This window comes from Arachis hypogaea, chromosome 10 (assembly GCF_003086295.3).
Source record: "Arachis hypogaea cultivar Tifrunner chromosome 10, arahy.Tifrunner.gnm2.J5K5, whole genome shotgun sequence".
In the NCBI taxonomy this organism is placed as follows: Eukaryota; Viridiplantae; Streptophyta; class Magnoliopsida; order Fabales; family Fabaceae; genus Arachis; species Arachis hypogaea.
The window spans coordinates 45402133-45474221 of record NC_092045.1 but is presented as its reverse complement, the minus strand read 5'-3'; the positions used below and the strand labels follow the sequence as shown (position 1 = coordinate 45474221).

The window sequence follows — 72089 nt, the reverse complement described above, 5'->3', positions numbered from 1 at the left end:
TCAGAAATTATCAGGATTGATTGTGAAAAGCAAAAGAACATGAAATGGTTACTTGTTTTGCAGTAATGGAGAATAGGTTGAGGTTTTGGAGATGCTCTGTCTTCTAAATCTCTGCTTTCCTACTGTCTTCTTCATCAAACACGCAAGGCTCCTTCCATGGCAAGCTGTATGTAGGGTTTCACCGTTGTCAATGGCTACCTCACATCCTCTCAGTGAAAATGTTCCTATGCTCTGTCACAGCATGGCTAATCATCTGTCGGTTCTCGATCAGACCGGAATAGAATCCAGTGATTCTTTTGCGTCTGTCACTAACGCCCCGCCTTCAGGAGTTTGAAGCTCGTCACAGTCATTCAATCATTGAATCCTACTCAGAATACCACAGACAAGGTTTAGACCTTCCGGATTCTCTTGAATGCCGCCATCAGTTCTAGCTTATACTACGAAGATTCCGGTTAAAGAATCCAAGAGATAACTACTTAATCTAAGGTAGAACGGAGGTGGTTGTCAAGCACGCGTTCATAGTTGATGATGATGATGATTGTCACGGATCATCACATTCATCCGGGTTAAGAACAAGTATTATCTTAGAATGGAAGCAAGCATGATTGAATGAGAAACAGTAGTAATTGCATTAATCCATCAAGACACAGCAGAGCTCCTCACCCCCAACCATGGGGTTTAGAGACTCATGCCGTGGAAGGTACACAAAGAAAACGTGTAAAGTGTCATGAGGTACAGATACAGTGTCAAAAGATCCTATTAATAGTAAACTAGTAGCCTAGGGTATACAGAGATGAGTAAATGACTTAAAAATCCACTTTCGGGCCCACTTGGTGTGTGCTTGGGTTGAGCAATGAAGCATTTTCGTGTAGAGACCTTTTCTGGAGTTAAACGCCAGCTTTTATGCCAGTTTGGGCGTTTAACTCCAAGTTTTATGCCAGTTCCAGCGTTAAACGCTAGAAATTCTGAGGCTGAATTGCCACGCCGGTTTGGGCCATCAAATCTCGGGCAAAGTATGGACTATTATACATTTCTGGAAAGCCCAGGATGTCTACTTTCCAATGCCGTTGAGAGCGCGCCAATTGGGCTTCTTTAGCTCCAGAAAATCTACTTCGAGTGAAGGGAGGTCAGAATCCAACAGCATCTGCAGTCCTTTTCAGTCTCTGAATCAGATTTTTGCTCAGGACCCTCAATTTCAGCCAGAAAATACCTGAAATCACAGAAAAACACACAAACTCATAGTAAAGTCCAGAAAAGTGAATTTTAACTAAAAACTAATAAAAATATACTAAAAACTAACTAGATCATACTAAAAACATACTAAAAACAATGCCAAAAAGCGTATAAATTATCCGCTCATCACAACACCAAACTTAAATTGTTGCTTGTCCCCAAGCAACTGAAGATCAAAATAGGATAAAAAGAAGAGAATATACTATAGATTCCAAAATATCAAGGAAACTTAGCCCCAATTAGATGAGCGGGACTAGTAGCTTTTTGCCTCCGAACAGTTTTGGCATCTCACTCTATCCCTTGAAGTTCAAAATGATTGGCATCTATAAGAACTCAGAACTCAGATAGTGTTATTGATTCTCTTAGTTGAGTATAATGATTCTTGAACATAGCTAGTGTATGAGTCTTGGCTGTGGCCCAAAGCACTCTGTCCTCCAGTATTACCACCGGATACATACATGCCACAGACACATAATTGGGTGAACCTCTTCAGATTGTGACTCAGCTTTGCTAGAGACCCCAATTAGAGGTGTCCAGGGTTCTTAAGCACACTCTTGTTGCCTTGGATCACAACTTTATTTCTTTCTTTTTCTTTTTCTTTTCTCTCTTTTTTTTCGAATTTTTTTTATTTCACTGCTTTTTCTTGCTTCAAGAATCACTTTGATGAATTTTTTAGATACTCAATAACAGTTCTCTTTTTCCTTCATTCTTTCAAGAGCCAACAATTTTAACATTCTCTAAACAACAAATTCAAGAGACATATACACTGTTCAAGCATTCATTCAGAAAGCAAAAAGTATTGTCACCACATCAAACTAATTCAACTAGTTTCAATGATAAATTTCGAAATCCTGTACTTCTTGTTCTTTTGTGATTAAAGCATTTTTCATTTAAGAGAGGTGATGGATTCATAGGACATTCATATCTTTAAGGCATAAAATTTCAATTTTATTAATTATGAATTAAGAACAAGACTCAAAGATAAATATAAGATGAGACTAAAAAAAATAAAAATAGAAAACAAAACAAAAGAAAAAAAAACGCAAAAACATAGGCTCCTAATGATAGAGGTTTTCACAGAGTTAGGACTCAACAACCTTGATTTTGAGAAGTGGATGCTCCCTCAACTTGAGAGGAGAGCTTTTGGCGTTTCAACTCTTGGAGTTCACGCCCCTGCTTCTCTTGTTCCTTCAGCAATTTGCAGAGCATGCAGTTCTGATTCTGCTGTTCTTCCTTCAGTTGCTCCATAGTCTCTTGCAACTTGGTGATAGATGCTTCTAGGCTGGTCCAGTAGTCAATTCTTGGGAATTCAGGGAGGAATTCCTGCGCCCTCCTCTTGATAGAGTTGTCTTGCATTTGTCCTTCCATTGACTTCTTGGTGATTGGGTGTTCAATGGGTATGAACTCATCTACTCCCATCTTCACCCCAGCCTCTTTACAGAGCAAGGAAATCAAGTTTGGGTAAGCCAATTTGGCTTCAGTGGAATTCTTATTTGCAATTGTGTAGATCTCACAAGCAATCACATGATGAACCTCCACTTCTTTTCCAAGCATAATGCAATGAATCATCACTGCTCTCTTGATGGTGACCTCAGAACGGTTGCTAGTGGGCAATATGGAACGCCCAATAAAGTCTAGCCAACCTCTTGCAATTGGTTTGAGGTCTCCCCTCTTGAGTTGGTTTGGGACACCCTTTGAATTGGTTATCCACTTAGTTCCAGGGAGGCATATGTCCTCTAGAACTTGATCCAACCCTTTATCTGCTCTCACCATCCTCCTATTAAAGGATTCAGGATCATCTTGCAGTTGAGGTAGTTTGAAGATTTCTCTTATTTTGTCTAGATGGAAGTACATAACTTTCCCTCTGACCATGGTTCTGTAGGTATGGTAAGCAGTTCCAGTCATTCTCTGCTTATCTGTTAGCCACAGATTTGAGTAGAATTCCTGAACCATGTTCCTTCCAACTTTTATTTCAGGATTGGTTAGAACTTCCCATCCTCTGTTTCGAATTTGCTCTTGGATCCCCGGATATTCATCTTCTTTCAGATCAAATTTAACTTCCGGGATCACTGACCTCAGACCCATTATTTTGTGATAATGGTCTTCATGTTCTTTGGTTAAGAACTTCTCTTGATTCCAAAGATTCTTTGGATTATTCTCTTTCTTTCCTCTTAAATTGGTTTGTTTTCCCTTAGGAGCCATGATCTTGATGAATCTTGGCTTAGTGATCACGGAAAAGCACACCAAACTTAGAGGTTTGCTTGTCCTCAAGCAAAAGAAAGGAAAGAAGAGAGAGAGAGGAAGAGGAAATTCGAATGGTGTGGTGGAAAGAGGGAGCCAAACGCGTATTTATAAGGTGGGGAGGGGAGATTTCGAAAAAAAGAGAAATTTGAAAGGAGATTTGAGAAGATATGGAAAGAAATTGAGAAAAGGGTGAATTTTTTTGAACAAAATTTGGGAATGATTTGAGAGATTTGAAGAGTGATTTTAGATTTTTGAAAATTTGAAAATGAATGATGAGAAATTGAAATGTGTTTTTGTAGAAAAGTATGGGTGAGAAAAGGAAAGTTTAAAAAAATTTGATTTGAAAACAAAATTGTGGTCCCCCCACCTTTCTGGCGTTAAACGCCCAGAATGGCACCCATTCTGGCGTTTAACGCCCATTTGTTGCCCCTTTTGGGCGTTTAACGCCCAGCCAGGTGCCCTGGCTGGCGTTAAACGCCAGAATTCCTTTATCACTGGGCGTTTTTCTAAACGCCCAGGATGCTGCACACCTGGCGTTAAACGCCCAGAATGGTGCCCATTCTGGCGTTTAACGCCCAAAATGCCCCTTACTGGCGTTTTTTCGCTAATAAGCTCTTTTTCTCTGCTTTTTGAGCTGAATCCTTCTGTAACTCTGTGAATTCCTTCATTTTTGATACTTGCCTCTGTAAGAACAATTCATACAACCTCCTAATGACTGGGTTGCCTCCCAGCAAGCGCTTCTTTACTGTCTTTAGCTGGACCTTTACTGAGAATCACTCAAGTCTCAGTTTTGAGCATTCCTGCTCAAAATTGCCTTCAAGATAATGCTTGATTCTCTGTCCATTAACAATGAACTTTTTGTCAAAATCCATATCCTGAAGCTCAACATATCCATATGGTGATACTCCTATAATCACATACGAACCCCTCCACCGGGATTTGAGTTTTCCTGGAAACAGTCTGAGCCTAGAGTTGAAGAGCAGAACTTTTTGTCCTGGCTCAAAGACTCTGGTTGACAACTTCTTGTCATGCCATTTCTTTGCCTTTTCCTTATAAATTTTTGCATTTTCAAAGGCATTGAGTCTGAACTCCTCTAGCTCATTTAGCTGGAGTAATCTTTTCTCACCAGCTAACTGAGCATCCATGTTTAGGAATCTGGTTGCCCAGTAGGCTTTATGTTCCAGTTACACGGGCAGATGACAGGCCTTCCCATACACCAGTTGGTATGGAGAGGTTCCTATAGGATTCTTGAATGCTGTTCTGTATGCCCACAGAGCATCATCCAAGCTCTTTGCCCAATCCTTTCTTCGGGCTATCACAGTCTGTTCCAGGATTCGTTTTAGCTCTCTGTTAGAGACCTCAGCTTGCCCATTTGTCTGTGGATGATACGGAGTTGCTACTTTGTGGCTAATTCCATATCTAACCATAGCAGAGTATAGCTGTCTATTGCAGAAATGAGTGCCCCCGTCACTGATTAGTACTCTGGGAACACCAAACCTGCTGAAGATGTGTTTCTGGAGGAATTTTAGCACGGTCTTGGTATCATTAGTGGGTGTAGCAATTGCTTCTACCCATTTAGATACATAGTCCACTGCCACCAGAATGTAAGTGTTTGAGTATGATGGTGGGAATGGCCCCATGAAGTCAATTCCCCATACATCAAACAATTCTATCTCTAATATCCCTTATTGAGGCATGGCATAAACGTGAGGCAAGTTACCAGCTCTTTGGCAACTGTCACAGTTACGCACAAACTCTCGGGAATCTTTATAGAGAGTAGGCCAGTAGAAGCCACATTGGATGACTTTAGTGGCTGTTCGCTCACTTCCAAAATGTCCTCCATATTGTGATCCATGGCAATGCCATAGGATCCTTTGTGCTTCTTCTCTGGGTACACATCTGCGGATCACTCCGTCAGCACATCTCTTAAAGAGATATGGTTCATCCCAGAGGTAGTACTTGGCATCTGAAATTAATTTCTTCCTTTGCACGCTGCTGTACTCCTTGGGTATGAACCTCACAGCTTTATAATTTGCAATATCTGCAAACCATGGAGCTTCCTGAATGGCAAAGAGTTGCTCATCTGGGAAAGTCTCAGATATCTCAGTAGAAGGGAGGGACGCCCCAGCTACTGGTTCTATCCGGGACAGATGATCAGCTACTTGGTTCTCTGTCCCTTTTCTGTCTCTTATTTCTATATCAAACTCTTGCAGAAGCAACACCCATCTGATAAGCCTGGGTTTTGAATCCTGCTTTGTGAGTAAGTATTTAAGAGCAGCATGGTCAGTGTACACAACCACTTTGGATCCCACTAGATAGGATCTAAACTTGTCAATGGCATAGACCACTGCAAGTAACTCTTCTTCTGTGGTTGTGTAGTTCTTCTGTGCGTCATTTAGAACACGGCTAGCATAATAAATGACGTGCAGAAGCTTGTTATGCCTCTGTCCCAACACTGCACCAATGGCATGGTCACTGGCATCACACATTAGTTCAAATGGCAATGTCCAATCTGGTGCAGAGATGACTGGTGCTGTGACCAGCTTAGCTTTCAGGGTCTCAAATGCCTGCAGACACTGTGTGTCAAACACAAATGGTGTGTCAGCAGCTGACAGGTTACTCAGAGGTTTTGCAATTTTCGAAAAATCCTTTATAAACCTTCTGTAGAATCCTGCATGCCCCAGAAAGCTTCTGATTGCCTTAACATTGGCAGGTGGTGGTAATTTTTCAATTACCTCTACCTTTGCCTTATTCACCTCTATTCCCCTGCTTGAAATTTTGTGCCAAAGGACAATTCCTTCAGTCACCATAAAGTGACATTTCTCCCATTTTAAAACCAGATTAGTCTCTTGGCACCTTTTCAGGACAAGTGCTAGGTGGTTAAGACAGGAGCTGAATGAGTCTCCATATACTGAGAAGTCATCCATGAAGACTTCCAGGAATTTCTCCACCATATCAGAGAAGATGGACAACATGCATCTCTGACAGGTTGCAGGAGCATTACATAGACCAAAAGGCATCCTTCTGTAGGCAAACACGCCAGAAGGGCAAGTAAATGCTGTTTTCTCTTGGTCCTGAGGATCTACTGCAATTTGGTTGTAACCTGAATAGCCATCCAAAAAGCAGTAATAATCATGACCAGCTAGTCTTTCTAGCATTTGGTCTATGAATGGTAAAGGAAAATGATCCTTTCTGGTGGCTGTATTGAGCCTTCTGTAGTCAATACACATGCGCCATCCTGTGACTGTCCTTGTAGGAACCAGTTCATTTTTTTCATTATGAACCACTGTCATGCCTCCCTTTTTAGGAACAACTTGGACAGGGCTCACCCAGGGGCTATCAGAAATAGGATAAATAATCCCAGCCTCTAGTAATTTAGTGACCTCTTTCTGCACCACCTCCTTCATGGCTGGATTTAGCCTCCTCTGTGGTTGGACCACTGGTTTGGCATTATCCTCCAACAGGATCTTGTGCATGCATCTAGCTGGGCTAATGCCTTTAAGGTCACTTATGGACCACCCAAGAGCTGTCTTGTGTGTCCTTAGCACTTGAATCAGTGCTTCCTCTTCCTGTGGATTTAAAGCAGAGCTTATGATCACTGGAAAAGTGTCACCCTCTCCCAGAAATACATATTTCAGGGATGGTGGTAGTGGTTTGAGTTCAGGCTTGGGAGGTTTATCCTCCTCCTGAGGAATTTTCGAAAATTCCTTTGTTTCCTCTGGTTCTTCTTGATCAGGTTGAGCATCCTTGAAGATGTCTTCAAGCTCTGATTCTAGGCTTTCAGCCATATTGATCTCTTCTACCAGAGAGTCAATAATGTCAGCGCCCATGCAGTCATTTGGTGTGCCTGGATGCTGCATGGCTTTTACAGCATTTAACTTGAACTCATCCTCATTGACTCTCAAGGTCACTTCCCCTTTTTGTACATCAATGAGAGTTCGTCCAGTTGCTAGGAAAGGTCTTCCTAGAATGAGAGTTGCACTCTTGTGCTCCTCCATTTCCAGCACCACAAAGTCAGTTGGAAAGGCGAATGGCCCAACCTTGACAATCATATCCTCTATTATGCCTGATGGATATTTAATGGAGCCATCAGCAAGTTGGAGGCATATCCGGGTTGGTTTGACTTCTCCAGTCAACCCAAGCTTTCTGATAGTGGATGCAGGTATTAGATTGATGCTTGCTCCAAGATCACATAGGGCTGTCTTGGTGCAAGCACCCTCTAATGTGCATGGTATCATAAAACTTCCTGGATCTTGAAGCTTTTCTGGTAAGCTCTTTAATATGACTGCACTGCATTCTTCAGTGAGAAACACTTTTTCAGTTTCTCTCCAATCCTTCTTATGACTTAAGATTTCTTTCATGAACTTAGCATAAGAAGGTATTTGCTCAAGTGCCTCTGCAAACGGAATCTTTATTTCAAGAGTCTTTAGATAGTCTGCAAAGCGGGCAAATTGCTTATCCTGCTCCGCTTGGCGGAGTTTCTAAGGATACGGCATCTTGGCTTTATATTCTTCAACCTTAGATGCTGCAGGTTTATTCCTTACAGAAGTGGTTGAAGAAGCCTTGTTAGAGGGATTACTGTCAGCACTCTCAGGTGTCTGATCATCCTTTGGCGTATGAACGCCAGGATTGGGTGGAAAATGGGCGTTTAACGCCAACTTTTCCCCCTTTTCTGGCATTTGAACGCCAAAACTGGGCAAGGAATGGGCGTTTAACGCCAGCTTTCCTTCCATTTCTGGCGTTTGAACGCCAATAACATTCCTCTCTGGGCTCTTGCTGTCCTCAGAGGGATTTTGAACAGTGGTTTGGTTATCCTCTGTCAATTGTTCCTGGTTTGGCTTTTTGCTCTTTTGAGCAGTGTTATTCAGTGTCTTCCCACTCCTCAGTTGAACTGCTTGACATTCCTCTGTTATCTATTTGGATATTTGCTGTTTTGCTTGATTCAACTGCAGTTCTATGCTCTTGTTAGCAACTTTAGTTTCATGGAGCATCTCTTTAAAGTCTGCTAACTGTTCTGTCATCAGGAGCAATTGTTGATTAAGCTCAATTATCTGTTCTTGAGGATTAGGGTCAGTGACTACTGCCATGACTTCCTCTTTTGAAGAGAACTCATTGCTAGAGTACAAATATTGGTTTCTAGCAACAGTGTCTATAAGCTCTTGAGCTTCTTCAATTGTCTTCCTCATGTGTATAGATCCACCAGCTGAGTGGTCTAAAGACATCTGAGCTTTTTCTGTAAGCCCATAGTAGAAGATGTCTAACTGTACCCACTCTGAAAACATTTCAGAGGGGCATTTTCTTAGCATACCTCTATACCTCTCCCAGGCATTGTAAAGGGATTCATTATCCTCTTGTTTAAAGCCTTGGATGTCCAGCCTTAGCTGTGTCATCCTCTTTAGAGGGTAAAAGTGATTCAGGAATTTGTCTGATAACTGTTTCCATGTCTTTATGCTTGCTGTAGGTTGGTTATTCAACCACCTTTTAGCTTGATCTTTTACAGCAAATGGAAACAGTAATAGTCTGTAGACATCCTGATCCACCTCTTTATCATGTACTGTGTCAGCAATTTGCAAGAATTGTGCCAGAAACTCAGTAGGCTCTTCCTGTGGAAGACCGAAATACTGGAAATTTTGCTGCACTATGATAATGAGTTGAGGATTTAGTTCAAAGCTGCTTGCTTTGATGGGAGGTGTACAGATGCTACTCCCAGATGCAGCTGTAATGGGGTTAGCATATGACCCCAGAGTCCTTTTGGACTGATCAATCCCACTTAGATCCATAATGGATTGCAAATAGATATATTTTGTTTTTTTTTTTTTGAATTAAACGAAAAAAAATAAAATAAAACAAAAGGAAATTAAAGTGAAAATTCGAAAATCAAAAAGAAAATAAGATCAAAGCAAATTGAGAACTGAATCAATTAGTTAATTAAAAAGATTTTGAAAACAGCAATTAAAAAGATATGATTGAAAAATTTTTATGAAAAAGATTTGATTTTTGAAAAGAGGAAAGAGAAAAACAACAAAAAGACACCAAACTTAAAAATTTTTAGAAAATCAAACACTAATTTTCGAAAATTTTTAAGGGAAAAACACAAAGAGGACACCAAACTTAGAATTTTTATGAATCACAAAGGGACTAAGAACATGCAAATTCGAAAATTAAAAGAAAAGCAAAAGCATGCAATTGACACCAAACTTAAAATATGAAACTAGACTCAACTAAAAGACTCTAAACCAACAAAAATAAAACAGTCCTAATCTAAGCAACAAGATAAGCCGTCAGTTGTCCAAACTCGAACAATCCCCGACAACGGCGCCAAAAACTTGGTGCACGAAATTGCAATCACACTTTTGCAATCCCGCACAACTAACCAGCAAGTGCACTGGGTCGTCCAAGTAATACCTTACGTGAGTAAGGGTCGATCCCACGGAGATTGTCGGCTTGAAGCAAGCTATGGTTATCTTGTAAATCTTAGTCAGGATATCAGAAATTATCAGGATTGATTGTGAAAAGCAAAAGAACATGAAATGGTTACTTGTTTTGCAGTAATGGAGAATAGGTTGAGGTTTTGGAGATGCTCTGTCTTCTGAATCTCTGCTTTTCTACTGACTTCTTCATCAAACACGCAAGGCTCCTTCCATGGCAAGCTGTATGTAGGGTTTCACCGTTGTCAATGGCTACCTCCCATCCTCTCAGTGAAAATGTTCCTATGCTCTGTCACAGCATGGCTAATCATCTGTCGGTTCTCGATCAGGCCGGAATAGAATCCAGTGATTCTTTTGCGTCTGTCACTAACGCCCCGCCTTCAGGAGTTTGAAGCTCGTCACAGTCATTCAATCATTGAATCCTACTCAGAATACCTCAGACAAGGTTTAGACCTTCCGGATTCTCTTGAATGCCGCCATCAGTTCTAGCTTATACCACGAAGATTCCGGTTAAAGAATCCAAGAGATAACTACTTAATCTAAGGTAGAACGGAGGTGGTTGTCAAGCACGCGTTCATAGTTGATGATGATGATGATTGTCACGGATCATCACATTCATCCGGGTTAAGAACAAGTATTATCTTAGAATGGAAGCAAGCATGATTGAATGAGAAACAGTAGTAATTGCATTAATCCATCAAGACACAGCAGAGCTCCTCACCCCCAACCATGGTGTTTAGAGACTCATGCCGTGGAAGGTACACAAAGAAAACGTGTAAAGTGTCATGAGGTACATATACAATGTCAAAAGTTCCTATTAATAGTAAACTAGTAGCCTAGGGTATACAGAGATGAGTAAATGACTTAAAAATCCACTTCCGGGCCCACTTGGTGTGTGCTTAGGTTGAGCAATGAAGCATTTTCGTGTAGAGACCTTTTCTGGAGTTAAACACCAGCTTTTATGCCAGTTTGGGCGTTTAACTCCAAGTTTTATGCCAGTTCCAGCGTTAAACGCTGGAAATTCTGAGGCTGAATTGCCACGCCGGTTTGGGCCATCAAATCTCGGACAAAATATGGACTATTATACATTGCTGGAAAGCCCAGGATGTCTACTTTCCAATGCCGTTGAGAGCGCGCCAATTGGGCTTCTGTAGCTCCAGAAAATCCACTTCGAGTGCAGGGAGGTCAGAATCCAACAGCATCTGCAGTCCTTTTCAGTCTCTGAATTAGATTTTTGCTCAGGACCCTCAATTTCAGCCAGAAAATACCTGAAATCATAGAAAAACACACAAAATCATAGTAAAGTCTAGAAAAGTGAATTTTAACTAAAAACTAATAAAAATATACTAAAAACTAACTAGATCATACTAAAAACATACTAAAAACAATGCCAAAAAGCGTATAAATTATCCGCTCATCAATGGTGCACACCCAAAAGTTGTGCGAGAGTGGTGCTGGATTGGTGCTGAACGCATAATCCTTCCCACGCGGCCACGTGACCCATGCGACTGAGTCATATTCCTTTAAAGCCCACTCACGCGATCGCATGCCCCATGCGATCGCGTCACTTAAAATTTGGCACTAATAATATTTTGAACAGAGAGTTGTGCGAGCGCGAGGCTGCACTCGCGCCACTAGCACAAATCGAGTCACGCGATCACATGACCCACCCGTCCGCGTCACTTGACCTTATTTCGCACCACACGGCCGCGTCAACCACGCGACCGCGTCGCCAGCGTCGCACACCTTAACCTTATATGCCAAAATATTTTATCTTTTCTTCTCGAATACTAATTTTTCCTCCCCCCTTTCTTATTTACTTCCTCTTCCCTTCTTTCCCTTCTCATTCTTCTTATTTTTCTTTTTATTTTATTTTAATTTGTTTGCATACTTTCATTCATTGCATTATTTTCATTGGTGTTGGAATTTTATTTGGGTCATTATGGATTGTTGCAAAAATTGTTTGGCAATTATATTTTTAAAGGGTTGCTTGCATGTTCACTTTAATACTTTCTATACCGTATTCACCATGCGTGCTATGTGTTTGTGACAAATCCCATATAGCATTCTGCACTTCTCTATTTTACTTTATACTATTCAATGCTTGCTTTTCATAAACTCCCTTTACTGTTTTATTAATTGAACATAATTGTCAATACAAACATGGTGATTTATTACCAGTAATGCTTGGTCTATGCTACTCATGCCCTTTGCCGGCATGCCAATAAACACCTTGCATTCACTTGTCCTTATATGCACTAGCTATTTTTCATTAATGGCTTTTCACATGTACTTGCGAGCATGTGTTAATGTCAGCTACATCCTAATGTGCATCCATCACCACCTTTTCTGTTCTCTTCCTTGCTATAGTTATCTCTTTGAATTTAATTTACTTTCTCTTCCCCTTTTCAGGATGGCCACCAAGAAAGGAAAAGAGAAAGCTACTCCCAAATCACCGGCAAGGAAAGGAACAGAAAGAGCCCCAGCTGAGGAACCAGAACCCCCGTCCACTCGCACATCTTAGCCTCGGTGCAATCTTTAAGTGTGGGGAGGTCGATACCGATCTCCATGGGTTAGTACTTTCTTGTCTCAACACCAATGTTCAAATTTTCTTTGTAGATTAGTTGTTGCATTTGCATAATTTGCATATTTTACCACTTGGTTGAAGTAACATGTTCTTTTTCAAGAAACTTTTTATAACATTTCATTAATTTGAATAAAATTTAATGTTACACTTGTTTGAAGAAATATTATTTTGGAACATGGTTTAAAGCTCGAACACACAAAACCAGTGAGATTTTGAGCCTATTTGATTGGTTGTATTTTATCAACCAATATTTTATTTTTGGTGTGTGTTTTTCTCTCTAAAATTGTGATCTTTGTCTTGCTTAACTCTATATTTCCATTGTTTAATGTATGCATACACTTATATGATTGAGGCCTTATTTCACTGAGCTTACATACCCATATGGCCTTACCCTGTCATTATCCCTTGCAAACCAATGTTGTGCCTATTGTACCCCTTTGTTCTTTATTTTAGCACATCATTAACTCTAAGTAAAAAACAATAATGTCCTTAATTTGAATCCTTGGTTTGCTTAGACTAGTGAGAATGCTTATGAATTAAGTGTGGGAAAAAGTGGGTTTGGAAACATCTGGTTTGAGAATTGAGTATGTTAGAAATTTCTGAAAGAAATGTTTAGGACATGTTCATGCATTCAATAAATTAATCATATGCATTGAAAAAATAAATAAATAAATATATATATATATATATATATATATATATATATATATATATATATATAAGAGAAAGAAAGAGCAAAATAAGTGAAGGGGGACAAAATGCCCCAAAGTAAGTGGTGAAAGCAATGCATATGAGTTATAATTGAAATTAGAATGCATGAATATGTGGAAAACATGGTTAATGGATGGTTAGATGTTGTATTATGATTACATGGATTGTTTAAGTTAGGTGGAAAATTTTAAGTTAATTAAGGATTCAGATTTTAGTCCACTTGGCCAAATACAATCCTACCTTAACCCTAACCCCATTACAACCCTTAAAAGACCTCTTGATATGTGTATCTGTGTATTAAATTTATGTTGATTGTTAGATGAAGAGCAAGTCTTAGAAAGCAAAGTTAGTAGAGAATCGAGAGAATCAAACTTAAAACACTTGAGTGATTAGAGTGATATACACTACTAGTGAGGGTTCGATGCTCGATTCTTTGTTCCTGGCTTTCATGAGCTATTTTCTTCTACAAATCTACTTGTACTTCATTTTTATGATTTGAATTAGTGAAATCCAGTTCATATTTATTCTTAGAGATTTATTTACTTTTAACCAAGTAGGTAGAAATATTTTTTCATTTAGTTGCATTCATAGGTTGCATCTCATACATTCTATCATTCCTCTTCATCTCTTTATAGTTTCTCTTGAGCTTAGCATGAGGACATGCTATTGTTTAAGTGTGGGGAGGTTGATAAACCACTATTTTATGGTTTATTTTGTGCTTAATTGAGTGGAATTTATCAACTCTTTACCCACTTATTCATACTATTTGCATGTTTTACATTTCCCTTCCTAATTATGTGCTTTGATTGAAAACATGCTTCTTTGGACTTATATTTGCTTATTATTAATCCTCTCTTATCACCATTAGATGCCTTGATATGTGTGTTAAGTGTTCTCAGAGATTACAGGGCAGGAATGGCTCAGAGGATGGAAAGGAAGCATGCAAAAGGGGAAGGAATACAAGAAGTTGGAGAAACTGCTAAACTTTTTCTTAGGAAATAAATAGGATTCGAAGGTCAACTAATTAGTCCCTTGACTTTTCTTTACTTTAAAGGTTGACTAAATGGAAATTAGATACAACTTTCATTATTATTGGGAGATATCACCAAGTTGGACTTCCAATTTCTCTTACCTTGCCAAAAGTTGTTTTTACAGTTATTAACTACTTTTAATCGCCATTTAAATTAATTATCATTTAAATCACTTGCTTCTTATCTTCTAAACCCCGATTACAACCTTTATAGCCAATAATAAGAACATACTCCATTGCAGTTCCTTGAGAAGATGACCCGAGGTTTGAATACTCGGTTAACAATTTTTAAAGGGGTTTGTTACTTGTGACACCCAAACGTTTGTACGAAGGGATTTCTGTCGATTTAGAGACTATATCTACAACGCGACTATTTTTATGAACTTCTTTACTGGCAAAAATCCTAACGTCAGCAGGTCCAAGTGAAAAGCTTGAGACTGAGTGATTAAAGTCGTGATCCAAGGCAAAAGAGTGTGCTTAAGAACTCTGGACATCTCTAATTGGGGACTTGAGCAAAGCTAAGTCACAATTTGAAAAGGTTCACCCAGTTATGTGTCTGTGGCATTTATGTATCCGGTGGTAATACTGGAAAACAAAGTGCTTAGGGCCACGGCCAAGACTCATCAAGTAGCTGTGTTCAAGAATCAACATACTAAACTAGGAGAATCAATAATGCTATCTGAATTCTGAGTTCCTATGGATGCCAATCATTCTGAATTTCAACGGATAAAGTGAGATGTCAAAACTGTTTAGAAGCAAAAAGCTACTAGTCCCGCTCATCTAGTTAGAATCTGAGCTTCATTTAAAACTCTGAGATACTATTGCTTCTTGATTTCTTTTTATCCTATTTTATTTATCTAGTTGCTTGAGGACAAGCAACAGTTTAAGTTTGGTGTTGTGATGAGCGAATACTCTATACGCTTTTTGGGGGTAATTTCATATAGTTTTGTGTATGTTTTAGTTAGTTTTTAGTATATTTCTATTAGTTTTTTAGAAAAAATTCATATTTCTAGACTTTACTATGAGTTTGTGTATTTTTCTGAGATTTTAGGTATTTTCTGGCTGAAATTGAGGGAGTTGAGCAAAAATCTGATTTAGGCTGAAAAAGGACAACTGATGCTGTTGGATTCTGACCTCCCTACACTCGGAACAGGTTTTTTACAGCTACAAGAGTCCAATTGGTGCACTTTCAATTGGGTTGGAAAGTAGACATCTAGGGCTTTCCAGCAATATATAATAGATCATACTTTGAGTGAAGATAAATGACGTAAACTGGCATTTAACGCCAGTTCCATGTTGCATTCTGGCGTTCAGCGCCAGAAACAGGTTGCAAGTTGGAGTTAAACGCCAGAAATAGGTTACAACCTAGCGTTTAACTCCAAAAACAGCCTAGGCACGTGAGAAGCTTAAGTCTCAGCCCTAGCACACACCAAGTGGGCCCCAGAAGTGGATTTCTGCACTATCTATCTTAGTTTACTCATTCTCTATAAACCTAGGTTACTAGTTTAGTATTTAAACAAATTTTGTATCTCATGACATTTTTAGATCTGAACTTTGTACCTTTTGACGGCATGAGTCTCTAAACTCCATTGTTGGAGATGAGGAGCTCTGCAGCGTCTTGATGAACTAATGCAATTATTTCTATTTTCCATTCAAACACGCTTGTTCCTTTCTAAGATGTTCATTCGCGCTTCACTATGAAGAAGGTGATGTTCCGTGACACTCATCACCTTCCTAAAGCCATGAACATGTGCCTGACAACCACTTCCGTTCTACATTAGATTGAATGAGTCTCTTTTAGATTCCTTAATCAGAATCTTCGTGGTATAAGCTAGAATCCATTGTCAGCATCCTTGAGAATCTGGAAAGTCTAAACCTTGTGTGTGGTATTCCGAGTAGGATTCTGGGATTGGATGACTGTGACAAGCTTCAAACTCGCGAGTGTTGGGCGTAGTGACAGACGCAAAAGGATCAATGGATCTTATTCCGACATGATCGAGAACCAACAGATGATTAGCCGTGCTGTGACAGAGCATTTGGACCATTTTCAGTGAGAGGATGGGAAGTAGCCATTGACAACAGTGATGCCCTACATACAGCTGATAAACCCCATTTGTAGGGTTTATCTTGTATTGATTTTTGGGGATTTTATAACCTTTTACCCACATTTATCCATTGAAATAGCATGGTTTTATAACTTCTCCTTTAATTGTGCTTAAGAGTGAAAACATGCTTTTTAGGTCTTAAAATAGCTAAATCTAATTTTCCTTGATTCCATTAGATGCCTTGATATGTTTGTTAAGTGATTTAAGGTTTAGGAGGCAAAGATTGGATCAAGGGAATGAAGAAAGAAGCATGAAAAGTTGGAGAACTCATGAAGAAATGAAAGAACCGGAAAGCTGTCAAGCCGACCTCTTCGCACTTAAACGACCATAACTTGAGCTACAGAGGTCCAAATTATGCGGTTTTAGTTGGGTTAGAAAGCTAACATCTGGGGCTTCGAAACGATATAAGATTTTTTATAGTTGCTACACGTATGGTGGCGCGCACACGCAAAGTACGCGCACGTGCCGTTGCTGCCACCTGGTTCACTTAAAGCAAAACGTGGCCAGCGAATTCTAAAGCCTTGTGGGCCCAATCCAACTCATTTCTGATGCTATTTAAGCCAAGGATTGAAGGCGGAATGAACATACTCTCATACTTTAGATGTTAGTTACCATTAGTCATAGTTTAGTAGTTAGAGTTAGTTTCTAGAGAGAGAAGCTCTCACTTCTCTCTAGGATTAGGATTAGGATTAGTTCATAGATCTAGGTTTTAATCTTTGCTTTCTCCTACTTCTACCTTTCAATTCCTTGTTGTTACATTCATTTTCCTCTATTCTTTTGTTGTAATTTCCTTTATGTTGTTCTTATATTTTGTTGTAGATCTAGTATTGTTCCTTCTACATTCTTCCAATTCAATAAGAGGTAATTCATAATAAATGTGTCTTCTTTGCTTTTCTATTGTTGATCTCTTATGTTTGTAGTTGTAGATTCCTTTAATTCTTGAATTTAATAATGTTTACTTCTATTGCACTCTATGTGTTTGTTGAAATGCCTCTTCTAGATATAGTATAGATTTTGTTCCTCTTGGCCTAGGTAGAGTAATTAGTGACACTTGAGTTATCTAATTCCTTTGTTGATTGGTAATTGGAGAGATTGCTAATTGGTTTGGAGTACACTAAAGCTAGTCTTTCCTTGGGAGTTGGCTAGGACTTGTGGCTCAAGTCAATTCATCCACTTGACTTTAACTAAGTGGTAGCAATGAACAATTCTCATCACAATTGAGAAGGATAACTAGGATAGGACTTCTAATTTTCATACCTTGTCAAGAGCCTTTTATAGTTGTTAGTTTATTTTCATTGCCATTTACTTTCATGCCTCTTATCCAAAACCCCAAAACAACTCAAACCAATAACAAAACACTTTATTGTAATTCCTAGGGAGAACGACCCAAGGTTTGAATACTTCGGTTTATAATATTAGGGGTTTGTTACTTGTGACAAACAATCTTTTGTATGAAAGGATTATTGTTTGGTTTAGAAACTATACTTTACAACGACATTTCATTAGTGAAATTCTAACCCGTCAAAAATTCATTCATCAACAGCTTGTCATGGAAGGAGTCTTACATGTATGAAAGTGAGAAAGCATTATGTTGCAGGAATTCAGAGGACAAAACATCTCCAAAACTCCAACATATTCTCCTTTATTGCATAACAATTATTTATTTTATGCCCTTTCATTCTTTTTACAATTGAAATTAAAGAACCCTATTGGTATCCTGACTAAGAATAATAAGATAACCATAGCTTGCTTCAAGCCAACAATCTCTGTGGGATTTGACCCTTACTCATGTAAGGTATTACTTGGACGACCCAGTGCACTTGCTGGTTAGTTGTGCGAAATTACATAGTGTTAAGTAATTTTCGTGCACTAGTTTGGTTGTTGATATGGTGGTGTTGTTGATGGTTGTGGTTCCACCTTTGATTCCTTCCATTGTCCCTACCTCCTTGATTATAGTTATCCCTCCAACCTTGGTTGGAATCCTCTTGCCAACTTTGGGTGTAATTACCCCCTTGGTTATGGTTGCCTCCTTATTGGTGATACCCTTGGTTTGGGCGGTTGTAATAGGAATTGGTCGTCGCTATGGTATTTTCTACTTGGAGGTTTGGACATTCATCCGTGTAATGAGAGTAACAAGAGAAAATCCCGCACACTCATTGGGGAACCAATTGTTGACTTTGTTGTTGTTGAGGAGGAGGAGATTGTTGTTGATTAAGTTGGAGTTGCTTAAGAATGCTAGTCATCTCTCCCAAGGCTTTGGTAAGGGCAGTGGTCTTACCACTAGAAGAAACGTCATTGATATCGTTTAAATGATTATTTCTTTGTCTAGCATGTTGGGTGGACTCGGCCAAATCGGTGATTAATTGCCATACTTCCTTCGCCATCCTATACTTTGTCAAGGAACCATTGCTTGAAGCATCCAAGAGGATCTTGTCTTGTGGTTTCATTCCTTGGCAAAAATAGCTAATCAACACTAGAGTGTCGATCATATAGTGAGGGCATGAGTCAAGAAGCCGCTGAAACTGTTCTCAATACTCATATAGACTTTCCATTTCGCCTTGGACAATGCACAAAATCTCTTTCCTCAGTCTATCCGTCAAATCCGGAGGACAGAATTTGTCTAAGAATTCCCTTCTAAGCGAATCCCAATCGCTAACAATCTCATTGGGCAAAGTGTAGAACTACTCTTTAGCTCGCCCCTCAAGAGAGAAGGGAAAGGCATACAACCAAATAGCAACCTCATCGGAACCTTCCTGCCTAGTAGTAGAACATACACCTTGGAAGTCCCTAAGGTGTCTAATAGGATTTTGGGCGGAGAGTCCATGAAACTTGGGTAGAAGATTAATCAAGGCGGTCTTGAGTTCAAAATTAGCATTTAACTCCGGATGACACACTTGAAGCAGTTGAAGAACAAAGTCCGAAGCACCGGCTTCCTTAAGAGTGACTCTCCTCGGAGTGGCCATAGTTTCACTACCTAGATCAATAGAAGAGGTATTAGTAGTATCGATGGAAGAATATATCGTTCCTTCTTCGAATGACGATTCTGATTCAACCTCGGATAAGGTTGGTGAATTGGTAGGAACCCTTTCACCACCTCCAAAGGCTAACCTTCTTTGAGCTTGCCTAATATGGAATAAAGTTCTCTCAATTTCGAAATCAAAAGTATCTAAGCTCGGATCCGTTGGTAAACGCATCATTCAATGAAAGAGGCATAGAGCTCATGACGAGAAAATGCACAAAACAAAGATTAATCCTAACTAACAATCAAACTAGCAAACAATCAATGAAAATATAAGTATTCACATATCAACATATTTACACTAGCCAACAACGTGCTACACATATGCAACTCCCCGGCAACGGTGCCATTTTGATGAGCTATTTTTTGTTGGTATAGAATTTTACTAAATAAATTCATCGTGAGTATAGTCTAAACCAACAAACTATAATGCATCAAACAAAGAAAGTGTGTGTCCACAATTCAAATCAATAAACTGAGAGTATTAGTCCCGAGTAGTTCTCCCTAGGAGTTGCCCAAAGGTGCACATCATTGGCTAGGAGTCTCTTGCTGTTTGAGGTTGAGTACGAAGAATGTAAAACAAGCTTGCATAAAGGTAATAAACAAAAAACCATCAAACTAAGGGACACAAGAATTTGAAATCAAGCAAGAGTGAATAACAATCAATCAATATAAAAGCCTTTGCTAGGGTTGAGAATTGGAATTCCAATCATCATTATCTCTATCAATTGTGATATCAATTGGTTATTGCTCCACTTACTCATCATCTAATTATGAAGGAAAGTCAACTGGAAATAATCAACTTGAGTCCACAAGTCCTAGTCAAATCTTAAGAAGAGACTAGAGTTAGTGTCATTCAAGTCAACTAGCAATCTCCAATTATCAATCAACTAAAGTCTTGACAATTCAAGTGTCTCCAATTATCTAACTCGTAAGCCAAGAATAAAATTCTACTCCATAGCTATAGTTGACATTTTCTGAAACATTTGGTGAGCAATAATGGAAGATATCATGAAATTGAGAAAAGAAAGTGAATTAAAGCTTTCTATTACAAACAATTAACAACAATCAAGCAATTAACAACAATGAACATGAAATTCCTCAATGCATTAATAGAAATCAAAGCAATAAGGTCTAGATCCAAGATCCACAATGCTAGAGCAACAAGAACACTAAATTGAGGGTAGAAAAAAAATCTACAATCTAGAGCAATGTAAAATTGAATCAAATTCAGATCTAACCAAAGTATCCAAGTGCAATTGGAATTGAGAAAGCCAAAAACCAAGAGAGAAGTTGGAGTTTCTCTCTCTAAAACTGTAACTTCCAAAAACTAACTCTCAAAATATCTAAATGTGTGAAAAGTGTGAATCCCCTTCAACCCTTGGTCCTTTTAGATATTTTCCCCCCAACATTCTGCAAAAAACTGGGCTTGAAGCTCCTCTAAAATCACTGGGCACGTTTTTATTATAGAGGTCACATACGCGCGTCACGCATATGCGTGGGTCACGCATGCGCGTCGATGGGTTTTTGCAATCCACGCGTATGCATCAAGCATGCGCACACATCAGTGAGAATTCCGCCCAGCTACGCAGAAGGGTTGACTTTGGCGCTCCAATCTCAAATCTGAGCTTCCACGCGTGCGCGTAGGCTGCGCATGCGCATCGGTGCTTGTGCTCAAAAGCTCTATTTTTATGCTCCTTCCACTTATGCATGCTTCCTTTCCCTCTTCTAGACCATTCTTGCTCCCTATAAACTCTGAAATCACTCAACAAACAAATCACGGCATCGAATGGGAATAAAGGGAGATTAAAACTAGCTTGTTTAGAGCCTAAAATGCATGTTTTCAACCATTAAGCAAAATTAGGAAGGAAACACAAAACTATGCACTTTATGTGAATAAGTGTGAAGGAAGTTGATGAAATCCTCTAAATTAAGCACAAAATATACCACGAAATAGTGGCGCATCAGGTCACAAACATTCCCTCCAACATTGACTTTTCACGCATAATTGTGGCCCACGCGTACGTGTCGATGGTTTATTTTGCCATTCTTCGCGTGCGCGCAGCATATGCGTGCGCAACTTTTACATATCGACGCGTACGCGTCATCGAGTACGCGTTGCCTGAAATTTTCTCAGCTCCAGATTTTAAAAATCATCGAAGACGTTGAAGGTATGACGTTAGGATTTATGCCAGTAAAGAATTTCATAAGAATAGTCGCGTTGTAGATATAGTCCCTAAACCGACAAAAATCCCTTCGTACAAACGTTTTGGTTGTCACAAGTAACAAACCCCTTTAAAATTGATAACCGAGTATTTAAATCTCGGGTCGTCTTCTCAAGGAATTGCAGGGAGGTATGTTCTTATTATTGGCTATGGAGATTGTAAATTGGGGTTTTGGAAGTAAGGTGCGAATATACTATATGACAAGTAAAATAAAATAATAATAGCTGTAAAATAAACCTTTGGCAAGGTACAAGAACTGGAGGTCCTTTCCTAGTTATCCTTATCAATTGTGATGACAATTGGATTTTTCTCCCACTTTGTCAACCTCTAACTATGAAGGTAAGTTAAGTGGATGAATTCTAATTTTCAATCAACAATGAGTTTGATAACTCTAGAGTCACCAATTATTTAACCAAAGCCAAAAGGAAAGAAAATTGAAACTGCTGGAATAAAAATGCCTTCAGATGGGAGGCAATAATCATGTAAATAAAAGAAAGTAATATTAAACTGAAATACCTCAAATACCATTAAATAAAAATGTCATCAACAGCCAATTGGGCAACATCAATCAAACATAATAAAAGCTTCAGAGTAATCAAAATATAAAAGAGAGATTTAAATAGAAAAATGAATATTGAACCTGGATCGAGAGTCACTCTAGAAAGCTAAGAGAAGTCCTAAATCCTAGTTTCTAAAAACACTACCTAAATCCTAAAGAGAGAGAGAACCTCTCTCAAAACTAGATCTAAATCATTAGAAGTGAATTATGAGTGCCTGATAATGAATGGATGCATTCCCCCACTTTATAGCCTCTAATCTGTGTTTTCTAGGCCGAGAACTGGGTCAGAAACAGCCCAGAATTCGCTGGTTGCGAATTTAACTTCGCTGATTTTCGTCACTTGCGACGCGGCCGCATGGAGCACGCGGTCGCGTCGCCTAGCGTCAGGGCCACTATGACATATTATATATCAAATCGAAGCCTCGGACGTTAGCTTTCCAACGCAATTAGAACCGCATCGTTTGGGCCTCTATAGCTAAAGTTATCGCTATTTGAGTGCGAAGAGGTCAGGCTGGACGGCTTAGCAGTTTCTCCAACTTCTTGTATTCCTTCCACTTTTGCATGCTTCCTTTCCATCCTCTGAACCATTCCTGCCTTGTAATCTCTGAAAACACTTAACACACATATCAAAGCATCTAATGGTATAAGAGAAAAATTAATATTAATAAAATTAAGGTCAAAGAAGCATGTTTTCAATCAAAGCACATAATTAGGAAGGCAAATACAAAACCATGCAAATAGTATGAATAAGTGGGTGAAGAGTTGATAAAATCCACTCAATTAAGCACAAGATAAACCGTAAAATATGGGTTTAGCAACCTCCCCACACTTAAACAATAGCATGTCCTCATGCTAAGCTCAAGAGAAACTATAAAGATGAAGAGGAATGGTAAGAATGTATAAAATGCAACCTATGAATGCAACTACATGCTAAAATGTTTCTACCTACTTGGTTAAAAATAAATAAGTTCCTTAAGACAAAAATAATTCAAATTCCACTAATTCCAATCATGTAAAATAAAGACAAGTAAACTTGTAAGAAGATTGCTCATGAAAGCAGGGAACATAGAATTAAGCACTGAACCCTCACAGGAAGTGTATATGCACTCTAATCTCTCAAGTGTAGAGGGTTAATCACTCTACTCTTCTCTAATCATACTTTCTAAACCTTGTTCTTCATCTAACCAATCAACAATTATTTAGCATACCAATGCAAACATCATGAGGTCTTTTGTTAAGGTTGTAATGGGGCCAAGGTAAAGGTAAGGGTATATATAAGGCTAAGTGAGCTAGTAAAGTGAATCCTTGATTAGTCCAAGATCTCACCTAACACATACATACTTTATAAAATTTAAAATGCTTTACCTAGCTACCCAAATTTTCTCACTTTTTGTATTACATGCTCATGTATCAAACTTATTTTGTTGAATTTTGTCCCATGTGCATTGATTCTTTTTATTTTGCATTTTGGGGTAATCTTATTTTTCTTATTTTTTTTGTATCCCCTTATTTAATTACTTAATATTTTTTATTTATTTATTTATTTTCAATACACATGGTAATTTAATTATTTTGATTTCACATGAGCATGCTTCCCAAATTTTCAAATAACTTATTCAATTTAATTCCCTACTTTTTTCATATCATCCCATGTTCCCATAAAATTCTCCACACTTAAATTATACACAATATCTATCTTAAGCTAACCAAGGATTCAACTTGGGATTTTTATTTTATTTTTCTGCTTAAGGCTAGTAATATGGTTATGAAACAAGAGGGGATTTAAAAGCTCAAGGGGGCTAACAAGGATGATGTAAAAGGTAGGTTAATTTTGGGATAAGTGAGCTAGAATCAAACAATGGCCTCAATCATATGCAAGCATGCAAATATATTAAATATTGGACATATAGAATGGAACAAAATAAAGATTACAATCATAGAGAAGTGAACACACAAGAATAAAAATTTATGGTTAAATAATGTAACCATGTAATTAATCTCAAATCTCACAGGTTGTGTGTTCTTTGGCTCAAAAACCATGTTCCAATTACAACTTCAAACAAATTTTTAACATAAAAATTTTCAATTTAAATTAGTGAAATTTTTCAAAAATAGGGTCTTAAAAGAAATTTATTATTTTAACCAAGTAGTAGCTAAATGCATAAAATCAAACAAATATGTAATTAAACATGCAAATGCAATAATCAACAAATAAACAAAATAAACTATTGGTGTTGAGTCAAGAAGTACTAACCCATGGAGATCGGTATCGACCTCCCCACACTTAAAGATTGCACCGTCCTCGGTGCATGCTGAGATGAGCAGGTGGACGGGTTGCTCCAACTGACGCTTGTAGATGGAGGCGCCTTAGTTGGAGATCTCTTGGTTCCTTTCCTTACTGGTGTCTTGTCAGTAGCCTTCTCTTTTCCTTTCTTGGTACCCATGCCTAAGGAAGAAGAAAAAGGAAGAGTGTGAAATATAGAAAACTAAGACCAGAAGGGAGGAAATTCCAAGTGATAAAGAATGCCAAAGGAAAGATGATAGTCCATCTACATGGTAGCTACAACATGTAGGGAAGACAACAATAAAGAGCAATTCAAAATAATTAGATGCAAGAGGGTAAAAACATGCAAATGATAGGCATGAGAGGCATAGCTCAAGCATCAAGTAATAAATGTGCCAAATTAAAGAGGATGTGTAATGGTAACAATTGTGAATGATAATCCCAAATACATTGGGTGTGCAAGTTAAAATAGGGATGAAAATAATGTAATCCAAATGTATATGAGAGCCATAAGTAAATATCAATTGTCAAATCTCTTCTCTGAGTAGCCACGTGCTCAAATAAAATAAGGCACTTATCCAAATAAAACTCCAACACCAATGAGAATAATGCAATGAATGAAATATGCAAATAAATGAAGTAAAATAAAATGAGTGGGAAAAAGGATGAGAAGAAAAAAAGAAAGTGAGAAAGGAGAGAGAAGGAAGAAATTAGGATTAAAAAAGAGAAGATAAGAAAATTGGCACTAATCTAGATAGGTTGTGCGACGCTGGCGACGCGGTCGCGTGGGTGACGCGGTCGCGTGGTGCACGATAAGGTTGGGTGACGCGGACGCGTGGGGCACGCGGACGCGTGGGGCACGCGATCGCGTGACTCGATTTGTGCTAGTGGCACGAGTGCAGCCTCGCAGTCACACAACTCTCTATTCGAAACTTGGTATTGCCAAAATCCAGCGTGATGCGGTCGCGTGGTCGACGCGATCGCGCGGGTGGCCATATTTCCAATATGACGCGGACGCGTGGGTGACGCGGACGCGTGGGTGACGCGTTCGCGTGGCAGGGATTGTGCTGCTAGCACGGGTCCAGTCCAATTCCAGCTCAACTTTCGGCCATACCCCCTTTTTACGCCGATTTCATGTCACACGGCCGTGTGGGTGACGCGGTCGCGTGGGAGGTTATTTTTCCAAATGACGCGGATGCGTCATCGACGCGTTCGCGTGGAGTCAATTTGTGCTAATAGCGCGCCTCCAGCCCTGCTCCTACGAAACTCTCTGTTCATATTAATATTGTCTCCTATCTCCTTGCGACGCGGACGCGTCGCTGATGTGGTCGCGTCGCGTGCTCGCTTTTTTTTTTTGAAATAAAATGCAGAATGCAGTGTTAATATGAATGTGATGCAAAACTCCAGGTCCAATATAATAAAATAAAATAAAACTCAAAAGCATATAAAACTAAATAAAAATGAAAAATGAACGATCATACCATGGTGTGTTGTCTCCCACCTAGCACTTTTAGTTAAAGTCATTAAGTTGGACATTTGATGAGCTCCTTGTTATGGTGGCTTGTGCTTGAACTCATCCAGGAATCTCCACCAATGTTTGTATCTCCAGTAACCTCCGGGGTTCCAAACTAGGCATGTAAAACCCTTGAGCAACTTCAAAAAGATTCTTAGGCTCCTGGGGTGTTGGATGTCAGAATAGATTCCAGGATCCCAAATCTTGCTTTTACACCCGTCTTCGTGTTGATTATCATGATTCCATCCGGGTAGCAAGCAATCTGAATTCTCACTAAAGCGGCCAAACAATTTCCTAGACCCATTCAGTTGAGCTCTATACCAACCTTTATGTTTAAGCTTAAAGCTTCCAACCATGATGAACCTTGCAGGACAATTCTTACCACTTACCATCTTCCTTTTACTCTTGATGCCACAAAGAGCTCTAAGTTGACCATCCGTCTCCAGTAGCCCATATTCAAGTGGGATTAGAAAGCTATGGGATATGAATTTTACCCACTTGAATGTTATGAAGGATGATGGCAACTTAGGGGGAGGTGTTTTTAATGAAATTGCAAGCTCCACTCCCTTGTGCTCTTCTCTGATAATTACCACCTCTTTGTAAACTTCTTCAATTTCAACCTCTTCCTCTTGGTAGCTCTCTTTCAATTCAATCTCCTTTTCATTGCTTTCCAAGGGCATGGGAGGTTGTGCTTCTTCTTCTTGAATCTCCATCTCTTGATCAACCTCTTCCAAGTCTTCAACTATGATATGCTTTGGAGGTTGTACACCCTATTCAGCATCAATTTCAACCGTCTTGGAAGGAGGCTCTATGTCTTGTCTTTCCCATGGAGGTTCTGCGTCTCCTAATTCTTCAACCAACTCTTCTTCTTGAACAATGATAGCTTCTTCTACTTGTTCTAGTATGAATTCATGCTCTGTCTTGTCCACTGGAGTTTCTGGTATCTCGTTTATGCTATGCTCTTCACTAGACTGTCCACATGGAGCTGTGGCTGAGCCTTGTATATTTAAGCGTCTAGAAGCCCATTGAATTAATACTTGCCCCAGTTGTTGAGTGATTGCCTGAAATCGATCCATTGTTTCCTTGAGACGATCCTTTGCCTCTTGATGCACTCGATTTTCATAAGTAGGGTCATAATGCTCTTGGATTGATGGATATGGAGATGGTGAATATTGAAGTGGTGGTTCTTGTGAGTAATTGGGTTGGAATTGGGATGGTTCTATATATGGTTCATATGGCTCATAAGGTGGTTGGTATGGTGGTTGAGGGTTAGGGTCATATGGAGGTGAATGGCGGAAAGGGGCTTGTGAGTGTGGTGGTCCAAAGTTATGTTGAGGAAAGGGTTCATAGGCATATGGTGGTGGTTGTTGATAATCAAAAGAGCGCTCACCATAGCCATCATCTTGATATGCATCACAGATTGGTTGTTGATTGTCCATTGGAGGTGGTTGTTGCCATGAGGGTTGATCAAATCCTTGTGGCTCCTCCCATCTTTGATTGTTCCAACCATGGTGCATGTTGTCATTATAATCTCCTCTTCCTGCAATATTATTGTAACCAGACTCATAGCCAAAGGGGTGAGAGTTCATGGTAGTAAGAGAAAATAAAAACAAAAATTAATAAAAAGAAAATATTTTGAAAAAGATATAATTTTTGAAAAAAAGATATGAAAATATTTTTTTAAAAAGATATGATTTTTGAAAAAGATAAGATAAGATAAAAAAAATTTAAAATAGAAATCTGAAATTTTTTTTTTACAATATTTACAATAACCAATAATAAGGCACACGTTTGCAATTCCCCGGCAACGGCGCCATTTTGACGTTAGGATTTTTGCCAGTAAAGAATTTCATAAGAACAGTCGCGTTGTAGATATATTCTCTAAACCGACAAAAATCCCTTCTACAAACGTTTTGGTTTTCACAAGTAACAAACCCCTTTAAAATTAATAACTGAGTATTTAAACCTTGAGTCGTCTTCTCAAGGAATTGTAGGGAGGTATATTCTTATTATTGGCTATGGAGATTGTAAATTGGGGTTTTGGACGTAAGGTGCGAATATATTATATGACAAGTAAAATAAAATAATAATAGCTGTAAAATAAACCTTTGGCAAGGTACAAGAACTGGAGGTCCTTTCCTAGTTATCCTTATCAATTGTGATGAGAATTGGATTTTTCTCCCACTTTGTCAACCTCTAACTATGAAGGTAAGTTAAGTGGATGAATTCCAATTTTCAATCAACAATGAGTTTGATAACTCTAGAGTCACCAATTATTTAACCAAAGCCAACGGGAAAGAAAATTGAAACTGCTGGAATAAAAATGCCTTCAGATGGGAGGCAATAATCATGTAAATAAAAGAAAGTAATATTAAACTGAAATACCTCAAATATCATTAAATAAAAATGTCATCAACAGCCAATTGGGCAACATCAATCAACCATAATAAAAGCTTCAGAGTAATCAAAATATAAAAGAGAGATTTAAATAGAAAAAGGAATATTGAACCTGGATTGAGAGTCATTCTAGAAAGCTAAGAGAAGTCCTAAATCCTAGTTTCTAAAAACACTACCTAAATCCTGAAGAGAGAGAGAACCTCTCTCAAAACTAGATCTAAATCATGAGAAGTGAATTATGAGTGCCTGATAATGAATGGATGCATTCCCCCACTTTATAGCCTCTAATCTGTGTTTTCTGGGCCGAGAACTGGGTCAGAAACAGCCCAAAATTCGCTGGTTGCGAATTTAACTTCGCTGATTTTCGTCACTTGCGACGTGGCCGCATGGAACACGCGGTCGCGTCGCCTAGCGTCATGGCCACGATGGCATATTATATATCAAATCGAAGCTCCAAACGTTAGCTTTCCAACGCAACTAGAACCGTGTCGTTTGGATCTCTGTAGCTAAAGTTATCGCTGTTTGAATGCGAAGATGTCAGGCTGGACAGCTTAGCAGTTTCTCCAACTTCTTGTATTCCTTCCACTTTTGCATGCTTCCTTTCCATCCTCTGAGCCATTCCTGCCTTGTAATCTCTGAAAACACTTAACACACATATCAAGGCATCTAATGGTATAAGAGGATAATTAATATTAATAAAATTTGGGTCAAAGAAGCATGTTTTCAATCAAAGCACATAATTAGGAAGGCAAATACAAAACCATGCAAATAGTATGAATAAGTGGGTGAAGAGTTGATAAAATCCACTTAATTAAGCACAAGATAAACTGTAAAATATGGGTTTATCAAGGTAATGTTGGCTCACCAATGTTCCCTCCAACATTGGCACCAGAATTATACAGCAAACTTTACTACCATTCCTCCAACGTTCGAGGCAATGTTGGTCATCCAACTTTGGCCACCAACGTTGCTTCTCCTCCTTCTTTCCAAGGCCATTCTGCAACTTCTTTCCATGCCTTTCTTCACATATCATCAAGTAATACATGCATCAAAGCCGTGATAATATCATGATAGATTGCATCATTCTTAGCATACAAGTAATTACGGCATAAATCTCATGAAAAAGCATGAAATTAACTATGTTTGAATGAATCAAGGTGTGTATGAACTTTTAATCCGAATGCTTACTTATGGCACAAGAAAGTGCATAAAACTACTAAAAACAAAAGGATAAGGCTATTGAAACTAGCCTATGATGCCTTGGCATCACAACACCAAACTTAAATCTTGCTTGTCCCCAAGTAAGCACTGAATTATGAGAAGAATGAATGAAACAGAAGGTAATACATGTCCATGTCAGCAAGTGATTGAATTTGATTAATGAGGTTTTATGCAGATAATGTTGCAGCTCACTTTTATTGACTCTTAGGTGACAAATGTCCCTTTAAGCATCAACTAGCATACTGCTATAACCTCTTATTATTTCTGATTTCCTTGTTTTTCTTTTTGCTAAGAACCTGTTCTTCATTATAGCTCAGTATTCTATTTTTAGGCAACTCTTTAGGATAGGCTTTTAGCCAACACTCCCAAGCCAGTTGGTGATACACCCCTCTCTCCTCAGCACATACACACCACAGGCACATGGTTTGTTATTTACTATTTAGGCCTTGGTGTCCAGCATCTCTTTGGGTTACTAAATGTTCTATGACAAAGTTGCTCTTGATTGTGAATTTTTAGTTGACAATCCCAGGTTAGTTAACCCAAGTTGTCAAGTGATGAAGCACTCCTATGAACTTACTCATTCAAGCATATCCCTGCACACGAACATCACAGACACATACCTTAAGATCAAACTATAGGTGCCTAGCCTTTTACTCTTTATTTCTTTCATATTTGTTCTTTCTTTCTTCGAAGGACTTTATTTGCTAAGAGTCATAGACTAATACCTTTTTATTAGTTATTAGTGAACTAGCTACCCATCAGACATATATGCCAGCACTCAGTCTTTATTTTATTCCTTGCCAAATGGAACCATTTCACTTCTGTCAAACATTTCTTTTATTTAATTAAAACTGGGGGACAAACCATACATTCAAGCAAATTGCAGTTAGACCAAACACTTAGACTAGAACACTTATTTGAAATTTAGAGAAATTAAACAAACATAATTCAAATGATCTCAACCTAAAGTAAACTAAACATGAAGACATGTTTTTTCTTATTGATGAACAAAAAGCAACACCACCTTTTATTCCTTTGGTTGCTTTCCTTTGCTTGAGTCTCCTTTCTTCTTGGGGTCTTGTTTTTTTTGCTCCTTATATCTTCTAGTTGCTTTTCAGTTCCAAACAGCTCCTCATCCCATAGTCCATCATCTTTCAACCTTTTCTGCATCCTTTCTTCATTTCTTTTACATCTTTCCAACTGTGCATTTACTGGTTGAGTGACCGTTTCAAATGTGGGATTCTCCGATTTATGAAAGGCATGCGACCCACTAGATGGTATACATTCTTCCAATTGAACAGGTTCAGGGTGTAACCTTGTTGTTTTGATAGCTGGTTGAAGGATTCTTGAAATTGGGCCATGATAGGCGAAATTGTGATTTCTGATAATGGCATTCATGTTCGTTCTCTCCTTGGTAATGGCGCCAAAAACTTGGTGCCTGATACCATGGTCCAAACATAACTTCACAACTTCGCACAACTAACCAGCAAGTGCACTGGGTCGTCCAAGTAATAAACTTTACGTGAGTAAGGGTCGATCCCACGGAGATTGTTAGTATGAAGCAAGCTATGGTCATCTTGTAAATCTCAGTTAGGCGGATAATAAATGGTTATGGAGTTTTTGAATAATAATAATAAATAAACAGAAAATAAAGATAAAGATACTTATGTAGATTATCGGTGAGAATTTCAGATAGGCGTATGAAGATGCTGTGCTCTTTCTGAATCTCTGCTTTCCTACTGCCTTCATCCAATCCTTCTTACTCCTTTCCATGGCAAGCTGTATGTAGGGCATCACCGTTGTCAATGGCTACATCCCATCCTCTCAGTGAAAAAGGTCCAAATGCTCTGTCACGGCACGGCTAATCATCTGTCGGTTTTCGATCATGTCGGAATAGAATCCATTGATTCTTTTGTGTTTGTCATCACGCCCAACAATCGTGAGTTTGAAGCTCGTCACAGTTATTCAATCCCTGAATCCTACTCGGAATACCACAGACAAGGTTTAGACTTTCCGGATTCTCATGAATGCCGTCATCAATTCTAGCTTATACCACGAAGATTCTGATTAAGGAATCCAAGAGATATGCGCCCGGTCAACGGTAGAACGGAAGTGGTTGTCAGTCACACGTTCATAGGTGAGAATGATGATGAGTGTCACGGATCATCACATTCGTCATATTAAAGTGCAACGAATATCTTAGAACAGGAATAAACTGAATTGAATATAAAATAGTAGTAATTGCATTAAAACTTGAGGTACAGCAGAGCTCCACACCCTTAATCTATGGTGTGTAGAAACTCCACCGTTGAAAATACATAAGTAGTGGTCCAGGCATGGCCGATTGACCAGCCCCCATAATATGATGTGAATTCAAAAATAATGGAAATGGACCAAAGATGTGGTCAAAAGACCGAATGGTCAAAGACACCTAGTACAATAGTAAAATGTCCTATTTATACTAGACTAGCTACTAGGGTTTACAGAAGTAAGTAATTGATGCAGAAATCCACTTCCGGGGCCCACTTGGCATGTGCTTGGGCTGAGCTTGAGCTTTACACGTGCAAAGACTTCTTTTGGAGTTGAATGCCAAGTTGTAACGTGTTTTTGGCATTCAACTCTGGATCGTGACGTGTTTCTGGCATTTGACTCCAGAATGCAGCATGGAACTGGCGTTGAGCGCCAATTTACGTCGTCGAATATCAAATAAAGTATGGACTATTATATATTGCTGGAAAGCACTAAAAACCTACTTTCCAACGCTGTTGAGAGCGCGCCATTTGGATTTCTATAGCTCCAGAAAATCCTTTTCGAGTGCAAGGAGGTCAGAATCCAACAGCATCAGCAGTCCTTTGTCAGCCTTCTATCAGAGTTTTGCTCAGGTCCTTCAATTTCAGCCAGAAATGACCTAAAATCACATAAAAACACACAAACTCATAGTAAAGTTCAAAAATGTGAATTTAGCATAAAACTAATGAAAACATCCCTAAAAGTAGCTAGATCCTTCTAAAAACTACCTAAAAACAGTGCCAAAAAGCGTATAAATTATCCGCTCATCACAACACCAAACTTAAGTTGTTGCTTGTCCCCAAGCAACTGAGAATCAAATAGGATAAAAAGAAGAGAATATACTATGAATCCGAAAATATCAATGAATATTAGTTCTAAATAGATGAGCGGGACTTGTAGCTTTTTGCTTCTGAATAGTTTTGGCATCTCACTTTTTCCTTTGATGTTTAGAATGATTGGCATCTCTAGGAACTTAGAATTTCAGATAGTGTTGTTGGTTCTCCTAGTTAAGTATGTTGATTCTTGAACACAGCTACTTTTATGAGTCTTGGCCGTGGCCTTAAGCACTTTGTTTTCCAGTATTACCACCGGATACATAAATACCATAGACACATGACTGGGTGAACCTTTTTCAGATTGTGACTCAGCTTTGCTAAAGTCCCCATAAATGCTTGCTTTTTCTTTTTCTTTCTATTTTTTTTCACCATATTTTTTTTCGTAAGTTTTTGCTATTCACTTCTTTTTCTTGCTTCAAGAATCAATTTTTTGATTTTTCAGATTGTCAATAACATTTCTCTTTGTTCATCATTCTTTCAATAGCCAACAATTTTAACATTCATAAACAACAAGATCAAAATTATGCACTGTTCAAGCCTTCATTCAGAAAACAAAAAGTATTGTCACCACATCAATATAATTAAACTAAATTCAAGGACAATTTTCGAAATTTATATATTTCTTGTTCTTTTGAATTAGAAACATTTTTCATTTAGGAGAGGTGAAGGATTCATGGAATTATTCATAGCCTTTGGACATAGTTACTAAATAATAATGATCATGAAATAAAGACACAAATATAGACAAACATGAAGCATAAAAATCTAAAAACAGAGATAAGAACAAGGAAGTTAAGGAATGAGTCCACCTTAGTGATGGTGGCGCCTTTTTGAAGGATCAATGGTGCTTTTTGAGCTACTTTATGTCTCTTCCTTGCCTCTTTTGCTTGATCCCTAATGATTTTGGTGCTCATATCCTTAGTTGCTCCCAATAGTTGTGTGGAGGAAAATATATCCCCTGATGTATCTCAGGGATTTCTTGATGAGGGAATTCCTCATGCTCTCTTGATGTGCAGTCAAATGCTCTATTACTGAGCTATGGACCCTTGAGATGAATCTCTCCATCTCCCATGACTCAGAGGTGGAAGCCAATTGCCTTCCTTTTCCTCTTTCTAGAGGTTTCTCCAGCCTTAGGTGCCATAAATAGTTATAGAAAAACAAAAAGCTATGCTTTTACCACACCAAACTTAGAATGTTGCTCGCCCTCGAGCAAGAGAAGAAAGAATAGATGAAGAAGAAGAAGATATGGAGAAGAGGGATAGAGGTGTGTATTCGGCCATGTAGGGTGGGTTTGGGTGGGAAAGAGATGATGGATTGTGTGAAAAAGAGAGGGAAGGTGAGTTGAGGTAGGTGGGGATCCTGTGGGGTCCACAGATCCTGAGGTGATCCTGTGGGGTCCACTGATCCTGAGGTGTCAAGGATTTATCATCCCTACACCAATTAGGCGTGTAAAATTCCATCTTTATGCAATTCTGGCATTTAACGCCAGATTGATGCTTGTTTCTGGCGTTAAACGCCAGCTCTAAGCTTGTTCTGGGCGTTCAACGCCCATCTGCAGCATGTTTCTGGCATTGAATGCCAGTTCCATGCTTGTTTCTGGCATTCAGCGCCAGCTCTTCTCAGGGTGTATTCCTGGCATTTAAACGCCAGGATGCTGCTTGTTCTGGCGTTCAACGCCAAATCCATGCTTTGTTCTGGTGTTGAACGCCAGCCAGATGCTCATTACTGGCGTTTAAACACTAGTAAGCCCTTCCTCCAGGGTGTGCTGTTTCTTTTGCAATTTTTGATTCTGTTTTTAATTTTTGTATTTATTTTGTGACTCCACATGATCATGAACCTAATAAAACATAAAAGAACCATAAAAGAAAAATAAAATTAGATAAAACACAAGGTATTTGTTCTTTACTCTTCTATGTTCCAAAAATAATCATTCAAGCAAGCTTTAAAAACACTTTTTCACATCAATTCAATAGAATGCCCTATAACAAAATTCTTGGAAATCTTTGTTGTTTTTCACCAAGATTATTCCCTATATGTATGTATGATGTGATGGATGCAATTTTCAAAAATTTTTCTAGTTCTATTCCTAATTTTCAACAACCAAAATCTAACATGAACAATTAGGAAAAAATTGAACTAGGTGCTATACTATCCATAACATCCAATCACAACTTCTATCTATGACATATATACTAAGTGAAATATGCAAAAATGCAACATATAAAATATATACCAACTAAAAATGCAAAATGCAATAGATATAAACTATGAGTAGTTTAAAGTATATGTACTAGAAGAAAAATGCAACGCAACAATAAAAAATACTCCAAATATCTACAAGAACATAGTAAAAGAAAACAAAAAATGAAAGTGCAAAGTGTTCAGAAAAGAAAGTTTATACCCCAAAATGACTAATCTTCCCCCACACTTAAGCATTGCACGGTCCTCTGTGCATGAACACGATCTGGGGAGAATGTCTCTCAAGAGCTTCTACCTTCGGTTGGTGGATGTGGGGGCTCGGGTTGTGTGGAAACCGCCAATGTCCAACGCATTCTTAGCGTCTCCATCTTCGGTGTCCTCCTCGAAAAGAATGAATAAAGTATAATTAGGACTCATAGCAAAGTAGCACAAAAAGGTAAAGGGGAGAGTAAATAAGCTTCTAATTGAGGAAGTTTGCATAGTGGTGTGGAATACACACAACGGCTTGTTAAAGTGGCATCCACACAATGAAAAAGTAAGCATGAGTTCCTCAATTAAATGGCCTAAGATGCAAGCAATAAATGAGCATCAATTAAGGACAAGCAAACTTAGGCAACTACCAACAAGAGTGAATTGAATGTAGGAGTTATTGGATATTGAAGTTGTGCAAGTAAAAGAGCAAAATTGTCAAAAAATAGGACAACAAACAATAACCAATGCAATGATGAAGAGAAACTACTTATTCATCCTTAAGAACAATCAAATAATCACATGGGAAGGTGCTTGCTACAAAAAGTGACAAGTCAAACAAATGCAAAGCATTAACAAGAAGAAAATACCTTGTGATGTGATTATATTGACTTAAAAACCATGATGAACAAGCAATTCCATTCAATTCACTAAATTCAATATGTACTTGTTAAAAATTGCACCAAATAAGAGACAAAAAATCAATTTCTAAATCAATTTAGTGTTAGCAACTCAAAGTATTAAACAAGTACATTATTGAAGATTCAATCCCAAATAACATCATCATCATTCAAAAGTGCACAATTCTTGATTAGAATGCCAAACAAGGATATAGTCTAACACATATGGTAATAACAACGTATGAATTAATCAAAAAGTTCATTCAAGCATTATGTCAAACACATAGTATGCAGTGCACATATTCAACAAATTCAAGCCAAAAGTTCAAGCATCAACAACCCATAAATTAGAAATTTGAACACTTGCAATTCAAGAAACAGACAATTAAATAAAAATTTAAGCTAAATTACCAAAATTCAATAAAGAAAATAGAAAGCAAGCAACTAAACATAACAAATAAGATTAAAACAAGAAAAGTGAAAAGTTAAAATATGGAAAAGAAAGAGATAGGAAACAGTGGCACTTGTGTTAACGACTACGAAGCTCACGGCGGTGGTGCTTCGCTGGAGAAGAGAAGAAAGAAAGAAGAAAAAGAAAGAAGAAAGAAGAAGAAGGAAGAAGGAAAGAGAAGAAAGAACAGAGAAGAAAGAAAATGATAAAACAGGGCACTCTTTCTCATTAACGTGCAGGAGGTGACTCGTGCATATGCACACCAGCAAAAATTGGGGGTGTTCAGATGCACAGGGCGTGTGAGCGCTGCTGGCAGAGAGGGTGTCAAGACACGTGCATGCGCACAGGGTTGTGCGCATGCACGAACCACTTTTCTTCTTTTTTGGTCGGATCATGTGTGCGTGCGCACATAGGTCCGTGTGCGCACACAAGAGCATAAGGGGTAGGGGTTCACACGCACAGGCTGTGCCAATACTCCCACTAGAGTGGTTGCAAGTTGGCGAGCAGACGCACAAGCCTATGCGGCTGCACAGATAGTGCGAAGAAGGACCTGTATGCGTACACACAGGTACGTGTGAACGCATAGGTCGCAGAAAATAGGGGAATGCGCACGCACAAGGTGTGCTGGCGCTGCAAATATGAGCATAAAGGCTCGTGTGTGTACGCACAGAAGGTGAATTTTCGTTGTTGTGTGCGTGCACACAAGGGTGTGCGCACGCACATGCTCTGTTTTCCCCAAAAAATTTTCTTCAAAATTCTAAGGTACCAAGCCTTAGTTCAATCAAAACTCAACTCCAAACATGCAAGAACCCATAATTTCATTATCCAAACCAAAATTAAACTAATTCTAACCTAACCAACCAAACAAACATGCAATAACCAAAATATATACAAAAAGAGAAGAGTAGGAACAATGTTACCAAACACTTTTATTTAATGTCTTAAATTTAGACAGTTGGGAGAGCCCCTTTTTATGGTGGCTTGTGCTTGACTTCCCCACCAAATGCTAGAATGTTCAATGTCCTCCGGGGTCCCAATCCTAACCATCAACAAAAACAAAAGATAACTAAAAAGCAACTGTTTACAATATTCACATATATACAATAGCCAAAAACATACACCATTGCAACTCCTCGGCAACGACGCCAAATTTGATAAGAGAACTATTGCCGGTTTGGAATCGATCAAAATAAGAGTCAATTCGTTGGTAGCATAGTCCAAACCAACAATTAATTCTCTTAATCAAATGTTTACAAATTCTAATTAACCGAGAGTATTTAAACCTCGGGTCATTCTCCTTAGGAGTTGACATGAAATGTACATTTATTGGCTATGAGAGAACATGGAAAAATGGGAAAGCAAGAAAGCAAGAAATGTAAATTGCAAGGAAGCAAATGATCATGCAAGGAAATTAAAAGAGAAAGCAATTAAAGGCAATAAAAGTGGAAATTAAATGCTAAAAAGGACTCTTGGCAAGGATTGGGTAATTAGGGATTTCTATCCTAGTTGTAGACCACAAACATGGCAATTGTGTGGAATCAATCCAAACTAATCAATCCTCCTTGAGAATTGGTCAAAAGAGTGTAATTGATCTCAATCCATAAGTCCTAGTCAACTCACTAATTAACTTAGTGAAAGACTAGCGTCAATGGAAACCAAACCAATTAACTATTCTCACACAACACGGAATGGCACTACATTCCTTGTTCACTACCACTGTTTGTCCCCTCTTCAGGGTGCTTTTCTTGGTAAGCAGCTCTTTCACACATTTAATGTATGTGGGCATTTGTTGCAGTGTCTCAAGGAAGGGAATGTTGACATGAAGAGATTTATATATATCCAAGAATCTAGTGTATGTTCTCTCCTTCTCACCTCTCCTGAGTCTCTGGGGAAATGGTGCTTGTGGCACAAAAGGCTTAAGGACTTATTTCTCTTTTTGTTCCTTCCTCTGTTCAGGGCAAGTCATTTCTTCTATCTCCGTTACATCCTTCCTTGACTCTCCTGTATCATGCTCTGAGTGTCTGGAGCATTCTTCCCACCTTATCTTCTTGGTCTCTCCTCTTGGGTTCTTTTCAGTACCACTTGAGAAACCGTCAGTGGACTTTGGAAATTGTTGAGATAGATATCCCACTTGGGACTCAAGCTTCTTAATGCTTTCTCCTCAACTTTTTATACTAGTCCTCATTTCCTCCTTGAAGGTTCTGTTATCTTGGACTTCTTTGCAAAGATTTTCCAGCAAAGCTTCAATCCTCGATAGCCTATCCTCAGAAGGTGGGTTATGAGTGTGATGTTGAGGCTGGTTGTTTTAGGCTTGATATTTGTGTGGCTTGATATGGTCTTTGGTTGGAGTGTTGGTAGGTGGAGTTATTGAATTGGTTGAAATAATGGGGTATATGATTTTGGTTCTGGTTTTGTTGGTTTTCCCACCCAAAGTTTGGGTGGTTCTACCAACTTGGATTGTAGGTCTTGGAGTATGGGTCATGCTCTTGTCTTGAAGAATTCCCAATGTAATTAGCTTGTTCCCAATCAACTTCTTCCTCTGTATTTGACTTAGCCTGTGTTGATGGTTGGGTGTGGATTGCTGCTACTTGGCAATCATCTTGTTCTGAGCCAAAATTGCATCCATGTTGTTCAGCTCCATGACTCCTCTATTGTTGCTTCTCCCAGATGCATAGAAATATTCATTGTTAGCCACTGATTCAATGACATCAATGGCTTCCTCAATTGTCTTCTTCTTGTTGAGAGAGCCTCTAGAAGATTGGTCTACAGCTTTCTTGGATTCATATGACGGTCCTTCATAAAAGATATGCAACTGTACCCATTCATTGAACATATCAAGAGGGCACCTCCTTGTCAAATCCTTGAATCTCTCCCATGCCTCATAGAGGGTTTCACCATCCTACTGCCTGAATGTTTGAACCTCTGCTCTCAACCTATTGACTCTTTGTGGAGGGTAGACCCTTGCCAAGAATTTATTTACTACATCTTTCCAAGTTGTGAGGCTCTCCTTTGGAAATGATTGTAGCCACTTGGATGCTTTATCCCTGAGAAAGAATGGGAACAGAAGTAACCTGTAGGCATCAGTGTGAACACCATTTGACTTTATTGTATCATAGATCCTTAGGAATGTAGTGAGACGCTGATTTGGGTCTTCTTGGGCACTTCCTCTGAATGAACAATTGTTTTGGACGAGAGTGATGAGTTGAGGCTTCAATTCAAAGTTATTGGCATGGATGGTTGTCTTTTGAATGCTGCTCCCACAATTCCCATGGTTGGGATTAATGTCGGAGCATAGCACTCTCCTCTCTTGTGGTGCTTTATTACCAGTAGCTTCTCCATTATGGTTATGGACCTCTTCCTCCATAGTAACTTCCAGATCCTCTTCTAATTCTTTTTTTCCAACTACTCCCTTGCCTCTTGCTTCCCTCCTTAATCTAAGGAAGGTTCTCTCTAGTTCACTGTCAAAAGAGGTTGAAGCCCCTCTTCTACCTGTCATACAATTGGCAAAACGGACAGCAAACAGCAAGTGAAAAATCTCACAGTTAATGAAAAAGTGTGGTTAGAGTAATTAAGGTAATTAATCAAACAGTTAGTGAGTCAGTGGATTAGTTTTGCTGGAAAGTAAAGAAATAGAAGAAAACAACTTAAAATTTCTGAAGGTAAAAGTAGACAGATGAAATTGAAATTGAATTAATCAACAGAAAAGAAAATTGCTCAATCTAGTTATCCTCCAATTTAGTAATTGTCAATACAAAACCAATCCTCGACAACGGCGCTATAAACTTGATGCAAGAAAACTTGTCTCTCAACAAATTTTCACCGGAAAGTTCACCGGATTATCGTAAAGTAAAAACTCACTATAGAGTGAGGTCGAATCCCACAGGGATTGGTTGGTTGAGTAATGATAATTGGAGAATTATTCTAATTGAACTGAATCAGATTTGAAGTTGGGATTACAGAAATTAAATTGGCAAAAAACTTAAAGTGCAAGAAATGTAAATTGTAAGTAATTAAAGTGCAGAAGCTTAAATTGCAAGAAATTAAATGGGAATGGGGATTAAACATCAAATTAAAAGGTATAATGTAAAGAGAATGGGTAAGATTAGAATTGGGAATTCATTGGGTTTTAGGAGATATTGAGTTCTCCTGATCAAATCATTTTCATCTCTTCCTCAATCAATGCATTCACTGACTTTGCTTGGCAATCTTAGGTGATTGGATTCCAATGTCTTGACTCACCAGTCTCTCTAAGCTTAAACAATTGCCAAATGTCTTGATTTAATTGCTCATCGGAAGAGATGAAGTTTGGTCACTGATTATACCACATAAATTCATAAACCAAAGTATTGGTAGGATTACATGTCACAATATCCATCCAACTCCCAATTTAATCCAATGTGAGAAAGCATTTCTAGCATGATTTCCTCATCCCTTTCTCAAGGAACAGAGGAAACCCAATTATGAATAGATTCTCTGTCAAGACAACTATCCAATTGAATTAAGATTGAAAGCTTTCTAACAAAATCAAGAGAAAAGATAGAAGAAGAAAATGAAAACTACTATTGATCCATTGAATTACAACAGAGCTCCCTAACCCAATGAAAGGGGTTTAGTTGTTCATATCTCTCAGAATGGAAAACGAAATTGAAAAATACATTGCAGAAAGATAAAGTGCAGAGAAAGTAAAATTGGGCAGGGTCCTCGTACTCTTTCTGTGTCAGCCCCGTAAACTCTAAGCTATTTATACACTTTCTTCAATTGATCTTCACGTCATTTGGATTGGGCTTTTTGGCCTTGTTGAAGCAATCAAGAAGGGGTCTCAGTGATGTTGAAGAGGGGTAATTGGCAATTCACATTTTTTATCTGCATTGGTGCTAACTTCTACTGGTGCTGGTGTTAACGTTGGCCTCAACGTTTGTAAGAAAACGTTGAGTCAAACGTTGGCTTGAGAAAAGATATCTAAAGGAATGAGCGTTGGCGCCAACGTTTGACTTAATATTGGTGTACTAATGTTTTTCCACTCACGCGTGCGCGTCACCCACGCGGACGCGTCAAAACAGCATTTTGCGCGTGCGCGTCACTCACGCGTTCGCGTGTCAGGCCAAAATATGCATTCACGTGTACGCATACAAGTCGATGCAATTTTCCAAAATCCAATTTTGGGCTGCACATCACGGACGTTGGAGGTAGCGTTTGGTCACCAACGTTCCCTCCAATGTTGACTTTTTCACGCGTACGCGTCGATGGTGCATTTTGCAATTCTTTGCGTGCGCGTAGCTCATGCGTGCACGAGTTTTACATATCCGCGCGTACACGTCACCCAAAATTTTATCAGCTTCAGGTTTTAAAATTCATCGAAGACGTTGGAGGTTACGTTCCCTCCAACGTTAGCACCAGAATTATGTAGCAAACTTTACTACCATTCCTCCAACATTTGAGGCAACGTTGGTGGTGCAACATTGGCTACCAACATTCCTTCTCCTCCTTCTTTCCATGGCCATTCTTCAACTTCTTTCCATGCCTTTCTGTACCTATCGTCAAGCAATACATGCATCAAAGCCTTGCTAATATCATGAGAGATTGCATCATTCTTAGCATACAACTAATTATGGCATAAATCTCATGAAAAAGCATCAAATTAACTATGTTTGCATGACTCAAGGGTGTATGAACTTTTAATACAAATGCTTACTTTTGGCACAAGAAAGTGCATAAAAATACTAAAAACAAAAGAAAAAGGCTAGTGCAACTAGCCTAAGATGCCTTGGCATCAATGCATAACTACTATATAATACTAACATATGTACAACAAAAATTAAAAAGTGCAATAAGCTAAGTAAAAAGTAATAAACTAAGTAAAAAAGTAAAAAGGATAAAATATATACAAAAGAAACTAAAAAGCATAATAATAATAAAAACTAAACTATAAGTGTTCGGAAATAAAATTGTCACAAAAAATATGCTTGTTGAAGATGGATAACCTCCCCACACTTATGATGTAGCACAGTCCTCGGTGCTCAAACTCATGCAGAGTCGAAAGAATCATCACTAGCATCGGTTCCTCCGTCAGTTGGTGGGCCTCGGGCCACCTTCGGCTCATCACGCTGGCCCTCCTCCTCCTCAAAATGCTCGGGTGGAGTGTTTGGCTCAGGTCAACACCGCCGACGAGGAATGTTGGTGGTGCTGCATCGGTAGGTGCTGAAGCTAAAGGGACTAAGGTGGAAGGTCTTGCCTCTATAGAAGGTGCTGGTTTCTGTCTGCTACGTCTTCCAAGTGCTAGCTCAGGTCCTGGCCAGTTGCCATGTGGAATGATCTTCTTACGATCGATGACTGTCGGTCTTTGATCAGTAGTCATCCAAATAACCTAGCCTCCGTGGCTAGCTGACTAATCAAGAGGCTAGGTTGCCCACGTAGTGAGCCCACCCTATGGACCGTCTAATGTGTCGTGGAAGGTGTAACTAGCGACCCTCCAAGACACACCAGACCATAAAAGTCATATCCACAGTAACCCTCGTCTCATGGGTGTGATAAACGATATTTTGTATGTCGATATAGAATTTAATAGTGAATATAATCGTGAGTATAGTCTAATTGACACTCAAATCTCGCATAAAACAATTCTACAATGTACAATCGAGAGTATTAATCTCCCGAGTCGTCCTCCCTTGGAATTACTATAGAATGCATGTTATTGATTAGGAAGCTTTTGTTGTGGTTTTTGAAGATTGATGTACTAGTTCAAGCTAGCAAAAGTGGATAACAAACAATTAATATTAAAGGACTTGGCCAAGGGTTAACATTGGAAGACTATCACTATAGTTTCCTTCAACGATGATAACAATTAAGTCTCGCTTCACTTAGTTGACCTCTAATTATAGAGGAGATTCAAGTGAAAGTAATTAGTTTGAGTCACAATTCCTAGCTTCACCCTAAGGGAGTCTAGCTTTAGTGCACTCTAAACCAATTAGCAATTCTTAATTCTTAATCAACAATTGACATCCACTATTTAAGTTTTTCTAATGGTTCAAACCCTAAGCCAAGTGAAAGACTTTTACTCCATAACTAGTGTTGGCATTTTATCAAACATTTGGTGAGCATTCATAAGAGGCATTATGAAATTGAAATGAAGAATTGAATTCAAGATATTTAAATCACACAATCATCAACAATTAAACAATTACAAGTAATGGATATGAAAGTACCTCAAGTCACTAGTTCCAAATCCAAGTAACAAAGTCAAAGCCAGATCCAAAGTGAGAGGATCAAAGAACACAAATTGAGAATAGGAGAAGTGTAAATCTACTAATTGCATCAAAATAAAAGTGTATTACGATGGAACTCACCAAGAAAATCAAAGGAGAATTGCAATGGAGAATGAAATCCTAGAGAGAGGTTGGAGGTTCTCTCTCTACCCCAAAATGTAACCAACTCTATGAAAATATCTAAGAAATTGTCAAAAATGAGTGAATCCCCTAAACCCCTCAATCCTTGGCCTTCTTAAGCTTTTTCTCGCCAAAACTCTTCCCCAAAACAGGGTTTCTAACTGCCTCCACGCGCTGGTCACGTGCCTCTTAAAAAATCACATGTGGCAATATGCGCGTACGCACACAGCATGCGTACGTGTCCTTCGGGCATTTGCAATCCGCGCGTGGGTGTGATGTGCACGGGCGTGTCCATGAGGATCATGTCTTAGCCGCTAAATACGCCGGCTCGTAGCTTGGCTCCTGGCTTTGGCTCTGGTGGCATAACTCTGCGTGGATGCGCCATGTGCGCGCGCGCCACTGCTGAAGTTTCCAAAGCTCAATTTTCCATGCTCCTTTCCTTTATGCATGCTCCCATTCTCTCCTCCAAGTCATCCGTGCCCTATAAACTCTGAAACCACTTAACACACAGGTCATGGTATTGAATGGTGCTAGAGGAGGATTAAGAATATATCTAATTTAGTGCAAAAGAAGCATGTTTTCATCCATGAGGCAAAATTGGGAAAGGAGCATAAAATCATGTATTTTCATTTGAATAAGTGCGTAGGATCATTGATAAAACCCTCGGAATCAATACAAGATAAACCCTAAACATGGGGTTTATCACCCTCCCCACACTTAGATTATAGCATGTCCTCATGCTTAGAGAAAAGCAAAAGACCAAAGGATCACAAAGGCATGAGATTCATGAGGTGCAATCTACTTATATGAATGCAACTAAGATTGGTGCTACTATCCACTTGGTTAAGAGCAAATCGGTCTTCCTAAGATACATTCAAGCACATAGGGCAATATGGTAGGCAATGCATGAAACTTACCAATTTTAATCATCAAAGTGAGATATGCACAACTTGAATAAAGAATGCTCGTGAGAGCCGGGATCAATGGTTTGAGCTTCGAACCCTCACCGGAAGTATTTGCACTCTATCCGCTCGATATATCGGGTTTATCAATCAATTCTCCCTTATTTCATGCTTTCCCAAAAATTGTTCTTCCTCTAACAATCAACAATTGTTACATGCATGCGCACATGTATCATGAGGTTTTTCCTAGGTTGTAATGGGGCTAGGGTCAAGGTGGGGTTATATTTTTGGCTAAGTGGGTTAAAAATTGGATCTTTTGATTAACCTAAACTTCCCACCAAACCTATATAACATCCTATACAATTATACACTAGTCTAGCTATCATTCCTCACTTTTTCACATACTCATGCATTTTCCTTTCATTTCACAACACTTATGCATTGATTCTTTATTGAGCTTTACTTTGGGACATTTTGTCCCCTTTTATTGCTTTCTTTTTTTCTTCTTTTTCTTTCTTTTTTGTTTTTTTTTCTTCTTTTCTTTTTGATATCTACATTTTCCCCTTTTTTTCTTTTGTTTTTCTTTTTGTTTTTCTTTCTTTCAAGACTATCAATGCATAAGGTCTTACATTTAATTAATGCATGAGTATGTACCCGATTCCCAAATATATAAATATAAAACAAAAACATCCTTTTTTTCCTCAACCAATGTCCCACCCTGTTTCCCCACACTTGAATGACACACACACACTAGCCTAAGCCAATCAAAGATCTACATAGGGACATTCATGGGTTTTCGCTTCTTGACTTGTAATGTGCTAGAATTAAGAATGAGGGGGTTAAGCGTAGGCTCAAAGTTGGTTGCAAGGGTTGTTCATATGGTAAGGCTATTTGGGTAGTGGCTAAGTGAATTGATGGCCTCAATCATATACATGCATTCACACATACAACAATGGACATATAGAGTCAAACAAATTAAGGATCACAAACATAGAGAGAGAACAATGCACAAAAGAAGGAAGATAAGTGACTATAAGATGTAGCCACGCAATAAGGCTCAAAACTCACTTGCTCGTGTTCGTAACTCAAATTCCATGTTCCAAAGTACAATCTCCGAACAAGCTTAGCATCAAAAGTTTTTTTCAAAATTGGTAAGGTTGCCCTAAAATCTTAGTTTCCTAGGAGAGAATTCATTACTCCAACCAAGTAGACTTATCATGCAAATGGTGTCAAAGAAAACCTAATCATGTAACCTATCATAGCTAACAAAGAGATTCAAAAGTTTATTCGGGTGTTACTTACGGAGATCGGTCGGCCGACCTCCCCACACTTAAAACTTAGCACGGTCATCCGTGCTATAAGTGATGCGCAATGGGTGGCCGGATCCAGAATGTCCTTCATCTCCCCTATCAGTGCTATCTCCGCTTGAGGTTGCGGTGGACGTGGAGATATCCGGTTCCTCCATAGGTGGGGTGACAATACTTAGAAGCTTCTTCACGTGAGCATATCGGCGCTAGTTTTGCCGTTCATAACAGTCCAACTTCCTGTGAAGGTCTTCAAGGCGTTGGTTGGACAATTTCGGTGGTGCGGATGAAGTAGTAGGGTTACAAGTGGGAATGGCCATGCCAAGGTCCTCGGTAACCACCGGGGGTTTGAGGCACCTCTTGGTCGGAACAACATCACCTTCGACCAGGATTAAGGTCCTCCGGTCCTTGGTCTCACGGTGCATACCGGCCGCTGTAACTAATTCAGTTACCATAGCGGGAAAGGGCAAGTTTCCCTTAACATGAATACACCCCATAGCTTGTCAGATAGCATGCGGGATGTCAACCGGTTTCTCGGTTAGGATGTACCAAACCCATAAGGCAAGCTCGGTGGTAATGGATGACCCATGGGTGCTTGGAAGCACGTAGTGGGCTAGGATTCAGGCCTATGCCGCGGCTTCTTGATTGGGGAAACGTGCATCGTTGCCCTTAGGCCTTTGCTTCATACTCCCTCGAATCCAAGAGGCTTCGGGTATGGCTATTACTCGGAGAATCGTATCCCAATCGAACCCATGTTCACAGCATGCTGACAAAACTTCTTAATAGGTGTCCTACCCGTCCGCTAATGGCCCAGTCTTAATCACTCATTGGATGGCTTCCACCGTGATCAGGACTTGCTTTCGACACACAAAAATTGATGTGAGAAGGGGTGAGTAGTAGTTGGAGTAAAACTGCACCACCCAGGATAAGTTGGCCTCCTTTGGTTGTCTCATTAGAAACCCTCATTGCCTCCGCTCAATGTGGGGCATCACCATCGGAGCGATGTGAGCCGGAAGGACTAGAAGGGGCTCCGGGTGATAGTTCCGCTTGGTCATTATGGGGTAGACAAGTTCGTAGTAGTGGTTAGGAAACTTGCTTGAGTCCCTTGAAGGATTGTCCTTCTCCAATGCATCAGTGTTGCCAGTGCTCCTTGCCTTCTTGAGGAGGTGCTTGGCCTTAGGTTCTTGGCGCGCTCTATTGGCGGTTGGCTTTTTCAGGGCTTTTCTCTTGTCATTCTTGATGACCATCCTGTAAAAGTGGAAAGGGGAGAAACATCAAACCCAAAGGAACACCAATAAGTGGGAAGCATGCGAGTGAAAGATTATGCCATAAGGGAATGAGCGTCTTTACTACACGACAGCTGCAACATGTAACCAAGACAATATTTATAAACAAGGCAAGTCACTAGCATGTGATGTAAGGGTGGTATAAGAATGCAAGTAAGAGGCATGAGAAGCATACACCCAAATTTCAATAATGGAAAGCAAGTCATGGTGAGGTGAGTAAGTAAAATGTGAGATGTGAAGAGTGGTATGCCCGATGCACCTAAGAATATTCAAGTTAGTGGAAAAAAGCACTAATTGGAAAGCAATGAGTCAAAAGGAGCTCAAAATGTCATGTGTGCTCTTCGTCAAACACTTGGCGTGCATCCTTTTTACAATGAGCAAGTGAAGGGGATGGGGCAATGTAACATCCCACAAAGCAACATTAGTCATCATAGTACACCACAATTACAATGAAATCAAGCATAACAACTAATCCACCAATGCAAAAGAAGTCATGACCCACAACACCCATAAGAAGTAGAAAAGTAAAAACAAAGACAAACAAGTAATGAAGAGCGAAAAGGAAGAGAAGCTACTTAAAAGAAAAACAAAATCAACTAACTAAGGAAGGGACAAGAAATAAGCAAAACAAGGGAGAAAGTAGGTAAGAGTACCTTGGGGGAGAGAGAGGTAATGGAGGTATAGGTGAGAGAGAGGAGTAGAAGAGAGGTGGAGAAATAGAGGAGAGAGAAAATATGGGGACCGCCGGAGTTGGGTGGTCGCCGGAGGTAGTGCTGCCGGTGAGGGTTGAGAGGGGGTGGAGTGGTATAGAGGAGGAGATTGAAGAAAGAAGATGGAAAATGGTAGAAGGGGTGAGAAATTGCAATATAGGTGCGCTAGTTCATTTCTCACGTTGCAAGATCGACGCGTGCGCGCACTGTGTGCCGTCGCGTAGGTGGCAGTGGCAGGAAGGACGCGCGCGAGCCAAGTGCGCGCACGCTTGAAAGTGGTCGTGCTAGTAGCACGATGTTAGCCCAGGAGTTGCGCAACTCTCTGGACTTGTACCAGAAGTTGGCTGCAGGAATGATGATGCGTGCGTGCACAGTGCGCGGACGCGTGTGGTTGCGGTGAGCAGACTGCCACGCGCGCGGCAGGTGTGCGTGAGCGGCAGTGGTGTTGTGCCACTGGATCAAGGTGAGCCTAGGTATGGCGTAACTTTCTGGAAAATGAACCAGAGGTGCGGCAGGGCAATCGACGAGGTCGCGGCATGTGCGCTCGCGCGTCGATTCTTGTGGTGGCAGATGGGTGCGTGCGCGCCAGGTGCGCGCACGCGCAAAGGGGGTTGGGCGTGCGGCTTAATGCGAGCCTAGGGTTTTCAGAACTTTTTGGATTTTGGCCTGGAGGCCGTATCACTGGATCGGCGCGCACACGGCATGTGCGTGAGCACGCACATTCTCATATAGACTCATAGGTGCGCAGGCGCGCAGTGCGCATCCGCGCGATAGAGGTTGGGCCAGAGGCTTAATGCAGGCTTAACGCCATCACAACTCTCTGGAAAATAAATGGGCTGGTGCCATCAGCCTAGGGACGCGTACGCGGCATGTGCGCGTCCGCGTGCTTTCCCTTACAGGTGTATGCACGTGGACGCACGTTGTGCGCGTCCGCGTGGGACGAGTTGGGCTAAAAGCTTAACCTTTGCACATGAGAAGCCTAACTCTCTGGAAAATATATGGGCTGTATCCGCTCATGGGCGCGTGCGCGTACAGTGTGCACGCGCCCCACCCCCCCTTTTTTTTTGAAATGAAGAATGCACATCTTATCACAAATTCAGCAGGTAGCTAGCCAGGGGCCAAAGAGACACCTAAAACTTCATGCAAGACCTAGAAATGGGGTATTTTCTACCATTCAAGTAATCCATAGTGCAAACTTTTATGAAAAATACACTCAAGTCTAGCTAATCAAGTCAATGACTAAGCAATTACAAATCAAAGAAGGGTCCAATGGCTATATACAAAGAGAGCAAAAAGATAGATCTTACCATGGTGGGGTGTCTCTCACCTAGCACTTTTATTTAACGTCCTTAAGTTGGACTTCCACTAGCTCAATGCTCTTTGTTAAGAGGTACATCTTCCAAAAGGAATACCTCAATCTCCTTGTTGGTCTTCCTTTGCTCACCATGATACAATTTGAGACGGTGCCCATTTACCATGAAAATATCCGGACTTGAGGGATGGCGCAAATGGTAAACTCCATAAGGTTCCACTTTCTCTACTTGATAGGGTCCCTCCCATCTCGATCTTAGCTTTCCGGGCAACAATCTCAACCTTGAATTGTAAAGGAGGACGAGTTCACCGGGCCTAAATTCCCTTCTCCTAATGCTCTTATCATGGATGGCTTTCATCTTCTCTTTGTAAAGCCTAGAGTTGTCATAGGCCTCTAATCTCAAATATTCTAATTCCGCCAATTGAAGCTTTCTCTCAACTCCGGCCCCACCCAAATTTAGATTGCATTCCTTGATGGCCCAATATGCTTTGTATTCAATTTCTACCGGTAAGTGGCAAGCTTTACCATACACCAACCGAAAGGGACTCATGCCAATCGGCGTTTCGTATGCCGTTCGGTATGCCCAAAGTGCGTTGGTTAGCTTGGCACTCCAATATTTTCTACTAGGCTTCACAATCGTTTCCAATACATGCTTGATTTCCAGATTGGAAACCTTGGCTTGGCTGTTCGTTTGGGGTGATAGGCCGTGGTAACTTTATGTATGATGCCATACTTCTTCATGAGCCCTTCCATTATTTTATTGCAAAAGTGTGAACCTTTGTCACTTAAAATTGCTCGCGGTGACCCAAAGCGACAAATTATATTATTTCTCACAAAAGAGAGAACTATATTAGCATCATCCGTCCGGGTGGGTATCGCTTCCACCCATTTGGACATATAATCGACGGCTAGTAGAATGTAGAGAAAACCATTAGAGTTTGGAAATGGCCCCATGAAGTCGATACCCCATACATCAAATATTTCACAAAATAGCATGTTTTATTGGGGGATTTCATATTTCTTAGAGATATTACCAAATCTAAGGCATTGAGAACAAGATTTGCAATAAAGAGAGGATTCTTTAAGAAGGGTTGGCAGTCTTTAAGAAGGGTTGGCCACCAAAATCCACAATCAAGGACCTTTCTTGCCGTCCTTTGAGGTCCATAATGTCCACCTCCCTCGGAGGAATGGCAAGCGTCCAAGATTGCTTGGAATTCGGTTTGGGAGATGCACCTTCGGACTACTTGGTCCGCTCCACATCTCCAAAGGTAGGAATCATCCCATACATAATATTTAGATTCGCTTTTTAGCTTATCCTTTTGATGTTTGGAGAGGTTAGGAGGAAAGGTGCGGGAAACCAAGTAGTTTGCTATTGGAGCATACCAAGGAATAACTTCCGAGATTGAGTGCAAGCCCTCAAGGGGAAAATAATCATTGATAGGAGCGGCATCGCCGTTGGTGTGTTCAAGGCGACTTAAGTGATCCGCCACTAGGTTTTGCGAACCACTCCTATCTTTGATTTCCAAATCAAATTCTTGCAACAATAAAACCCATCTAATCAATCTCGGTTTGGATTCCTTTTAAGCCAACAAATATTTTAACGCCGCATGATCTGAGTACACTACTACCTTAGAGCCAAGAAGATAGGCTTAGAATTTATCTAAAGCAAAAACCATAGCCAAGAGTTCCTTCTCGGTAGTAGTGTAATTGGATTGGGCCCCATCTAGTATTTTTGATACATAGGCTATGACATATGGATTATTACCCTCGCGTTGTGCTAACGCGGCTCCCACCGCATAGTTTGAAGCATCGCACACTATTTCGAACGGCCCACTCCATTCTGGCCCTCTTACGATAGGAGCTTGTGTTAATGCCACTTTAAGCTTGTCAAAAGCTTCCATGCACTCCTTGCTTAGATCAAAATCAATGTCCTTTTGCAATAGTCGAGATAGAGGCAATGCTACCTTCCTAAAGTCCTTGATAAATCTTCGGTAAAATCCTGCATGTCCAAGGAATGAACGGACTTCCCTCTCGGAGGAGGGGTAAGGCAAGCTAGAGATAACATTGATTTTTGCCGGATCTACAGAAATACCTTCTTTGGAAGCAATATGTCCTAAAACAATGCCTTTCCTAACCATGAAATGGCACTTTTCAAAATTTAAGACAAGGTCTGATTTAGTGCATCTTTCCAAAATTTTTTCAAGATTATCCAAGCAATGATCAAAAGAATCACCATACACGCTGAAACCATCCATGAAAACTTCCATGCATTGCTCTAGAAAATCAGAAAATATGCTCATCATGCACCTTTGGAAAGTTGCCGGTTCATTGCATAAGCCGAATTGCATACGCTTATAAGCATAGATCCCAAAGGGGTAAGTAAATGTGATGCCAGGGCATCTAGGCCAGTTTTACTGACCTTTTCTTTACTATTTTAGTGTAGTTTCATGCATTTTCTTAGGAAATAAGCAAGTTTTAGATAAAAGAACACCTACATCTTGATTTAGACAAATATTGTGAATTTTACATTATTTCATGAGAATTATGCAAGGAATGAATGTTAGATTGGATAATGCATGATTTCATGACTTAGATTAGAGCTTTGATGCACTTTATTTGTGTAATTTTAGGACAAAGGAAGCAAGGAAGAGCCACGTTAGCATCCACGTTAACCTAGTTAACGTATTTACTAACATGGAATAGGGATAAGCCTGCAGCATTAATGAGAAAAGTGAACACCAGTAACGCCCTCGAAGCCATCATGAGCCACGTTAATTGCCATGTTAACTACATTAACGTGGTAGTTAACGTGGAGACAAAAAAAGACTCCAACGTTAGTGGTAATTGCGATCACCACTAATGCTCCAATATGTGGCAATGAACCACGTTAAGAGCCACGTTAACTAAGTTAACGTGGACTCTAATGTGGAAGAGAGGAACAATGCCAACATTAGTGACACTCACCTTTGTCACTAACATTGGATCAAGCTTGCATTGCCCACGTTAGTGGTCAAGTTAAGATCACTAACGTGAAAGTTAACGTGGAGTTGAAGTTGATGAGCCAACGTTAGTGACACTCACCTTTGTCACTAACGTTGGGATGGCATTCATAACCACGTTAAGAGCCACGTTAACTTAGTTAACGTGAGCTCTAACGTGAGGACTAGGGGCACAAGGCAACGTTATTGGAAAAGGTGAGTCCCAATAATGCTTGCAAAGATGAGACATAACCACATGAAGAGCCATGTTAACTTAGTTAACGTGAGCTCTAACGTGGGGACTAGGGGCACAAGGCAACGTTATTGGGAAAGGTGAGTCCCAATAACGCTTGCGAAGGTTTGTAAGGCAACGTTAGTGGTCACGTTAGTACCACTAACGTTGGAGTTAACGTGGGCCATGTGGTGGGAACGTTAGTAAGAAAAGTGATTGCCACTAACGTTCTCGAACCCATAATGTCACTCAGCGTTAACGCCACTAACGCCCCAAGCCAATGTCCATGCTTACATCACTTTCTCTCTGCAACTAAAGCTGAGCCGACTGAAGATTCCCAACTGCTTTAACTTAAGATCAAAGTCCCATATCCAAGACTTGCAGAATTTACTAGAAGACCAAGAAGAGTAGTATATATAGGAGTAATTTTGAACTAGAAGAGGGATTGACACATTGGAGAAAACTACACTCTATATATTTTACTTTTCTGCAACTTCTAGAGTTAGAATGTATCTTTCTTCTTCTTCATTTCCATTTTCCAGAGCTATGAACAACTAAACCCCTTTCATTGGGTTAGCGAGCTCTGTTGTAATTTGATGGATCAATCATAGTTTTCATTATTCTTCTTCTTTCTTTTCTCTTGATCTTACTAGAAAGCTTTTGATCTTCATCTAATTGGATTATTATCTTGGGAAAGAAACTCTCCATAATTGGATCTCCTCTGAGCCTTGGAAAAGGGATGAGGAGATCATGCTAGAAATGCTTTCTCATGTTGGACCAAATTGGGGTTTGGATGGGTATAGTGACATGTAACCCTACCAACTCTTTGATTTGGAAATACATGTGGTATAATCAGTGACCATACCTCATCTCTTCTCATGAGCAATTAAATCAAGGAATTGGGTAATTGTTCAAGTTTAGAGAGATTAGATTGCCAAGGAATTGGGATTCAATCACTTAAGATTGCCAAGGAGATCAATGAATGCATTGATTACGGAAGAGATGAGAATGAACTTGATCCGGAGAATGCAGCACCTCCAGAACCCAATTATTTTCCCATTTCTAATCTTACCCATTCTCTTTACTTTCTGTCATTTACTTTTATGCTAATCACCCTAATTCCCCATTTAAGATTCTGCACTTTATTTTCTGTCATTTATTTTCCTGCCATTTACTTTTCTGTAATTTTATATCCATTTTCTGCTTTGCTCAACTAGAGCATTCTTCCAATTAAAATTGCTTGACCAATCAATCCCTATGGGATTCGACCTCACTCTACTGTGAGTTTTTACTTGACGATAATTCGGTGTACTTGCCGAAGGAAATTTGTTGAGAGACAAATTCCCATGCATCATGTTTATGGCGCCGTTGCCGGGGATTCATTTTGAATCAACAATGATTAAGTTGGAAGATCACTAGATTGAGTATTCTTTTTTTCTTTTTTTTCATTTTGTTTAGTTGTTTACTTTCAGTTATAGTTACTTCTTCCCTTTCCTTATCCCCCCTTTTATTTTCTCACATTATTTACAATTTTGTTCACTAACCCATTAATTGTTTGACAATTTGCACCACTCACACTAACAAACACTTTAACCATTATAATTTCTACAATCTCTTTCTTGCTGTAAGCTGTGCTGGTTGTATGACAGGTAGAAGAAGTGGAGCTTCAATACCCTTTGATTCTGAAGCTGAGAGGACTCTCCTTAAAAAAAGGAGGGAAGCAAGAGGCAAAAGAGTTGTTGGAGCAGAGGAAGAGGAGGAATTCTTTGAAACAATCATGGAGGATAACCATGAAGGAGAAGCTCATAACCATGCCAGAGATGGTCATGTGAATCATGCTGAGCCAGGAAGAAGGGTTCTAGGATCTTACATCAACCCAGACCCAGGCAACTGTGGAAGCAGCATCCAAAGGCCAACCATACATGCTAACAACTTTGAGCTAAAACCCCAGCACATCACCCTTGTTCAGAACAACTGTTCATTTGAAGGAAGTGCCCAAGAAGACCCAAATCAACATTTAACCACCTTCATAAGAATATGTGACACCGTGAAGTCTAATGGCGTCCACCCAGATGTTTACAGATTGCTCTTGTTCCCCTTTTCATTGAGGGACAAGGCGTCTAAATGGTTGGAGTCTTTCCCAAAGGAGAGTTTAACAGCATGGGAAGATGTAGTGAAAAATTCTTGGCAAGGTTCTATCCTCCTCAAAAGATCAACAGGCTAAGAGCTGAGGTACAAACTTTCAGGCAACAAGATGGTGAGACTCTCTACGAAGCGTGGGAGAGGTTTAAGGATTTGACAAGAAGGTGTCCAGTGGACATGTTCAATGAATGGGCACAGCTACATATTTTCTATGAGGGACTCTCGTATGAATCAAAGAAGGCAGTAGACCACTCATCCAGAGGATCTTTGAACAAGAAGAAGACCATTGAAGAAGCCATAGATGTCATTGAGATTGTAGATGAGAATGACTAATTCTATGCTTCTGATAGGAGCAACACTCGAGGTGTAATGGAACTGAACCATGTTGATGCACTACTAGCTCAGAACAAGATGATTGCCAAGCAACTAGCTGACCTTACAAAGCAAATGGAGAAGAACCAAGTTGCAGCAGTCACCACACAATCATCAACCCAAGAAAGAGTAAACATAGAGGAAGGAGGTGAATGGGAGCAAGCCAACTATGTTGGTAATTCACCAAGGCAAAATTATGATCCATACTCCAAAACTTACAATCCAGGATGGAAGAACCACCCCAACGTTGGGTGGAGAAATCAACAAGACCAAAGCCAAGATCAGAGACGTCAAAATCACAATCCTAACAACCATGCTGTCCACCAACATTCATCATAAATATCATATCAACAACCACCTAACCACACTCCTCAACACCCATATCAAAACCAGCATGATCACCCTTACTCTTATAACCCAAACCCACCATCATACTCTGAGGATAGACTCTCTAGAATTGAAACCTTACTTGAAGGTTTATGCAAGGAGGTCCAGAACAACAAAGCATTCAAGGATGAGGTGCAAACCAACATCAAGAACCAAGGAGAAACCATCAAAAGGTTAGAATCCCAAGTAGGGTATCTATCCCATCAAATTCCTAAGTCCACTGACAGCTTCCCAAGTGACATAGAGAAAAACCCCAGAGGAGAAGCTAAGAAAGTAAGATGGGAATAGTGCAAGGTGATCACCACTAGTGATGAAGTGAGTGTGGGGGAAGCAGTCACACAAGCAAAACATCTTCAAGACAGTCCAGAAGATAAGCATGTGGAGAGAAATCAGGATCCCAACCTTCCACAGAAGGAGAAAGAAGAGGGTCTGAACCCATATGCACTCTTTCCCCAAAGACTAAAAGGTGGTGAAGCAAGAAGAATATACTCAAGGTTCCTTGATATGTTTGCATCTCTTCATGTAAACATACCATTCATTAAAGCTCTCCAACAGATGCCCTCGTACATTAAGTACATAAAAGAGCTGCTGACCAGGAAGAGTTCATTGAAAGGTGGGCAAGAAATACTGATGAACAAGGAGTGCAGTGCTCTCATTCAACCACAACTACCTATAAAAAAAAGACCTAGGGAGCTTCCACATCCCTTGTGCTATAAGCGAAACAAAAATTGACAAAGGGCTTTGTGACTTGGGAGCAAGCATCAACTTAATGCCCCTCTCCCTCATGAAGAAGCTCCAAATCAATGAACTAACTCCTACTGATGTAATTATCAAATTGGCTGACAAAACTAAAAAACAGGAAATAGGAGTAGTTGAAAATGTGCTGGTGAAGGTTGGGAGCTACTATCTCCCCACAGACTTTGTTATCCTAGAGATGGAAGAAAGTCATCTCCATCCAATCATCTTAGGGAGGCCATTCTTAGCCACTGCTAGGGCACTTATAAATGTGGAACGGGGAGACTAATCTTAAGGATACATGATGAACAACTCACCTTCAATGTCTTCAAATCATGGCAAGAAGCATGTCAAGAAAACAAAGAATCAAGAGAAGAGCATAATGAAGCATTGAGGCAAGAAACAAGCAGTGAAGCACAAACAACACAATTGGAAACCAATTGGTTGGAAAGCCAAATATTCAAGAAGAACCACATTTAAAGGTAGCTCAAAGGGAGCTGAGCCCACCAGAGTCATGCAAAGCTAGTAACAAGGATCCCTTAGAGAAAGAATCTATAGAAAGCAAGATAGCATCAAGAGAAACAAGGAGGAAAGTACCCAGAAGATGGAGAAACAAGAAAATCCCTACAAAGGATTTCTCCCCAGGAGATGAAGTGATTTCCGCTCACTATCCAACCATCCCACCGCATCTTCCTACCATCCCATCTCAGCTACCTCAAGTATACATCATTAACAAAGTCTTATCCTTGGAACATGTGGAGCTTCTCAACAAAGCCACTGGAGACAAACACACTACAAGAGGGGAGGACTTGAAGCACCACCAACCACCCTGACAAGGGTCAATCGTCAAGCTAATGACGTTAAAGAAGTGTTTCATGGGAGGCAACCCATGATTCTTATCCCTTCTTTTAAATTCTTTAGTGTTAGTTAATAAAGTGAGATTATGAATTTCAAAACAATTTTGACAAACATTTAACAGAACCTTTACATGCAACATATAGTGAACAACAAGTTTGGTGTTCAAGGCACATTAAGATGGCATGAACACAACTTATGTCATTTTAGGCTAAGAGTCTTGATTAAACCCTTAAACACCACATGATCACAAACTAAGTTTGGTGTCACCGATGTGCATATATGAGCATCAAAGAAGTCAATTGTTTTGTCTTCCTGAAGATCATATCTATAAAAAAAATAATAATATTTTTTTACGGTAGCTAGTTCATATTTTAAATCTTCCCACCAAAAATTCAATTAACTTTTTGTATTCCTGTTGTCTTGTATAGGAAATGAAAAAAAGGGGATTGGAGTAGATTGATGGAACAACCAATGGAAGGAGGTTCAGCCACTTCAGTTAGGAGGGTTATACACTTGTCTTCAAGGAGAACCCTTTGGAAAATGTTGCCATGCAAGGATGAGAAAGGGTCATCTTGGAAACTGATGCAATCAGTTTATAAATATGATGATCCTTGTGCTCACCTTGTGCCAAACCCCAACCGTCCATTATCAAAACCATACCATTGATCTACACCCTTCAAGCACTCACTACTCTTCTATATAACCCTTTTCACCCAATAACTTTCCATTCCAATTTATCACCTTCAAAATACACACCATACACTCCCTCTTCCACTAAAGAGTCATACAAACTCTCATAAGCCTCATCTTGTGAACCGCAACCATCACCCATGGCATCATCGAGTTCAAAAAGGAGAAAAGGGAAGGAACCTATAGAACAACATCCCTTTGACGAAAAGAAATTCAGAAGCTTCTACCATGCATCGTAATATGGGTGGATGGCTGCCAAAGAAGTTATATATGAACTAGGCTTCCAAGTGAGGAAGACTGAGTGTCCCGGAATCATGGAGAAGGTGGAGAAGAGAAGATGGGAGCTCCTCACTGACCCAGTCACGAAAGTAAGCGCAACCATGGTAAGGGAGTTTTATGCTAATACAATTAGGTATGATAAGTAGGATGACTTCTATACGAGTTTCGTGAGAGGAGTGACGATAGCTTTCAGTCCCATGAGCATTATGAGGATATTAAAGATGCGAGCCATACCCTTTGAGGAGGAGAGTTACCAATCGAGACTGGACAATAGCCCTAATCATGACCAGATTGTGAAGGATATTTGTGTGCCAGGGGCAGATTGGGACAGAGATCCCAATGGGAAACCTAAATTTATAAAGAGAGGAGATCTTCTTCCGGAGGCCAAGGGGTGGTTCGAAATTGTGAGGAGAAGCATCCTCCTTGCTGGAAATAACTTAGAAGTGAACCTTAAGAGAGCAACAATGGTGCAATGTATAATGAAAGGTTGGGAAATCAAGGTTTATGAACTCATATCTCAAGGGATTCGAAAAGCTACTGAGAAGATTGACTCTAGAGGAAAGTTAGGCTATCCAAGCACCATATTCCATTTGTGTAAAAAGGCTGGGGTAGTGTTTGAAGAGGCAGACCCTGAATGGATAAAGGTGGGCATTCCAATTACAGTTCGACAGATGCATGCTGTTGCAACTCCTCTACCATAGCGAAGGCAAAGAAAAGGAGCGGCTCATCAAGTTATAGAAGGCAAAACCAAGAGGAACAAGACCCAACCACTTTGAACATGCATCAACTACAAGAAGCCATAGATAACCTATCCAGGCAATACATGGAAAACCAAGGGACACAGAAAGAGCTTCAATTACAGATGATGAGTCACCAAGAGGAATCATTTTCCAATTGGAGACGTCAGCAGAATGAGGGGCAGAAACAATTGATGGAGCAACAATTAGAACAAGGGGGCAGTGGGGAGAAGCTTTCAATTCAATAAGCCAAAAACAAGATCAACAGCAAGAAGCCATCCAAAGGCTAATCCACATCCAAGCACACCAAGGTGCATTGATGAGCGGATAATTTATACGCTTTTTGGCATTGTTTTTAGGTAGTTTTTAATATAATCTAGTTACTTTTAGGGATGTTTGCATTAGTTTTTATGCTAAATTCACATTTCTGGACTTTACTACGAGTTTGTGTGTTTTCTGTGATTTCAGGTATTTTCTGTCTGAAATTGAGGGACCTGAGCAAAACTCTGATAGGAGGCTGAAAAAGGACTGCCGATGCTGTTGGAATTTGACCTCCCTGCACTCAAAATGAATTTTTTGGAGCTAGAAAACTTTAAATGGCACGCTTTTAATGGCGTTGCAAAGTAGACATCTAGAGCTTTCCAGAAATATATAATAATCCATATTTTATTCGTGATTAGACGACGTAAACAGGCGCTCAACGTCAGTTCCATGTTGCTGTCTAGAGTCAAACGCCAGAAACACGTCACGAACCGGAGTTGAACGCCCAAAACATGTTACAACTTGGCGTTCAACTCCAAAAGAAGCCTCAGCTCGTGGATAGATCAAGCTCAGCCCAAACATACACCAAGTATGCCCTGGAAGTGGATTTATTCATCAATTACTTACCTCTGTAAACCCTAGTAGCTAGTTTATTATAAATAGAACTTTTTACTAGTGTATTAGACATCTTTTTGACTGTTAAGTCTTTTTGATCTTCGGTCTTGTGACCACATGGGGGCTGGCCATTCGGCCATGCCTTGATCTTTCACTTATGTATTTTCAACGGTGGAGTTTCTACACACTATAGATTAAGGGTGTAGAGCTCTGCTGTACCTCAAGTTTCAATGCAATCACTATTATTTTCTATCCAATTCGATTTATTCCTGTTCTAAGATATTCGTTACACTTCAACTTGATGAATGTGATGATCCGTGACACTCATCATCATTCTCACCTATGAACGCGCGTGATTGGCATAGAAATTGCAATCACACTTTTGCAATTCCGCACAACTAACCAGCAAGTGCACTGGGTCGTCCAAGTAATACCTTACGTGCGTAAGGGTCGATCCCACGGAGATTGTCGGCTTGAAGCAAGCTATGGTTATCTTGTAACTCTTAGTCAGGATATCAATAATTATCAGGGTTGATTGTAAAAAGCAAAAGAACATGAAATAAGTACTTGTTTTGTAGTAATGGGAAACAGGTTGAGGTTTTGGAGATGCTCTACCTTCTGAATCTATGCTTTCCTACTGTCTTCTTCTTCAAGCATGCAATGTTCCTTCCATGGCAAGCTGTATGTAGGGTTTCACCGTTGTCAATGGCTACCTCCCATTCTCTCAGTGAAAATGTTCAACGCGCTCTGTCACAGCACGGCTATTCATCTGTCGGTTCTCAATCGGGTCGGAATAGAATCCAGTGATTCTTTTGCGTCTGTCACTAACGCCCAGCCTTCAGGAGTTTGAAGCTCGTCACAGTCATTCAATCCTTGAATCCTACTCAAAATACCACAGACAAGGTTTAGACCTTCCGAATTCTCTTGAATGCCGCCATCAATTCTAGCTTATACCACGAAGATTCTGATTAAGGAATCCAAGAGATATCTACTCAATCTAAGGTAGAACGGAGGTGGTTGTCAGGCACACGTTCATAGTTGAGAATGATGATGAGTGTCACGGATCATCACATTCATCAGGTTTAAGAACAAGTGATATCTTAGAATGGAAGCAAGCATGATTGAATGAAAAACAGTAGTAATTGCATTAATCCATCAAGACACAGCAGAGCTCCTCACCCCCAACCATGGGGTTTAGAGACTCATATTGTACAAGATACAATGAGAAATGTGTAAAGTGTCATGAGGTCCAGATACAATGTCAAAAGATCCTATTAATAGTGAACTAGTAACCTAGGGTATATAGAAATGAGTAAATGACGTAAAAATCTACTTTCGGGGTCCACTTGGTGTGTGCTTGGGCTGAGCATTGAAGCTTTTATGTGTAGAGACTTTTTTTGGAGTTAAACGCCAGCTTTTATGCCAGTTTGGGCGTTTAACTCCAATTTCTATGCCAGTTCCAGCGTTAAACGCTGGGAATTCTGAAGCTGACTTGCAACGCCGGTTTGGGCCATCAAATCTCGAGAAAAGTATGGACTATTATACATTGCTGGAAAGCCCAGGATGTCTACTTTCCAACACCGTTGAGAGCGCGCCAATTGGGCTTCTGTAGCTCAAGAAAATCCACTTCGAGTGCAGGGAGGTCAGAATCCAATAGCATCTGCAGTCCTTTTCAGCCTCTGAATCAGATTTTTGCTCAGGACCCTCAATTTCAGCCAGAAAATACCTGAAATCACAGAAAAACACACAAACTCATAGTAAAGTCCGGAAAAGTGAATTTTAACTAAAAACTAATAAAAATATAATAAAAACTAACTAAAATATACTAAAAACATACTAAAATAATGCCAAAAAGCGTATAAATTATCCGCTCATCACAACACCAAACTTAAATTGTTGCTTGTCCCCAAGCAACTGAAAATCAAAATAGAATAAAAAGAAGAGAATATACTATAGACTCCAAAATATCAAAGAAACTTAGCTCCAATTAGATGAGCGGGACTAGTAGCTTTTTGCTTTTGAACAGTTTCGGCATCTCACTTTATCCTTTGAAGTTTAGAATGATTGGCATCCATAGGAACTCAAAATTCAGATAATGTTATTGATTCTCCTAGTTAAGAATTATGATTCTTGAACATAGCTACTTTATGAGTCTTGGCTGTGGCCCAAAGCACTCTGTCTTCCAGTATTACCACCGGACACATACATGCCACAGACTCATAATTGGGTGAACCTTTTCAGATTGTGACTCAGCTTTGCTAGAGTCCCCAATTAGAGGTGTCCAGGGTTCTTAAGCACACTCTTTTTGCTTTGGATCACAACTTTATTTCTTTCTTTTTCTCTCAATTTTTTTTGTTTTTTTTGAATCACTGCTTTTTCTTGCTTCAAGAATCAATTTGATGATTTTTCAGATCTTCAATAACAGTTCTCTTTTTCCTCATTCTTTCAAGAGCCAACAATTTTAACATTCTTAAAGCAACAAATTCAAAATACATATGCACTGTTCAAGCATTCATTCAGAAAACAAAAGGTATTGTCACCACATCAAACTAATTCAACTAGTTTCAAAGATAAATTCGAAATCCTGTACTTCTTGTTCTTTTGTGATTAAAGCACTTTTCATTTAAGAGAGGTGATGGATTCATAGGACATTCATAGCTTTAAGACATGAATTTTAAATTTTATTAATTATGAATTAAGAACAAGACTCAAAAATAGATATAAGATGAGACTAGTAGGAATAGAAAACAAAAAAAAAAATAAATAGGCTCCTAATGATAGAGGTTATCACAGAGTTAGGACTCAACAACCTTGATTTTGAGAAGTGGATGCTCCCTCAGATTGAGGGGAGAACTTTTGGCGTTTCAACTCTTGAAGTTCACGCCCCTGCTTCTCTTGTTCCTTCAGCAATTTGCAGAGCATGCAGTTCTGATTCTGCTGTTCTTCCTTAAGTCGCTCAATAGTTTCTTGCAACTTGGTGATAGATGCTTCTAGGCTGGCCCAGTAGTCAATTTCAGGAAATTCAGGGAGGAACTCCTGCGCCCTCTTTTTGATAGAGTTGTCTTGCATTTGTCCTTCCATTGACTTCTTGGTGATTGGATGTTCAATGGGTATGAATTCATCTACTCCCATCTTCACCCCAGCCTCTTTACAGAGCAAGGAGATCAAGCTTGGGTAAGCCAGTTTGGCTTCAGTGGAATTCTTATTTGCAATTGTGTAGATCTCACAAGCAATCAGATGATAAACCTCCACCTCTTTTCCAAGCATAATGCAATGAATCATCACTGCTCTCTTGATGGTGACCTCAGAACGGTTGCCAGTGGGCAATATGAAACGCCCAATAAAGTCTAGCCAGCCTCTTGCAATTGGTTTGAGGTCTCCCCTCTTGAGTTGGTTTGGGACACCTTTTGAATTGGTTATCCACTTGGTTCCAGGGAGGCAAATGTCCTCTAGAACTTGATCCAACCCCTTATCTGTTCTCACCATTCTCCTATTAAAGGATTCAGGATCATCTTGCAGTTGAGGCAATTTGAAGACCTCTCTTATTTTGTCCAGATGGAAGTAGATAACTATCCCTCTGACCATGGTTCTATAAGTATGGAAAGTAGTTCCAGTCATTCTCTGCTTATCTGTTAGCCACAGATTTGAGTAGAATTCCTAAACCATATTTCTTCCAACCTTTGTCTCAGGATTGGTTAGAACTTCCCATCCTCTGTTTCGAATTTGCTCTTGGATCCCCGGATATTCATCTTCTTTCAGATCGAATTTAACTTCCGGGATCACTGACCTCAGACCCATTATTTTGTGATAATGGTCTTCATGTTCTTTGGTTAAGAACTTCTCTTGATTCCAAAGATTCTTTGGATTATTCTCTTTCTTTCCTCTTAAATTGGTTTGTTTTCCCTTAGGAGCCATGATCTTGATGAATCTTGGCTTAGTGATCACGGAAAAATACACCAAACTTAGAGGTTTGCTTGTCCTCAAGCAAAAGAAAGGAAAGAGGGGAGAGAGGAGGAGAGAAATTTCGAATGGTGTGGGGAAAAGGGGGTGGCCAAACGTGTTTAAATAGGAGAGGAGGAGAGATTTTCGAAAATTTGTGGGAGATTTGAGAAGATATGGAAAAAATTTGAGGAGATAATTGAGTTTTTGAAAGAGTCTAGGAAAGGATTTGAGATAGATTTGAAGAAGATTTTGATTTTTGAAATTGGAAGGTGAATGATGAAAGTTTGTAATGTGTTTATGCAGAAAAATATGGAGCAACACAAGAAAGTTTGAAAAAATTTGAAGTGGGAAACAAAATCTTCTCCCTCTGCCTTTCTGGAGTTAAACGCCCAGAATGGTAACCGATGTTGTTGGAATCTGACCTCCCTACACTCGAAATGGATTTTCTAGAGCTACAGAACTCCAAAATGGCGTAGTCTCAACGGCGTTGGAAAGTAGACATCCAGAGCTTTCCAGCAATATATAATAGTCCATATTTTATTCGTGATTAGACGACGTAAACTGGCGCTCAACGCCAGTTCCATGTTGATGTCTGGAGTCAAACGCCAGAAACACGTCACGAACCAGAGTTGAATGCCCAAAACATGTTACGACTTGGCATTCAACTCCAAAAGAAGCCTCAGCTTGTGGATAGATCAAGCTCAGCCCAAACATACACCAAGTGGGCCGTGAAAGTGGATTTATGCATCAATTACTTATTTCTGTAAACCCTAGTAGCTAGTTTATTATAAATAGAACTTTTTACTAGTGTATTAGACATCTTTTTTACTGTTATGTCTTTTTGATCATTCGGTCTTGTGACCACATGGGGGCTGGCCATTCGGCCATGCCTTGATCTTTCACTTATGTATTTTCAACGGTAGAGTTTCTACACACCATAGATTAAGGGTGTGGAGCTCTGCTGTACCTCAAGTTTCAATGCAATTACTATTATTTTCTATCCAATTCGATTTATTCCTATTCTAAGATATTCGTTGCACTTCAACTTGATGAATGTGATGATCCGTGACACTCATCATCATTCTCACCTATGAACGCGCGTGATTGACAACCATTTCTGTTCTACCTTAGACCGGGCACATATCTCTTGGATTCCTTAATTAGAATCTACGTGGTATAAGCTAGAATTGATGGCGGCATTCATGGGAATCCGGAAAGTCTAACCTTGTCTGTGGTATTCCGAGTAGGATTCCGGGATTGAATGACTGTGACGAGCTTCAAACTCTTGAAGGCTGGGCGTTAGTGACAGACGCAAAAGAATAAAGGGATTTTACTCCAACCTGATTGAGAACCGACAGATGATTAGCCATGCTGTGACAGAGCATTTGGACCATTTTCACTGAGAGGATGGGATGTAGCCATTGACAACGGTGATGCCCTATATACAGCTTGCCATGGAAAGGAGTAAGAAGGCTTGGATGAATGTAATAAGAAAGTAGAGATTCGAAAGGAACACAGCACCTCCATGCACCTATCTAAAATTCCCACCATTGAATTACATGAGTAACTTTATCTTTATTTCCTGTTTATTTTATTTATCTTTTAAATATCTAATCCAATCATATTAATCATATTTAAACCAATAATCTCTTAAATTAGTTAAATCCGCCTGACTGGGATTTACATGGTGACCATAGCTTGCTTCATATCAACAATCTCTGTGGGATCGACCCTTACTCACGTAAGGTTTATTACTTGCACGACCCAGTACACTTGCTGGTTAGTTGTGCGAAGTTGTGAAGTTATGTTTGGACCATGGTATTATGCACCAGGTTTTGGCGCCGTCACCAAGGACAATCAATTTCGAACAACAATTTAAGCATGAGTAACAATTTTTCTTACCATGCACACATTCATGATATGCATCGAAGACAAAAAGAGCAAGCAGAAATATTCGATGAGTACAAAGCTTTTTTTGAAGGAGTGTATATGAGTAAGACAGGATATCACATAAACACTCAAGCTAGGCTCGGATACTTAGTTGGACAACTGCCCGTGCTGCATCCAGGAATCACAAAGTATGAGGAAGTAAAAGATGAGCTAGCACGAGAGGAAAGAGAAAGGGCTGAAAAGAGCCATGAATCAGTAAGGAAGGCATTAGAAGATTGGAAGAAAGCCAGAATGACAAGAATGCAGGGAAGCACAAGTGAACACAAAGAAGACAAGGAAGAAAAAGAGCATGATCAACCTCATGAGTAAAAGGTGGTGGAGTTCCTTCTTGTTCTCTACCTTTTCAAGCTTTAAATAAGGAAAATCATGTATGAAATAGAACATGCTTCCATAGTAGTTTAGGATTTTTAATTCTGCTTTTAAGTTTCATTGTTGTTAAAGTCTATGATTACTAGTCTAGTGTCCCTGGTTTTCAACTTCATCTTGCTTACTTGTATGTTTGTTCCTTAAGCCAAATGAAAAGAAATAATATGAAAAACAAGAGTGGAGTTATTCTGTGAAGTGAATTCTATATGTTTGTGGTAGGAAGATTAGTTAGCTAAGTTGGTTCACCAACAAGGAAAGAAGGCAACTATCTATCCTGAATCCTATGCTTGAAACACATCCTATGAGACTAACTAAATAATAAGATCCCAATAAGAAAAGAAAAAGAGCATTAAAAAAAAAGGGAAGAGAACACAATAAGAAATAATGCTAGGCAGCAAGGGTTTTAAGATGGAGGCATGTGTCTGTGGTGCTCATGTATAGGGGATATACTTGGATGAATAAGCTCTTAGGAGTGCCTTATCACTTGATAACTTGGGTTAACTAACTCGAGATTATCAGCTGAAAGTCCACTATCAAGAGTAACCCTTGCTACAGAACACTTAGTAACCGAAAGAGGTGCTAGACACCAAGGTCTCAAGAAAGAAAAATAAAGTGCCTGTGGTGTGTATGTGTGAGGGAAAGAGACTTGAGGGAGTAAGTCCTTAGGGGTGCCTCAACACCTAGCACCCTGAACCAACTGGTTCGGGAGTGTTGACTGAAAGCTTATCATAAAGAGTCGCCCTCTTACAGAGCACTGATGGTGTTTTTGCGGAAAATGAATTTCCAACACACATATCCAACCGGCAAGTGTACCGGGTCACATCAAGTAGTAATAACTCACTTAGAGTGAGGTCGATCCCACAGGGATTGATGGATCAAGCAACTTTAGTGGGTGATTAGTTTAGTCAAGCTAACATTGAAGTGAATTGTGTGAAGTTGATCAACAAAAAGTAAATTGCAGGAATGATAAAGTTGCAGAATGTAAATGGGCAGAAAACTTAAAGAGCAAGAAAATAAAATAGATGAAACTTAAATTGTAAGAAAAGTAAATTGCATGAAAAGTAACGGGGCTGGGATGCTAGAAATTAAAATTCAACAAGAAAACGTAAAGAGCATTCAAGCAGAGAGCTAGAATATGAAATGGGATGTAGCAGATTTCAAACAGAAAAGTAAAAATGCTTGAAGAATTAAAAATAGAAAGCGATGCTTAATTTGCAGCAATTTAAAAGAATGTTGAAGATCTCAGGGAATCAATGAGACTAGAGAACAAGTCTAGATCTCAAACCCTTCCTTGATTCAACAAAAAAAAAGTTTGCAAAAGAAAGAAGAAATGAAGCAGCAAATGAAAATTCAAATTCAACTATCAATTCTTTGAAATTATGCAGAAGAACAACCAAGAGAGATCTTAGACCAAGAAGGAAACAGAATTCCTTCACTTCTCAATCCAAGATTCAGATTTAACAAGGAAAATTAAATGAGAGAGAGCTATCTACTACTACTACTCCCTAATGGAGCCAGCCTCCCCGATTTAGCTCTTATTAATGCCTTTATATAGGTTTTACAAAATGAAAAATGAAAATGAAATTAAAACAAATTACAAAAATGAAAATCCTAATTTAATTGATCCATGTGCCTTTGAGTGATGATGTGGGCTTTGCTTGCTTTGGATTTGAGGAGAAATGGGTTTGGTTGGCCTTGATTCAATTTGGAGAAAAATTGAATTTAAATGAAATTTTGGTTGAATTTTGGCCCATGTTGCTCCCAGGAGGCTGCCCTGCTCTTGTGGAGGGCAGAGCAGGGAAATTGTGTGAGGAAGCATGTCACGTGCCAAGTGTGGGAGAGACCTTCAGGATGCTGCCCTGCCCTTGTGGAGGGCAGGGCAATGTTGCTTTGGTGCGCCTTGCCTCCCTGCCCGTGCGTCCAAGCTGTGCGCCAATGTGTGCGCTGGCCGTGCCAGTTTTTGTGCCATGCACCAAGAATTGCTGCCCTGCCCTTGCGGAGGGCAGGGCAATGTTGCCAAAAGGTGAGGTTCCAAGTTCGAAACTTGGTGGAGGCACACGCCGCTCCTTTTCCTTGGTTTCCTTGGCACCTAATTCACGCATAAGGCTTGGCTTCCTTGGAGGTCTTGTGTTCGAACCTTGGTGAAAGCAATTGGGGGAGCAATTTTCCTTGATTTTTCATGAAGAGCACGACATTGCCCTGCTCTCCAAGAGGGCAGAGCAGAAAAATGAGCGCTACTTGCTTTGGGGTGAGGCTCCAGCTTCGAACCTTGGTGGAAGCACATTGGTTTATTTTCGCTTATTTTTGGCCCTTAAAGATGCCTTTCGTTCCTGCCTCAATTGTACGGCAAATATGGATTTCTCTATATCGTTGGAAAGCTCTGAATGTCAGCTTTCCAACGCAACTAAAAGCACATCAATCGAACGTATGTAGCTCAAGTTATAGCCCTTTGAAGTAGGCATGGTCATGCTGTGAGCGCCCAGATTTTAACTTAGCGAAAATTTGCTTCCAACCTCACTTTGTTTCATCATGATATTGCCCTGCCCTTGGCAAGGGCAGGGCAGTGTGCGCTGATTGCTTATTCTCCTTTGATTTGGTCATGGGCCACGCTTTTAAAAGCGTGGCCTAAGGCTCCAAAGTGTGATCCAACTTCAAAGTGTGTCCCAAAGCTCTTTTTTTCTCCTTTTTTTTTGCTTCTTTGCTTCTTTTTCTTCTTATTTCCTACAAGATTTATAAAATTAAAAGATCAAGGAAATATACCAATTAAGTATAAAATCATTCAATATTTAAGCACAAATCATCAATTTCTTGTATGAAAAAGCATAGAAAAATAGGTATATGATGACATGTCATCAAGCACTCAGCGAAAGGAAGAACACAATAAATCTTAAGAAAACAAAAGAAGGAAGGATCAATAATTAGGAAGTCTTAGGGGATGTAAACAAGCAAGTGTTCAAGGACATGATAAAGGTCTGAAACCTGGTAAAGGAACGAACCTATGTTGCTATGCATGAAACTCCATAAAACTAAGGATTTGACTTCCACAATAATGATTCATCCCTCTTGCCTTTTCATTCATCATTCATGTTTCAGTACTTGCTTAGGGACAAGCAAGCTTTAAGTTTGGTGTTGTGATATCAGGGCATCTAGGCCCGTTTTACTGACCTTTTCTTTACTGTTTTAGTGTAGTTTCATACGTTTTCTTAGGAAATAAGCAAGTTTTAGATAAAAGAACACCTACTTCTTGATTTAGACAAATATTGTGAATTTTACATTATTTCATGAGAATTATGCAAGGAATGTGGTAATTGTGATCAAAACTAACGCTCCAGGATGTGGCAATGAACCATGTTAAGAGCCACGTTAACTAAGTTAACGTGGACTCTAACACGGAAGAGAGGAACAATTCCAACGTTAGTGACACTCACTTTTGTCACTAACGTTGGATCAAGCTTGCATTGCCCAGATAAGTGGTCATGTTAAGACCACTAACGTGAAAGTTAACGTGGAGTTGAAGTTGATGAGCCAACGTTAGTGACACTCACCTTTGTCACTAACGTTGGTTTGGCATTCATAACCACATTAAGAGCCACGTTAACTTAGTTAACGTGAGCTTTAACGTGAGGACTAGGGGCACAAGGCAACGTTATTGGGAAAGGTGAGTTCCAATAACGCTTGCGAGGATGAGACATAACCACGTTAAAAGCCACGTTAACTTAGTTAACGTGAGCTCTAATGTGGGGACTAGGGGCACAAGGCAATATTATTGGGAAAGGTGAGTCCTAATAACGCTTGTGAAGGTTTGTAAGGCAACGTTAGTGGTCATGTTAGTACCACTAACGTTGGAGTTAACGTGGGCCATGTGGTGGGAACGTTAGTAAGAAATGTGATTGCCACTAACGTTCTCGAACCCATAATGTCACTCAGCGTTAACGCCACTAACGCCCTAAGCCAAAGTCCATGCTTACATCACTTTCTCTCTGCAACATAAGCTGAGCCCACTGAAGATTCCCAACTGCTTCAACTTAAGATCAAAGGCCCATATCCAAGACTTGCAGAATTGACTAGAAGACCAAGAGGAGTAGTATATATAGGAGTAGTTTTGAACTAAAAGAGGGATTGGCACATTGGAGAAAACTACACTCTGTATATTTTACTTTTCTGCAACTTCTAGAGTTAGAATGTATCTTTCTTCTTCCTCATTTCCATTTTCCAAGGCTATGAAAAACTAAACCCCTTTCATTAGGTTAGGGAGATCTGTTGTAATTTGATGGATCAATCATAGTTTTCATTATTCTTCTTCTTTCTTTTCTCTTGATCTTACTAGAAAGCTTTCGATCTTCATCTAATTTGATTGTTATCTTGGGAAACAAACTCTCCATAATTGGATCTCCTCTGAGCCTTGGAAAAGGGATAAGGAGATCATGCTAGAAATGTTTCTCATGTTGGACCAAATTGGGGTTTGGATGGGTATAGTGACATGTAACCCTACCAACACTTTGATTTGGAAATACATGTGGTATAATCAGTGACCATACCTCATCTCTTCTCATGAGCAATTAAATCAAGGAATTGTGTAATTGTTCAAGTTTAGAGAGATTGGATTGCCAAGGAATTGGGATTCAATCATTTAAGATTGCCAAGGAGATTAATCAATGCATTGATTGCAGAAGAGATGAGAATGAACTTGATCCAGAGAATGCAACACCTCCTGAACCCAATGATTTTCCCATTCCTGATCTTACCCATTCTCTTTACTTTCTGTCATTTACTTTCATGCTAATCACCCTAATTCCCCATTTAAGATTCTGCACTTTATTTTCTGTCATTTATTTTCCCGCCATTTACTTTTCTGCAATTCTATATCCATTTTCTGCTTAGCTCAACTAGAGCATTCTTCCAATTAAAATTGCTTGACCAATCAATCCTTGTGGGAGTCGACCTCACTCTATTGTGAGTTTTTACTTGACGACAATTCGGTATACTTGCTGAAGGAAATTTGTTGAGAGACAAATTCCCATGAATGTTATTTTTTCTTGATCTTCTAGAGCAATGTGTATTTGGAAGTATCCCGAATAACCGTCTAGAAAATAATAATGATATTTACTGGCTAATTGATCAAGCATTTGGTCGATGAATGGTAGTGGGAAATGATATTTTCTAGTGGCCGCATTCAACCTTTGGTAGTCAATGCACACCCTCCAAGAGTTTTGCACCCTTGTTGCTATAAGCTCCACGCTCTCATTCTTGATTGTGGTCACCCCAGATTTCTTTGGCACGACTTAGACCAGGCTCACCCATTCACTATCCGAAATAAGGTAGATGATGTCCGCTTCTAGTAGCCGGGTGACCTCTTTTTTCACAACCTCAAGAATAGTGGAATTGAGTCGCCTTTGAGGTTGTCGAACGGGTCTAGCTCCTTCTTCGAAGAATATTCGGTGCTCGCATACTTGGGGGCTTATTCCTACTAGATCCGCCAAGCTCCACCCTATGGCCCTTTTGTTCTTCCTCAATATACATAGCAACTTTTCTTCTTATTGAGGATTTAGTTCCCTTGCAATAATCACGGGGAATTTGTGGGCTTCATCAAGATATGAGTACTTTAGGTGGGGTGGTAGTGGCTTTAATTCTACCTTTTGGTCTTGACTTGAGGCTTGAACTTTTGGATGATCCAGATGGGGTAATGCATTCACTTCACTTGGATTTTCACTTGTATTTTCAATTATATGCTTCTCATCTAACTTTGCAAAATGCACTTTGGCCACAATGTTGTCAATTGGGTCACACCGGAATAGAGAATGATTCACCAGTGGGTGTTTCATTGCTTCTTCTTGGCTAAAACTCACGACTCTCCCATCTATTTCAAACGAGTAGGTTCCCGAGTAGGCATCTAACTTGAATCTAGAGGTCCTCAAAAATGGTGTCCTAAGTAGGATAGATGATGCCATCTCGGACTCGCTTGATGGCATCTCAAGAACGTAAAAATCAATTGGAAACACCAACCTTTTATATTCACAAATACATCTTCCGTAACACCCGTCACGGATATTATGCTCTTGTCCGCCAAAATAAATCTTGTCGTCGACCTCTTCAATGGTGGTAGCCTCAATATACGATAGACAGAAAGAGGCATAATGCTAATGCATGCACCGAGATCACACATACAATCTAGAAATTGAACCCCATCTACGGTACAAGTGACCATGCCCGGGCCCGGATCATCACACTTCTCGGGTAATGCTCCCATTAAAGCGGAAATAGAACTCCCCAATGGAATAGTCTCTAACTCAAGAATTCTATCCTTGTTCATGCATAAATCCTTAAGAAATTTCGTATATTTAGGTACTTGATGGATGGCATCAAAGAGGGGGATCGTTACCTCAACATTCTTGAACATCTCTACTATTTTGGCGTCAAGTTCCATACGCTTCCTAGCTTTCTTTGCAAGT

The 72089-nt window shown here is 39.7% G+C and overlaps 1 protein-coding gene and 1 non-coding gene across 2 annotated transcripts; one reads left to right on the top strand and one right to left on the bottom strand.

The window, feature by feature from the left end:
• The first annotated feature begins 39028 nt into the window (after positions 1-39028).
• Positions 39029-39135, top strand: LOC112719156 (small nucleolar RNA R71). Its single transcript, XR_003161469.1, has one exon. It is a non-coding gene; the product is annotated as a small nucleolar RNA R71 (small nucleolar RNA).
• A 10019-nt stretch (positions 39136-49154) lies between these two features.
• LOC112717525 (uncharacterized) lies at positions 49155-49646 on the bottom strand. The gene has a single exon (XM_025769530.1). The coding sequence runs from the start codon at positions 49644-49646 to the stop codon at positions 49155-49157; it is 492 nt and encodes a 163-aa protein (XP_025625315.1).
• Between the last annotated feature and the right edge of the window lie 22443 nt (positions 49647-72089).

Bases quoted from the DNA above. Each gene is read 5' to 3' on its own strand.
- LOC112717525 (XM_025769530.1), bottom strand. From the start codon at position 49,646: ATGAGTCCCTTTCGGTTGGTGTATGGTAAAGCTTGCCACTTACCGGTA.